Source organism: Nicotiana sylvestris, chromosome 4, assembly GCF_000393655.2.
Source record: "Nicotiana sylvestris chromosome 4, ASM39365v2, whole genome shotgun sequence".
Classification (NCBI taxonomy): domain Eukaryota; kingdom Viridiplantae; phylum Streptophyta; class Magnoliopsida; order Solanales; family Solanaceae; genus Nicotiana; species Nicotiana sylvestris.
The window spans coordinates 21,225,672-21,286,823 of NC_091060.1; the positions used below are offsets into that span (position 1 = coordinate 21,225,672).

The 61,152-nt window shown below is 39.9% G+C and overlaps 1 protein-coding gene across 1 annotated transcript; it reads left to right on the top strand.

The window, feature by feature from the left end:
* The first annotated feature begins 29,246 nt into the window (after positions 1 to 29,246).
* LOC138889324 (uncharacterized) lies at positions 29,247 to 60,205 on the top strand. Its single transcript, XM_070172617.1, has 3 exons — positions 29,247 to 29,933; positions 59,249 to 59,590; positions 59,645 to 60,205. Exons 1-3 carry the CDS (start codon positions 29,247 to 29,249, stop codon positions 60,203 to 60,205), a joined length of 1,590 nt encoding a protein of 529 aa, XP_070028718.1.
* Positions 60,206 to 61,152: the final 947 nt, after the last annotated feature.

A 61,152-nucleotide genomic window follows, 5' to 3' on the forward strand; every position in this document is an offset into this window, starting at 1 on the left:
GGCTTTCGTCGATGGTTGGTTGACGATGGCGGAGGGCCAGTGATGGTGTCGATGGAGGAAGCTGGTCGTGGGGGGTGGCGATGCAGCGAGCAGCAACTCGACGGAGCTGGTACGTGGGGGGTTTACCGGTGGTTTTGGACGATGGTTTTAGGTTTTCTGCTTCTTCTTCTTTAGGAAGAAGAAGCTCGAACAGTGGAGGGGTCTGCTGGTAGGAGTTGGGAGGAGACGGGGTGGAGGTCGGACTGGTTGTTTGGTCGCTGGGGGAGGTCGTCCTGGGTTTTTCATGCTATGGCTTCTTCTTCTTGTTGTTGAAGAAGAAGACGATGAACAGTAGTCGTTCCCCCCAATTTTCAAAAATCCCCCCTGTTCCTTTTGTTTTACCCGTGTATTTAGCATGGGTTTTGCCCAGAAAAATGAGCCCACGCGTGGTGGGGTTCAAGGCATATGTCCCCCACACGTGGTGGGGTTCCCCACGTGTCCTGGACACGGTTTATTATGGGCTAGGTCCGAAAATTAGGCCTAGAACCGGGTAGTTTGAACCCGAATATTATTCTTTTGCCCGGACCCGAGAAATAGGAACACGTTGTTTAACTAGTCCTATGTAAGCAAAATAACTACCAAAAATAAGACTAGTATTTAAACAAAATTACATATTTTTAAATATTTTCAAGATTTTAAAATAGCTACAAAAATATTAATAAAACTATTTTTTGTAATTTTTCGTAAATATTAAGATAAAATATGAAGTAATATTTTTTGTATTTTTCAAATTTAAAATAACTATAAAATATTAATAAAACAATTTTTTGTAATTTTCGTTTTTTTTAATAAACACAAAAATATGAAACAATATTTTTTGTATTAAAATGACTTCAAAACATTAATAGAATTATATATATATTTTTTGTTAATTTTCGAATTTATATAAAGTACCAAAATAAAATACAATTTTTGTATTTTTCAAGTTTATGAGAGATACATAAACTAAAATTTATATATATATATTTTTGAAATTTTTCTTTTTTGCAACGAAATAAAGTAAAAATAGTTAAAATAGCTATACTAGACCCAATTTCACATATTCACGCTAAAAATGTGAAAATTCTCGGGGAGGGTCAAAAATCACGTGCTTACAGCTGCCCCTCTTTGACTGGAAACACGAAGAGTTTTCCGACAAAGAACGACTAGACGTGTTTTTGACCCGACCATTACTTGGACGGACTACACTTAAGGAAAGGGAGGGAATGTGACCGAGCCCTGGTATCTGAGCTGCCTACATATCCTTGGTTATACAGGAATCAGGCCACGTGTAGTTCGGGAATGAGAGAGATAGTGAAGTGTACCGAGGTGAAGAGCCGATCGAGGTGCCGTTCCGTTGAGGTTCCGGTCCGCGGTCCTGCCATTACAACAAAATGAAAACTGAAAAAGACTAACTAAACCTATCAGCTACTAGTTACAAGGATTCCTATCTTCAAGTCTTCTGAAACTTGGTCTTGAGTCTTGAATGGTGCTTCATACAAACTTTTGGACTTGAACCTTGATACTTGCTAGTTGTAGGCGCTAGTTCTTGAGCAGATCACATTTGTTCTCCACATCCGTGCTTCGGATTCATTCATTTTTCTCTTTTTTCTTTTTCTTCTTTTTTTTCTTTTTGTTTTTTGTGACTAGCTTTTGTTGACCCTCTCAGACTGTTGACTCGCATTCTTGGGGCGAGATTCTTGTTGCTTCTATCTTGGATTGAGTGCTGGGGATTTTTGTTGTAATCCTTCTGCTCTCCAGTGGGTCACTGCTTGATTTTGAAAAATGTTTTCTCCGTTCTACAGGCGGGTCCCTGACAATCAAAACAAACAAAACAAACAAAATTTCCTAACCCAGTTTGTACTGGGAAGGTTTGTGAGTCATTAGCAAAATTGTAACTCACTTACACTACTGATGCAATGATGAGAGTGAACTCAAGGCTAGGATGTGCATCTCCTATGAGTAAAACCAAAACTCTTGCTAGCAAATTTGTCTGCTAAAGTAAAACCTCAATGACTCAAACTAGAAAGTGTGTCTTCTATGGTTGAATCGGAATGAGCTAAACTAGGAAGTGCGTCTCCTAAGGGTGAAAACTTCAGTGACTAGAACTAGGAAGTGCGTCTCCTATGAATAAAATCTCGACTAGGAAGTGCGTCTCCTACGGGTAAACTTCAAAAACTGGACTAGGAATTGTGTCTCCTATGGTCGAACTTAAAATGAATCAAATTAGGAAGTGCGTCTCCTATTGGTGAAGCTTGCCTAGGAAGTGCGTCTCCTATTGGTGAAACTTACTTAGGAAGTGCGTCTCCTATTGGTGAAACTGAACCTAGGAAGTGCGTCTCCTATTGGTGAAATAAACTTAGGAAGTGCGTCTCCTATTGGTGAAACTGAAACTTAGGAAGTGCGTCTCCTATTGGTGAAATAAACTTAGGAAGTGCGTCTCCTATCGGTGAAATTAACTTAGGAAGTGCGTCTCCTATTGGTGAAACTTGCTTAGGAAGTGCGTCTCCTATGGTGAAACTGGACTTTATGAAGTGCGTCTCCTATGGTGAAACATATCTTAGGAAGTGCGTCTCCTATTGGTGAAACTGAAACTTAGGAAGTGCGTCTCCTGTTGGTGAAATAAACTTAGGAAGTGCGTCTCCTATTGATGAAACTTGCTTTAGGAAGTGCGTCTCCTATGGTGAAACTGAACTCTAGGAAGTGCGTCTCCTATGGTGAAACTGACATAGGAAGTGCGTCTCCTATTGGTGAAACTTGCTTTAGGAAGTGCGTCTCCTATTGATGAAACTTGCTTTAGGAAGTGCGTCTCCTATTGGTGAAACTTTTTAGGAAGTGCGTCTCCTATTGATGAAACTTTCTTTAGGAAGTGCGTCTCCTATTGGTAAAACTTTTTAGGAAGTGCGTCTCCTATGGTAAAACTGAACTTAGGAAGTACGTCTCCTATCGGTGAAATATTTTTAGGAAGTGCGTCTCCTATTGGTGAAACTGAGCTTAGGAAGTGCGTCTCCTACTGGTGAAACTTGCTTAGGAAGTGCGTCTCCTACTGGTGAAACTAACTTAGGAAGTGCGTCTCCTCTTGGTGAATCTTATCTTAGGAAGTGCGTCTCCTATTGTAAAAACTGAACTTAGGAAGTGCGTCTCCTATGGGTAGAACTGAAACTTAGGAAGTGCGTCTCCTGTTGGTGAAATAAACTTAGGAAGTGTGTCTCCTATTGATGAAACTTGCTTTAGGAAGTGCGTCTCCTATGGATGAAACTAAAACAAACTTAGGAGGAAATACATCTCCTATGGGTAAAGACGTGGAATGTATTCCCTTATTATACAGGTGGGCGCCTAATGGTAAAGACACAAAATGTATTCCCTTGTTATACAGGTGGGCGCCTAAAATATGAAATGCAAACACTGAAATGTATTCCTCTCGTTATTCAGGTGGGCGCCTGGTTTCAAAATCTAGAGCTAGAAGTATTCCCGCATTATACTGGTGGGCGACCTAGAACTTAAATGTATTCCCGCATTATACTGGTGGGTGACCTAGAACTTAAAAGTATTCCCGCATTATACTGGTGGGCGACCTAGAACTTAAATGTATTCCCGCATTATACTGGTGGGCGACCTAGAACTTAAAAGTATTCCCGCATTATACTGGTGGGCGACCTAAGAACTTAAATGTATTCCCGCATTATACTGGTGGGCGACCTAGAACTTAAATGTATTCCCGCATTATACTGGTGGGCGACCTAGAACTTAAAAGTATTCCCGCATTATACTGGTGGGCGACCTAGAACTTAAATGTATTCCTGCATTATACTGGTGGGCGACCTAGAACTTAAATGTATTCCCGCATTATACTGGTGGGCGACCTAGAACTTAAAAGTATTCCCGCATTATACTGGTGGGCGACCTAGAACTTAAATGTATTCCCGCATTATACTGGTGGGCGACCTAGAACTTAAATGTATTCCCGCATTATACTGGTGGGCGACCTAGAACTTAAAAGTATTCCCGCATTATACTGGTGGACGACCTAGAACTTAAATGTATTCCCGCATTATACTGGTGGGCGACCTAGAACTTAAATGTATTCCCGCATTATACTGGTGGGCGACCTAGAACTTAAAAATATTCCCGCATTATACTGGTGGGCGACCTAGAACTTAAATGTATTCCCGCATTATACTGGTGGGCGACCTAGAACTTAAAAATATTCCCGCATTATACTGGTGGGCGACCTAGAACTTAAATGTATTCCCGCGTTATACTGGTGGGCGACCTAGAACTTAAATGTATTCCCGCATTATACTGGTGGGCGACCTAGAACTTAAATGTATTCCCGCATTATACTGGTGGGCGACCTAGAACTTAAATGTATTCCCGCATTATACTGGTGGGCGACCTAGAACTTAAAAATATTCCCGCATTATACTGGTGGGCGACCTAGAACTTAAATGTATTCCCGCATTATACTGGTGGGCGACCTAGAACTTAAATGTATTCCCGCATTATACTGGTTGGCGACCTAGAACTTAAAATGTATTCCCGCATTATACTGGTGGGCGACCTAGAACTTAAATGTATTCCCGCATTATACTGGTGGGCGACCTAGAACTTAAAAATATTCCCGCATTATACTGGTGGGCGACCTAGAACTTAAATGTATTCCCGCATTATACTGGTGGGCGACCTAGAACTTAAATGTATTCCCGCATTATACTGGTGGGCGACCTAGAACTTAAAAGTATTCCCGCATTATACTGGTGGGCGACCTAGAACTTAAATGTATTCCCGCATTATACTGGTGGGCGACCTAGAACTTAAATGTATTCCCGCATTATACTGGTGGGCGACCTAGAACTTAAATGTATTCCCGCATTATACTGGTGGGCGACCTAGAACTTAAAAATATTCCCGCATTATACTGGTGGGCGACCTAGAACTTAAATGTATTCCCGCATTATACTGGTGGGCGACCTAGAACTTAAATGTATTCCCGCATTATACTGGTGGGCGACCTAGAACTTAAAAGTATTCCCGCATTATACTGGTGGGCGACCTAGAACTTAAATGTATTCCCGCATTATACTGGTGGGCGACCTAGAACTTAAATGTATTCCCGCATTATACTGGTGGGCGACCTAGAACTTAAATGTATTCCCGCATTATACTGGTGGGCGACCTAGAACTTAAAAATATTCCCGCATTATACTGGTGGGCGACCTAGAACTTAAATGTATTCCCGCATTATACTGGTGGGCGACCTGGAACTTAAATGTATTCCCGCATTATACTGGTGGGCGACCTAGAACTTAAATGAAAAGACAGAAATGTATTCCTCTCGTTATTCAGGTGGGCGCCTGTCTGTAAAACTTAAAATAAAAAGACTGAAACCAACATATCCTATTTGAGGGCGGATGAACCCAACATATCCTATTTGAGGGCGGATGAACCCAACATATCCTATTTGAGGGCGGATGAACCCGACAGATCCTATTTGAGGGCGGATGAACCCGACATATCCTATTTGAGGGCGGATGAACCCGACAGATCCTATTTGAGGGCGGATGAACCCGACAGATCCTATTTGAGGGCGGATGAACCCTACAGATCCTATTTGAGGGCGGATGAACCCAACAGATCCTATTTGAGGGCGGATGAACCCAACATATCCTATTTGAGGGCGGATGAACCCAACAGATCCTATTTGAGGGCGGATGAACCCAACAGATCCTATTTGAGGGCGGATGAACCCGACAGATCCTATTTGAGGGCGGATGAACCCAACATATCCTATTTGAGGGCGGATGAACCCAAAATATCTTTAAGACTTGAAATGTCTTACCTCGAATACTTGCTGGGGATTGGGATGAAGTTTCCCTCTTTTTTATTATTATCTTTTTATTCTTTTTTTTATTATTATTTATTTATTTATTATTATTATTATTATTATTAGCTTCCTCCTTTGAAGTCTAACCGCTGAGGATACCGACTTTCCAACCTTGTGTTGGACCCCTCGCAACTGCTAGGGATAACACTGTTGAGGAATTATTTACTTACCTGTTGGGGGTAAAATGTTATCAGCTGGGGGTACCTGACTTCCAGAAAATTTTCTAAATGGAAGGAAAATTTTCTGCCCCAGTTTGATAATATCCCTTGTGGCATGCGTTTCTGCCTCAATGCCATTTCCTTTACCTGTTTCAAATCAAACAAAATTTGTTAGTTTAAAACATGGTGGTTGGTTGTGATACTCCTGCTGGGATGGTGTTCCCTTTCTCCATCCTTGCTCTGTGTTCCGCAACATTGTTGGGGATGATATTATGTGCTGGGGATAATCCCTTCCTGCTGGGGAATATCCCTCTTCTTTTGTGGCATAGCTTGGAAACTGGGATTTCCCCGACCTTTTAGTCTAGTATGGATTTCGCCAAATCATGATCACTGCTTTCCTTGCTTTGTCCATGGGCCTTGGCCTTGAGGTTTATAACTTTTGATAAAGGCAACGGTATCCCTCTTGACGCTCGTCAATCCTTTTGTCAATTCCCTTTGCTGGGGATATCTTTTTTGACACTGGCCTCGCGCTTGTTCCTCGCTGACTATACCATTTGGATATACTAGTCAGATCTCATCTTGGAAAGCTGATGGCATATTTTGAAGTCATTTCATACTTGTTCTGACCGGACAGACTCTATTGGGGAAATTTTTTATGAAAGGAGAAAGATAACAGAAACAAAATAAAAGACAAAGGAAACGATGACTCTTTTACAAAAGAAACTATAAATAAAAACCTATCAAACGCAGATACCGACTCTAATGGCCATGACATGCGTATGTGGCCTATCCTCTGCCGTCAATCATCTTTCAAGATCTTCAATTGGTGATTCCCCATCTGATTCTTGATCTTATTCGACTTGCAGTGCCCGAAGGGTTTTCACTATCAAGTCTCTCTCATTTTTGGCTTTTCTCTCAGCTTTCATCGCCTTATGGTGCCTGTGAAGGTTTTCACCGATAAGACTCTCTCATTTGTATCACTTTCCAGCTGGGGATTTGGAGTGTCGCCGGTATGACTCTTTCTGCTGGAGATTAGAGTCCTTTCTGCTGTGGAACAGAATGTTATGTTCGCCGGTAAGACTCTTCATTTGTCTGACTTGGCATCTTTTGAAGACTGATCGGAAGGTCTTTCTTTGGACCGTAATGTGGGTTTTGGATAGGGTTAGAAAGAAAGGGTATTAAAGGCTCAAAAATGCATCGATTTTGGGTTATTAATTACAACCTTCGGAACTAGATTTATTTACAACAAACGCAACAGCTGCCCCAGTTTCTTTCTTGGGGATATTTTAATTGATTTTTTCATTTTTCAAAACTATGACCGAGTCGTGAAGCGCCTACGTATCCTCTTTGAGGAATCAGGTCAAACGTAGTTCCCAATTCCTCGGTTTTCATTTGACTTTCCTCTTTTGCTTTTTGCTATCATTTTTCTTTTCTCTTTTTCTTTTCTCATTTTCTTTTGTCATTTTTTTTTCTCTCTTTTTCTTTCATTCTTCTTTTCCCATTTTGTTGTTTTCTTTTCTTTCTTTTCTCTTACTCGCCATGCTTGCGTTTTTTATTCGTTGCTACTAATTCCGAACGAGGGGTACGAAAGAAAATAAATAAGGCTCAAAAGGGGTAACGAAGGATAAAGTGTTTGGGTAGCAGAACAAAATGCCTTCGTCATTCCAGTTTTCAAATCATGCCAAGCGCAAACAACACAATTTAAACTTGTGGTCCCTTCTGATGGTGCTGGACTTGACAATTATATTAAACGTCTGTTTGTTCATTTGTCACTTCTAAAGCACCGTTGGGTGACACTCTCTTTCTCGTTATTATGAACGAACCTCATGCCAATTTGGCGAATCTTGCTTTTAAACGGTTTTCTTTTTTTGTTTAACTTGCCCCAGTTCCACATGACTCGAGCTCTGAATAATCTCAAACCGTCCTTATTTTCTTTAAATGGTTTGACCGCCTTTCTGTGGTTTTATGATTAACTTTAAAGACTAGGCTCAAACTGGGTGCGCATGTCATATCCCTAGAATCGGCATTGAACGAAATGATAAAAGGACTAAACAAAAGACGACTGGAACTAACAAAAGACCGGCTTTGTATTAGACTACCGGCGAAATGGCTTGAATAATAAAACAAACAAAACAACCAGAATAAAATCCTACCACAAACTGGACGAAATTTAAACAAACTGCTATGACAAAATGGAAAGAAGGTTTGACACAAGACAAAATCAAATTACAACCTTAATAATCCGGACAACAGAAATGACAACAAAATAAGCCACCAGCTGCTTCTTTCTTGTTAACCAAGGAAGGGAGCGTCCTCCCATTTTATCAAACTTGGCATCGTAGCCACTGAGCTTTGCATTAGTACTGCAATGACCATTGCCAACTTCAATATCATTACCCTTAGTCAACAAGTTCCCACTAGGACTTGAATGCTTCTATCATCAGGCCTGATTCCCGCAGAGTGTGCATCATGAGGTGCAAGTAAAGGATTTTGGGTGTCATTGTCCGGGTTACCACAAACCAACCACCTTAACTTTATTTGCGAAACAAACATGTTAGAATGGACTCAGTCGGTCCTCATTATTGACAACATCTTCTTTTCTTTTTTTTTGGTTTTTTTTTTCTTTTTTTTTATTTTTTCTTTCTTTTTTTTTCATTGCTTTTTCATTTTGCTTTTTCTATTTTTTTTCTTTTTCTTTTCATTCTCTTTTTTCCTTTTTTTTTGTTGTGGTCGAATCTTATGGAGATTGCCTACGTATCATGACCCCGCATGAATCAGACCTTGCGTAGTTCGGACCAATAAAAGATAAACAATAATGAACATTTTTTCTTTTCACTTTTCATATTAAAACAAACTGGGTTTCAAAGGTTTAAAGATGACCTACAAACTTGAAAATCAAAAAACCCGCCTATTTTAATCAAAAGGTTTACAAACTTCAAAAACAAATGGCCAACTTCCTTCTTCCATTTGCTAATTTTAACCAAATGGTTATTTTTGCAAACGTGGCCCTTTCCAACTTTCACATGAATTTTGAGGCCGAGGAGGATTATTTTATGACGCTTTACAAACTTGTCCATTCTTTTACGAAAATAACCTTTCGACAGCTGATAGATACTCTAAGGCTATTTCGGCAAGAACAGTTTAAAACACGGCCGAAGCTGGCTCGGCTTATTTTTGAAAAAATTCAAACGGTATTTACCTGACCGCTGACTCTTTGTTTTTTTTTTCTTTCAAATTAAAAAAAAACTGGTGTTGCAAACACGGCCCTTCAGCGCCTTGGGGACGAAAATTTATAAGGCTGTGTGGGTCAACTAGACCAAAAATCCTAAACATGACCCAAAAGGTGGCTGTTTATGCAAAGTCAGCATTCCGGCGTCCCTTTCGGCAACATTCGGCTATTTATGACAAAACAACATCACCTGACTTATTTACGACTCTTTTATCGATTTTCAAATTAGAAAACTCAATATTGCAAACACGGCCTTTCAACGTCTCGAGGACGAAGATTGTTAAGGTTGTGGGGGTCAACTGGACCAAATCTTAAAAATGACCCGAAGGTGGCTGTTTATGCAAAGTCAGCCTTCCGGCGTCCCTTTTGGGAACATTCGGCTATGTCTTGATAAAACAGCGTCACCCGACTTCTTTATGACAAAATTAAAATTTTGACATGTTTTATTTATTTATTTATTTATTTTTGGCTTTTTAGCAAAAGGTGGGGTTGGACCCGATGAGGGTTGCCTACGTATCTCACATCCGGTGAGAATCAAACCCGCGTAGTTCGGGCAAATAAACTATTATTGAGAAGACCATTTTCCATTTTCTATATATTTTTTTATTATTATTATTTTCACAACAATCAAATAGACTATTATTCTATTATTTTTCATTTATAACAAACAAACGAATTAACGAAAAACATAAAACATTCCTTCTTTTTGAGAAGGTGGGGTTGGACCCGATGAGGGTTGCCTACGTATCTCACATCCGGTGAGAATCAAACCCGCGTAGTTCGGTCAAAAGAACTACTTTAAAAGAAGAAAGGAAGCATTTTTTTTATTTTCCTTTTTTTTAAAAGAAACACTTCTAAGATATATTTTTTGAATTTTCATTTGCTCTTTTTTTTTATTCTAAAGAAGAAAAAGAAAATATTTTTTGAAATTTTACCTTTAATAAAAGAAATGCTTCTAAATTTTTTTTTTTTTTTAAATTTTGAATTTTCTTTTCAATTTTTGAAAGAGGAATCAAAATATTTTCGGATTTGTTTTTCTATTTTAGCTTTTTGAATTCTGAACTTTCTTTTGAATTTTTTTTTGGATTATATATATACTTATTTTGGAACAAATAATAAAATCACATTCAACGCCGGACTCTTTTTATTTTTATTTCTGGCATTTTCATAGACAAACAAAATAAAATAAAATAAAACATTTTTTTTTAAAAACAAACTCTTTTTCATTTTCATTTAATGACAAAACAAACTATTTTCTTTAATATTTAAAAAAAACAGACAGAACAATGATGATTTTTTTTATTTTCCCTTTGCTTTTAATATAACAAAAATAAGACATTTTTTCATTTTCTCAAAATTTCGGCAGAGTTTTGACAGTATTTGTGTATTAGGTTTTTTCAAAAATAAACAATCAATTCCCTAACCGCTATTTCTTTTTTTTCAATTTCACAATATTCATAATATTCAAACACCGGTCAGCGAGACAAAATAAATGCACGGAAAACAAATAGGATGCCTCAGGATGGTCTTTTCATATCAGGTTGCTAGTCCTAGACGGACTCAACCCCTGTGTTGAGTCCCCTAAGTCAAATGCAACGTGATGCAAATAAGCGTTCCTACTAGGGATCCGGCATGAAGTCACGTTATTCTATGTTCAAAACCTGGGTCGGTGTTCTAGACAGTGTACCCGAGCGGACAACTCGAGCTGAGGAAGGAGCTCCTTTCCAGGAACCAAAAGGCCAGCCGGCTTAGAAACTTTCCGAGCCTCTTTTATTTAGGGTACGTCATACGAAGTATGCCCTTCTTCATGATTTAGAAGACTCAGAAAGTATAGGGGTTTCGGCACAGTTTATATACAGTTCAAATAATATCAAAGCGGTAAAAGCAGCATTTAACACATTAGGCTCAAACATGTAAAAATCAGATAATAGATAAAGCCAAATAATAACAATTATTTTAAGCTCGAATTCTTAACCCTGAACCAGTGGTTCTGGGTATAGGTCCCCAGCAGAGTCGCCAGAGCTGTCACACCTCCTTTTTCCGCACCCGATGGGGTGCAAGGGAGTTTTTTCCAATTAAAGGACAATCGAAACGGGATTGGTTTAATTATTTCAGAGTCGCCACTTGGGAGATTTAGGGTGTCCCAAGTCACCAATTTTAATCCCGAATCGAGGAAAAGAATGACTCTATATTATGGTCTGCGTACCAAAAATCCGGATAAGGAATTCTGTTAACCCGGGAGAAGGTGTTAGGCATTCCCGAGTTCCGTGGTTCTAGCACGGTCGCTCAACTGTTATATTTGGCTTGATTATCTGATTTTATACATGTTAAACCTATGTGCAAGTTTTAAACTCTTGACCGCTTTTATTATTATTTTTTACGAGAATTGCAACGTCGTGAAAATATACCTCGAACCACGTTACATCAATGCACCCGTGGTTATTGATATATCTCGACTCGGTTGAGATTTGGATTTGGGTCACATAAATGTGCACCCGAATTAAGAAAAATAGATTATTTAAGACGCGCCTAAAGCAACTAACGTATGGTTGTTTTGGGGAAGGCCGTAAAATTTGCTAAACGGCATGTCCCGAATTCTAAGTATTTTTAATATATATGCATTTAGAGGGCCCCGCAGCTTCTACATTTTTGTTTGTCGAGGCTCGTCTCATTTATTATTAAAAGGAATTTACAACGTCATGGAAATGCATCTCGGGCCACGCCACAATCAATGCGCCCGTAACTAAAGACATATTTCGACTCCGTTGAGATTTGGATTTGGGTCACATAAATGTGCACCCGAGTTTAGGGAGATAACATTATTAAAGGCGCGCCTAAAGCAACTAGCGCATTATTATTTTGGGGTAGGGCCGTGAAATTTACTAAACGGCCCGTCCCGGAATCTAAGTATTTAATACATATATTTTGCGAGGGCTCCGCAATTTGTACATTTTTATATTTTTGGCGAAGCTTGTCCCGTTTTTTATATTTTTTTTGCGAGGCTCGTCTCATTTTTACTATTTAAGGGCAAATTTAAAACAACTACGATTTCCTACTAGTGAAGCCATCCGAGATTAAACAAAAAAAACGATTCTAACAGGTAACAATATCCATGGTAAAAATGAAAAATAGGATAACCTCGTTCATATGCTCACATTTACTTTAAACATGCAGTAACTAAACATAACATAAACATTTTTAACACAACAACAAAAATTGCATTGTTGACATTCATATATATCGAATATTCTCATTTATTGCCTTGAACCATAATATGCAAAAAATGAATGAAACGAAACAAAGGACGAAGAACACCAACCTTCGAACCTCGACAATCCTAGAACGACAAACACGATTCCGACGGAACTCAAGCCGGACCTCTCTGAACGAAGAACAACGACGGAACCTCGGACAGCACCTCGACGTACCGGACCTCGACGAAAAATAGAAAACTCGGCAAGGCGGGGTCGCAGCGACCCACAACTGCTCGCGAAACGTAGTTACGACTGCTTGGAGGTTGATGACCTTGGACTGAAAATGGCGGACTGAAAATGGCGGACTTGACGACGGGGGAAAACTGTTGGTCGTGGTGTTGGGTTGTGGTGAGGAGCTGGTGGGTCGACGGACTGGAGCTGGACGGGGGTCTGTTTGGCTGTGTTTTGACGCGGGGGAAGTCGGGTTTTCTGGTTTTCAAGAAGGAGGAAGAAGATGGGGTGGCTTTCGTCGATGGTTGGTTGATGATGGCGGAGGGCCAGTGATGGTGTCGATGGAGGAAGCTGGTCGTGGGGGGTGGCGATGCAGCGAGCAGCAACTCGACGGAGCTGGTACGTGGGGGTTTACCGGTGGTTTTGGACGATGGTTTTAGGTTTTCTGCTTCTTCTTCTTTAGGAAGAAGAAGCTCGAACAGTGGAGGGGTCTGCTGGTAGGAGTTGGGAGGAGACGGGGTGGAGGTCGGACTGGTTGTTTGGTCGCTGGGGGAGGTCGTCCTGGGTTTTTCACGCTAGGGCTTCTTCTTCTTGTTGTTGAAGAAGAAGACGATGAACAGTAGTCGTTCCCCCCAATTTTCAAAAATCCCCCCTGTTCCTTTTGTTTTACCCGTGTATTTAGCATGGGTTTTGCCCAGAAAAATGAGCCCACGCGTGGTGGGGTTCAAGGCATATGTCCCCCACGCGTGGTGGGGTTCCCCACGTGTCCTGGACACGGTTTATTATGGGCTAGGTCCGAAAATTAGGCCTAGAACCGGGTAGTTTGAACCCGAATATTATTCTTTTGCCCGGACCCGAGAAATAGGAACACGTTGTTTAACTAGTCCTATGTAAGCAAAATAACTACAAAAAATAAGACTAGTATTTAAACAAAATTACATATTTTTAAATATTTTCAAGATTTTAAAATAGCTACAAAAATGTTAATAAAACTATTTTTTGTAATTTTTCGTAAATATTAAGATAAAATATGAAGTAATATTTTTTGTATTTTTCAAAGTTAAAATAACTATAAAATATTAATAAAACAATTTTTTGTAATTTTCGTTTTTTTATTTTTTTATTTTAATAAAGACAAAAATCTGAAACAATATTTTTTGTATTAAAATGACTTCAAAACATTAATAGAATTATATATATTTTTTTTGTTAATTTTCGAATTTATATAAAGTACCAAAATAAAATACAATTTTTGTATTTTTCAAGTTTATGAGAGATACATAAACTAAAATTTATATATATATTTTTGAAATTTTTCTTTTTTGCAACGAAATAAAGTAAAAATAGTTAAAATAGCTATACTAGACCCAATTTCACATATTCACGCTAAAAATGTGAAAATTCTCGGGGAGGGTCAAAAATCACGTGCTTACAAAGTCCACTTCCGGTCAAACTTCCCTAAAACCTTTAAATTTCTAACTTGGCCAAATGACCTACAGACCCCCAAATCCACTTTCGATCGCACTCCCAATACTAGAATCACCATACTGAGCTATTACCAGACTTGGAATCCCAAACGAACATATAACACTAAAATGCGCTTCAACCCAAACTTATGAAATTCTTCCAAAAATGCTAACTCCCACAATAGGTGCTGAAATGCTCCCCGACCTTCCAAAACCTGATCCGGACATACGCCCAAGTTAAAAATCATCATACAAACTTGTTGGAACCTTCAAATCCCAATTCTGAGGTCGTTTACTCAAAAATCCAATCTTAGTCAATTCTTTCAACTTAAAGCTTCCGAAATGAGAATTCTCTTTCCGAATCAACTCTGAACTTCCCAGAGTTCAGTTCTGACCATGCATACAAGTCATAATACTTGAAGTGAAGATACTCAGGGCCTCAAACCGCTGAACGACGTGCTAGAGCTCAAAACGACCGGTCAGGTCATTACAGCTATCCATCAAAACTGGGGGAATAATACACACACCATAATTGAAGCCAGTAGGTTGTGTTCTTATGGAAAATGGTCCATATACCACATGACGTGCTTGCATTCCATGAAGTGCTTTCAACATATAGTTTTCGCGGGAACCCGGTACATTGCTAAGGAATATTGTGTTGCTGCATACTTAAACACATATAGTGGGCAGTTGCAGCCAGTGGGTGCTGAGCATTATTGGCCGTTGGAACCATTTAAAAAGGTGTGTAACAAAGATTATTTGCTTAAGCTACAAGTGCAAAAAAGAACGCGTATACAGACCCAAATGGATGTTGGTGATACCGTTTATGCGCGTAAATATGGTATATGCTCGCAAACAGGACACGATCGTCAAATACCAAACCTACCCAATGCCTCCACTCACATACCAGCCTACCCCGAACTACCTAGCACCCTCACCCTCTTACCAAACTCCACCACCCACTTATCAATCATCTCTACCACCCACATATTAGCCTATTTCACCCAGATATTCCCAACCCGCACATGTTTACCAAGCATACAATGCTCAACCATCCCACTATCAATCACCTCTTACACGCCAAAACTTCCCTAGACCTCGACCAAATTTTGACCGCAGACCTCCTAAACAGTATACAGCCATTGCCGAACCCATTGACCAGTTGTACGAAAGACTCAAAGCTGCTGGTTATGTCACCTCTATACTTGCTATAACTCTTGAGAACCCTTCTTAGTGGGTTAATAAAAACAAATCTTGTGCATACCATTCCGGCATGAAAGGACACACCATCGACGAATGTCATTTTCTGAAAGACAAGATCCAGGCTATGATTGACAACAAAATTATTGTGGCAAAGAAACTCGCTCTGAATGTCCGCAACAACCCTCTGCCAGACTATAATGGTAGAGGCGTTCACATGATTGAAATAGAGGATGATTGGGATCCCGAGGGGTCTATCGAGTTGATCGCAGAAGGTGATGACCCAAAGAAGCCAATAGTTACTCTTAATCCAATCATAGTCCAAATTCAGCCATCTGGGGACGCTGAGGTAAATATGTCTGTGCCACTTGAGTTTGAAGCAATGTCAACTTCAAAGACACCATCGTCAATTGAGGTCGAATTCGTGTCTCCAGCAAATGCACCTATACCATTTGAAGTTACAGTTTTACCACCCAAGGTACATGCTCCGTTCGAAGTGAAGATAGCCACGCCGATCCCAGTGGCGATGTCAACCATGATGCCATTCTATACAAAGGCAATACCCTGAGGCTATACAACCGAGGCAAGGAGGAAAGGCAAAGTTAGGTTCGAAGAAACTATTGCAGCATAGGGTATAACGAGAACTTGTAGGGTCTATACCCCGGAACACCTAGCTAAGTCAAGAAAGCAGGCCTCTAATCGGTCACCCATCATTGAGACCAGTCCAGACGATCTTTAGAGAAAAATACAGGCAAATGAATACTCTGTCATCGACTAGTTGAACAAAACACCGGCACAGATCTCCATACTTGTTTTGCTACAAAATTCTGAGGCATACAAGAGTACTTTGTTGAGGGTGTTGAGTGAGGCATACGTGCCAAGCAACATCACTGTCAGGGAAATGACCAACATGGTAGGACAAGTATTGGAAAGTCACAAAATTACTTTTCATGAGGACGAGCTACCGCCTGAAGGGCTGGGACACAACAAAGCACTACACATCACTGTACAATGCGAGGACTACTTTATCACCAGGATCTTGATCGACGGGGGTTCTAGTTTCAACATTTGTCCACTGGTACACTCAAGAAGTTGGGCAAGGGACTACACGAGATAAAGGATGGATCCATAAATGTGAAAGCCTTCGACGGTTCCCAGAGATCCACTATTGGGGAAATTAGTCTGTGTTTACAAATGGGGCCAACTTGGTTCGATGTTGACTTCCAAGTGATAGACGTGCCAGCATCTTACAATCTACTGTTGGGACGGCCATAGATCCATGCCACTGGGGCCGTAGCATCAACACTCCATCAGGCAGTAAAATTCGAATGGAACCACCAAGAGGTGATCATTCATGGCGACGGTAGCAACCCTATATACAGTTGCCAGACCATTACATCAATCGAGGGAAGAAAGAAGCTAAGAGGAGAGACTTACCATCACATCAAACGGGTGAATGTTGTTGACAAATAAAAATGGTGGGACAACAAGATCGAGAGCATACTGAATTGGAGTGTGTACGAACCTAGCAAAGGTCTCGGCAAGAACCTCTAAGGAATCATTAAGCCCATAAAGCTCAAGAAGCATGGCACCACTTTTGGCCTGGGATATGAGTACACCTGGGAGGAATTCAACAACTGGTCACCACCATGACGCGGTCCTGACTATCCACTGGAGCAGCCGATACCACATCTGGAGCAGACCTTCCAACCGACTGATATTATTTATGGGTCGGATGAAGAAGAAGCACTGGCAGCGGTGAAGAATTTGTTCCTAGAAGACAATGATATGGATTGTTGTGTTGTTCTCAATGAGGAGGGGGAGGAAGGCCCTTCCATACAGGTTGTAAACAGAGGAGCACGCCTCAATAATTAGACCATCAGGACAACCAGAGCCTGACGAGCCTCGGGGTAGCAAGGCTAAAACAAGCACTATTTTATTTACTAAAAGTTTTTTTTTTTGCATATTTTCAATTCCCGCAATAAGATCTTCAATGTTCAAAACAATTATGCTATTTATCAAAGCATTTTGACTTTTCTTATGAATCAACACTTATCACTATCGTTTCTCTCATTACTTTACTTATACGGCATTACTATTACTTATCTTGATGAACTGATGACTATGACATGCAACGAGACAACGCAACAAACGAACATAGATTTAGAGGAAGATGACATACCAGAAGAGATTGTTAAGGAAGTTGAGAAATTTGAGAACAAGCCTAAGTCCAACCTGGACGAGACTGAGATTGTCAACCTGGGAGATGCAGAAAATGTTAAAGAAACATGAATCAGCGTCCACTTATCACCGTCAGAAAAGAAGCAATACACGGAATTTCTAAAAGACTATGAGGATATATTCACCTAGTCGTATGATGACATGACTGGTTTGAGTACGTCTATTGTGGCTCACAAATTGCCAACCGATCCGACATGTCCACCGGTAAAGCAAAAGCTCAGAAAATTCAAGCCTGATATGAGTCTGAAAATTAAGGAAGAAGTCACCAAGCAGGTCAAAGCTAAGGTTCTCAGGGTAGAAGAATATCCAACATGGTTAGCCAACATCGTGCCAGTACCAAAGAAGGATGGGAAGGTTAGAGTCTGTATTGACTACTGGGATCTCAATTGGGCCAGTCCGAAAGACGATTTCCCCTTGACAAACATACACATCCTGATTGACAATTGTGCCAAGCATGAGTTGCAATCATTTGTAGATTGTTTCACTGGGTATCATCAGATCTGGATGGATGAAGAAGACACTGAGAAAACGACTTTCATTTTGGGTTAAAAAATGTAGGGGCCACCTACATGAGGGCCATGACTACCATTTTCCATTATATGGTACACAAGGAGATAAAGGTGTACATAGATGATGTTATTATTAAGTCCAAGAAAGCTACTGATCACATGGAAGATTTGAGGAAGTTTTTCAATAGATTGCAAAGGTACAACCTGAAACTGAATCCCGCAAAATGTGCATTTGGGGTTCCTGTCGGAAAACTACTTGGGTTTATTGTGAGTCGCCAAGGAATAGAACTAGATCCATCAAAGGTCAAAGCTATTCAAGAATTGCCACCGCCAAAAAAACAAGAAGGACGTGATGAGTTTCTTGGGGAGACTCAATTACATCAGCCAGTTCATAGCACAGTCTACAGTTATTTGTGAGCCAATCTTTAAGATGTTAAAGAAAGACGCCGCTACCAAATGGATTGATGACTGCCAAAAGGCTTTCGACAAAATCAAGAAATACCTATCAACACCACCAGTCTTGGTCCTGCCCGAGCCAGGTAGACCTCTACTACTCTACCTTGCAGTATTGGATGGAGCTTTCGGTTGCGTTCTAGGGCAGCATGATGAAACAGGGAGGAAGGAGCAGGCCATTTATTATCTCAGTAAGAATTTCACCCCGTACGAGGCCCGGTATTCTCTATTAGCATGCATCTGCTGTGCTTTGACTTGGGTAGCTCAGAAGTTGAGGCACTACTTCTGTGCTTATACTACATATCTCATATCAAGGATGGATCCTTTGAAGTACATCTTTCAAACGCCCATGCCCACTGGCAAGCTAGCCAAGTGGCAAATCCTGTTGAGTGAATTTGACATTGTCTACGTGACTCAGAAGGCAATCAAGGGACATGCACTAGCAGATCACCTTGCTGAAAATCCCGTGGACGGAGAATACGAACCCCTGAAAATGTATTTTCCCGACGAAGAGGTATCGTTCATAGGAGAAGACATTGCAGAATCCTATGATGGTTGGAGAATATTTTTTGAAGGAGCAGCAAATTTCAAAGGAGTTGGCATAGGAGTAGTCCTAGTATCGAAAATCGGTTAACATTACCCGGTGTCTGCCAAACTCAGATTCCCGTGCACCAACAACATGGTCGAATACGAAGCTTGCATCTTAGGGCTCAAGATAGCCATCGACATGAACATACAAGAGTTGCTAGTGATTGGAGATTCAGACTTTCTTATACATCAGGTACGAGAAGACTAGGCAACCAAGAACTCCAAGATACTCCTGTATTTGCATCATGTACAGGATTTGAGAAAGAGGTTTATAAAGACGGAATTCCAGCATGTTCCTAGAATCCAGAATGAGTTTGCCGATGCATTGGCTACCTTGTCATCCATGATAAAACATCCAGACAAAAACTCCATTGATCCCATTTCAGTAAAGATCCATGATCAGCCAGCTTATTGTGCCCATGTTGAAGAAGAAGCAGACGGAAAACCTTGGTTTCATGACATCAAGGAATATTTGGCAAGGGGCGAATACCCAGAACTTGCAAATCCTACTCAGAAACGCACCCTTCGGAGGTTGTCCAACAATTTCTTCCATAGAAGAGGAATCCTGTATAGGAGGACTCCTGATTTGGGATTGCTAAGGTGTATTGACACAAGGGAAGCATCGAGGCTACTAGAGGAAATTCACGTTGGGACCTGTGGTCCACATATGAATGGCTTTGTCTTAGCAAAGAAGATACTCCGAGTTGGTTACTTTTGGATGACTATGGAGACGGACTGCATCCAGTATGTCCGGAAATGCCACCGCTGCCAGATACATGCAGACATGATAAAGGTACCTCCAAATGAGCTTAATGCAACAAGCTCACCATGGTCGTTCGCCGCTTGGGGAATGGATGTTATTGGACTAATCGAGCTTGCCACCTCCAACGGGCACAGGTTTATTCTAGTAGCAATCGACTATTTCACCAAATGGGTCGAAGGCATCTTACAGAGCAGTGACTAAGAAAGTTGTGGCAGACTTTGTCCGCAACCGCATCATTTGTCGATTCGGGATTCCAGAATCAATCATTACCGATAATGGCTCTAACCTCAACAGTGACTTGATGAAAGCCATGTGTGAAACTTTCAAGATCAGGCATAAGAATTCTACAGCCTAAAGACCTTAGATGAACGGAGCCGTAGAGGCCGCCAACAAGAATATCAATGAGATATTGAGGAAAACGATATATAAGCATAAACAGTGGCACAAAAAATTGTCATTTGCTACAGTCCGCATATCAACTGGGGCAACCCCCTATATGCTGGTTTATGGTACAGAAGTTGTCATTCCCGCCAAAGTAGAAATTCCTTCCCTAAGGATCATATAGGAAGCTGATCTCGACGACGTAGAGTGGGTGAAAAGTCGTTATGAGCAACTAGCCCTTATAGACGAAAAAAGAATGAATGCAGTTTGTCATGGTCAATTTTATCATAACAGAATGTCTAGAGCCTTCAACAAAAGAGTCAAGCCGAGACAGTTCACACCGGGGCAACTAGTGTTAAAGAAGATTTTCCCGCATCAAGATGAAGCCAAAGGGAAGTTCTCTCCCAACTGGCAGGGTCCGTACATGGTTTATCGGGTCCTGACAGGAGGATCCCTCATACTTGCATAAATGGACGGAGAAGTCTGGACGAAGCTGATCAATTCAGATGCAGTCAAGCGTTACTATATGTAATCTTATGCTTTCCTATATGAGGTAAATTGAACTATGCCTGACCTGATACCCGTTTAAGAGGGGATACATAGGCAGCCCTATGGGTTCGATCATAATTCAATAAAATTTTCATTTCCCCCCGTGATTGGAAACTGGGGCAGAATTTTGAAGAGGACCCTCAAAATTTCGAAGTCGATTTCAGCCAATTATCGCTAGCAGCAGTCGGAAACAGCAACCCAGTAAACTGGGGCAAAATTTTGAGGAGGACCCTCAAATTTCCGTAGCAAGAAGGGTTGCAATGTCTTGAACCACGCCACAGTCGTTGGTTCATCTAAAGAAAACTATTCTTAATTATGTATTTATGTTATGCTTTTACTAGATCATGCATGTTTGTTACTAAAATTGCTTTTTTAGCAATTCTACCCCAATAATACATATAGTACCACTAGATCAGAGTCAAGCAGGTCAAGCAAAGCCAGCGGGGATGCGAACTAACCTCCCCTTTATAAAACTCATAATTTTTCTTTGGATGCAGGCACTTGGATTTCAAAATCATCGAACGTACTATACACTCACGAGATAGACATTGTTCAAGAATACAACTCTCAGAACTATCGCACTTACCAACATTCGCTGTCCATACACATCAATGACATTCCGTATGTCACAATGTCCCCAGCAGTCACAATATCGCAATCTACTATCAGCTAAGAAAGCTCTATTACCATTTGCCATTTTATTTCTTGCATAAGGCTACTATTATGCCTTCCGAGACTAAGCACTGTCTCCATCTGTATTTTTGCGTTGCATAAGGCTACCATTCTGTCTTCCGAAACTAAGCACTGTCTCCATCTGCATTTTTGCATTGCATAAGGCTACCATTCTGCCTTCCAAGGTTAAGCTCTACCTCCATCTGCATTCTTGCATTGTATAAGGCTACCATTCTGCCTTCCGAGACTAAGGTATGTCTCTATCTGCATTTCTGCATTGCATAAGGCTACCATTCTGCCTTTCAACACTAAGCGATGTCTCCATCTGCATTTCTGCATTGCATGAGGCTACCATTCTTCCTTCCGAGGTTAAGCGTTGTCTCCATCTGCATTTCTGCATTACATAAGGCTACCATTCTGCCTTCCGAGGTTAAGCTCTACCTCCATCTGCATTTGCATGGCTGAAAGATCGCCACTTTATTTACTTTGCATGGCTGAAAGATCGCCTCCTTATTTACGTTTGCATGGCTGAAAGATTGCCACTTTATTTACATTTGCATGGCTGAAAGATCGACACCTCTACATTTGCATGGCTGAAAAATCGCCGCCTTATTTACATTTGCATGGCTGAAAGATCTCCACCTACATTTGCATGGTTGAAAATATCTCCACCTCTACATTCTGCATGGCTAAAAGATCACCACCTCCTGCATTGCATAGGCTGAAAGATCGCCAAATACTGCATCTCATGGGCTGAAAGATCGCCAAATTATCTGAAGGCGTCATTGTTCGGAGGCACCATTTTCATAGCCCGAGAACACCATGCCATGGCCTGAGGACCCCTTTTTAATCTTTTGCATATCATTATTCAAAGGCATCATGGTTCGAAGGCATCATTCTCATAGACCGAGAGCGTCATTTCATGGCCTGCGAATCCTTTATTATACGCTTCATGGCCCAGGACATCATGTTCTAAGAACTCCATCCTAACTGTCCAAAGACAACAATCATGGTCTGACGGGAATGTGTATCATGTTTAAATTTACGCACAATATATGCTCGTATTGCTTATTTGCAGGTGAATCAGCGAGCAACGGCCATCTCAGCAGGAGCGATCCTGCTCTAGTTCCTGCAGCCCTATCAGACTTTAACTGTTCACCCAGTCCTAAATATTGCGTTCGTTCTTGAAAAGTCTCCATCGGCATACTCCGCCGACGGATCCTGAACTACATACGGCCTGATTCCTGCAAGACCAGAGATATGTAGGCAGCTCAGAAGCCAGAGTACGGCCTAAGTTTCCTCGAACCATTTCATTTGGTCAAAATTGGCCATCATATCTTTACCCGACAACTTTTTCATACTTCCTGGGTAAAGATGGGCAGCTGTTGCTACCCAATTTTTTCCTGTATATTTTTCATATGCAAAATACCTTCAAAATAGTATGTATATGCATATGTAAGCATATTCAAATGTTTTATTATTTTTTCTTAATTTTTACTCCCTCTATTCCAGTTTATGTGAACCTATTTCCTTTTTTGTCCGTTCCAAAAAGAATGACCCCTTTCTAAATTTGGTAACAATTTAGCTAAACTTACAATTCTACCCTTAATGAGATGCTTTTATAACCACATAAATATTCTGGGCCCCTTTTCAATTTTTTTAGGACCACAAATTCTAAAAGTCTTCATTTTTTCTTAAATTCCGTGCCCAGTCAAACAGGTTCACATATATTGGAACGGAGGGAGTAGATATATTTAAATCAATTTATTCCCTATTTTATCCAGAAAAAACCCAATAATTATTTCTAAAATTATCATTTTGGGTGATTCACTTATTGGACTCTCATATTTATACTAAGATATAGCTAAAGTAATTTTTTGCAAATTTTTACAAATTTATTTAGTATTTTTAAAGCTAAATTGCATATAATTGCAATATTAGCCTCTTTTAGAATTAATTACATTTATATCTATAAAAATTAGGTCCAATTTTAATTTGATAATAATGTGTTATTAATCATTTTACTACCTTTAATTCATTTCCAGAAATTATTCTACTATTTTTTATAAAACGAATAAGGGAAATGGCTATTTAAATTTTAACCTCGTCCATTTCAATTTTAGCCTTATTTGAACCCCCAATTGAACCCAGTTTTAAACCCAATCACCCAGCCCAAATCCTAATCTACCCAAACCACGACCCTTTTTAAATAACCCGCCCGGATTTCCTTTTAATCCCAGCCGTTGATCGCCTAGATCAATGGCTCACACCAGCCCTTTCCTTTTTTAATCCCGACCTACCCCAAACCCTAGTCATTTTTTACCTGCAGCCACCATCAAACCCCCTTCCTCTCTCAATTCTCTCTCACTCCCCTCTACAACCCTAGCCGCCGCCCTCAATTACCACCTGAAAATCTCTCAAATCCATGGCCTCTGAACCCATTGGAGGCCTATATCCACTTCCCTTGGCTTCTATGTATTCGAGTACTATGGTTTCAAGGCCAGATCGGGAAAGCTTGGTCCAGACCTTGGTCGATTTCAATTCTTATGGCTGTCTCCAGTCATCTTTCATTTTGCTCCGGCCAGCCATGGCTATTCAAGCCTGACTCTTGACTTCTCCTCCTTAGATCGATGGTTTCCAAGCCTTTCTCACCATCAGGGGTTCTTCTGAAACCCTAACCTTTGAGGTTCTTCCGATTTCTTTAGATCTGTTTTAGATCTGTATTTACTCTAAACTTTTAAATGTTTTCTCAAGGTTTCTGTCAAAACTCTACCTTCAAGAACCCTTATCTTTTCCGATTTGAGTTTCTGTTAAGTTATTTCGAAACTTTCTCTGATTTTCTAATATGTTCTATTGTGTTTCCTTATGTTGTTCTTTTATATGAGTTTGCATGTGAAGGGCTTTGACCTTTTGAGATTTCTAAATCTATTTTGTTAGTATTTGTCCGATTTACTTGCTTTTCATCTCTAGAACTCGATTGATGGTGAAAACCCTAAAATTTTGGGTTCATTCGAGTTCTGTGACTACTTGCTATGTGATTTACTTGTTTGTCATGATCTGAATTCGATTGAATTCAAAACCCTAATTTCTCTGGACCTATTCGAACTTCTGAAAACTACTTCATCTGTTTGAATTAGCTCGACTGGATTCGAACTCTTTTTTGTTTCAACTTTTGTGATTTGGTTTCTTGCAAGCATTGAAACTAGACTATATTTTTCAGAAAAAATCTTTTTACTGGACTTTTGCATGCTTCTGATACCCTTTTTCCCTATTACTAAGTTGACCTATGTGACTACCATATTGCAATAATTCACTATCTACTGATTTTGTGATTGTTATTCTCTTTGTCACAAGTTCAGCCTCGCATGCCATATTTATGCACTCTTTTATATGCTAAATTCCCCTCTAAAATGACCTTCAATTTTGGACTGGTTTCAAACCTCCTGTGTAATTCTGATTGCACTCGTGTAATTGATTCTTTCCTTTTTTACTGATTTCCTTGTTTTTTGAATTGGTTTGAAAACTTCCCTTTAGACTTTCGATTCTCTTGTCTTTAACTTGGTTTCCTTGTTTATTCTTGGGAACCCATGTCACTCTCCTTAAATCAGTGATTTTGAAATCCTTGACTCCCTGATTTGCTATGTACTGATTTTCGATTGTCTCCATATGCTGCAACTTTACTTTATTTTCTTACCTTATTTGGCTAACCGAGTATCTCAAAGATTCTTCTCTTAATTAAACCTCTATGCACTTACCTCTAATTGTCTACTCTGCACAGGACGCTTACTTGATTTCTTTCCTTAAATGTTTTCTGCCCATTACCGTTTGATTTTAACTCCTTAATTAAAGGAAGTCCTTATATTGATTTGATTTTAATTGGTACATAGTTCCATAATTACTGCTAAACTATGATCCTTAGCTTATTTTCTGCCTGTTTTCAAACTATAAATACCCTGATCTTTCATTAACGCACAGACACGAACACACTTAGTTCTGAAATCACTTACACTCAAAATATTCTCTCTTGCAACTTGTACTGTGACCTTTCTTCAAAGTCCTGCTACCTACTTTTACTATATTTTGTTTCTTTGAACTGGTATGTTCTGATTAAGATTTCAGCATCACAATAATATGTTTACTTAATACTTTTGCCTTCTTGTTTGCCTACTGCTTGTGTTTAGTCCAGTACTTATTTTAGCATGTTGTAATTTCCTTCTACCTGTTTTGAATCTATTATGTGTCCTAAACCCCTACCCCAATGTGTTTGATACTGATGGTTTATTTGAGGCATGACAGTATTAAGTATTGTTGTCTATGACTCAAACGTGATTCCCCTAGGATCATAACCTCTATGTTACCATTATGTGATTGTGTATTCTGGTTGATTTCGTAAGCATAACAGCACTCTCTATTTCTGTGCATGCCCAGAATTAACTAATGCCTAAGTGCATAGGCTATTTGCAATCCCCAATCCCTGAACCCCTTTCTGTGAAGTCCTTAACTCTGTAACTATTTCCCAGTACCTCTTTCCCTCTTCTTTACTTTCTTAGTTCTCAAAACTCTGTTTCTTCACCTGCATTCTCTCTTAGACTTAAGTTCTACCCCCCTCTTGTGAGCCTTACCTTGGGACCCATGAGCTCCCTCTAAACTGGGACACTTGAGGGCTGGCACTTCTACACTGCACTATTCTGGTAATACAATTAGGGTGTGAGCACTGCCCGGAGTCCCATTGAGGCTCTTAGGGAACTCTGACACACTCAAATTGGAGAAAGGCTTTGGATTAATGGTCTTTGAGTTGGTTTATCTCGTAACTCAGAGAGGAAGTCAAGAATCAGGCCTCCTATGGTTATACTTTCTTTGTATTTTTCTGTTCTGATGTAATTTGTTAGTCTGTTTTGTAATAAGTTGTAATAAACATTTGGGGCTGGCTAGTGAAAAAGGGTGGGCAACTATGCATGCAAGGGTAGAAATCATGCCTATAGGAACATTTTAGCTTCTGCATATTCAAGCTTCACCTAGAAACCATGCCTATAGGAACATTCTAATTCGGGGATGGGCGCATATTTAGCTTAGATCCCGGGATGGGCCGTTTTAGTAAATTTCACGGTCCTACCTAAAAGTATAATAACGCGTAGTCTTTTGGTGCATATTTAATAAGGTTATTTTCTTAAATATGGGTGTGCATTTATGTAACCCAAATCCCGATCTTGACGGAGTCAAAATGTGTCAACAAATCACGTGTACACTGGTTGTGACGTGGTTCGAAATGCATTTTCACGGCGTTGCAATTCTTGTATAAAATAATAATAAGAATAATGATAAAAGCAGTTAAAAGATAAATTTGCACATAGTTTCAACATGTATTAAATCAGATAATCAAGCCAAATATGACAGTTGAGCGACCGTGCTAGAACCACGGAACTCGGGAATGCCTAACACCTTCTCCCGGGTTAACAGAATTCCTTATCCGGATTTCTGGTACGCAGACTGTAATATGGAGTCATTCTTTTCCTCGATTCGGGATTAAAATTGGTGACTTGGGACACCTTAAATCTTTCAAGTGGCGACTCTGAAATAAATAAACAAATCTCATTTTGATTGTCCTTTAATTGGAAAAAACTCCTACGCCCCTCGCGGGGGCGGAAAAAGGAGGTGTGACAGCTCTAGCGACTCTGCTGGGGATCTGAAACCCAGAACCACTGGTTCAGGGTTAGAAATTCGAGCTTAGATGAATTGTTATATTTGGCTTTATTTATTATCTGATCTTATTACATGTTTTGGCCTAAATGTGCAAAATGATTCTTTTTACTGCTTTGATATTATTTGAACTGTACATATAAACTGTGCCGAAACCTTCTCTTCTTACCTCCGGGGATGTGCTTACTGGTTAAGACTCCTTATTCTGTTAGTGTCATACCCTGAATAAAAGAGGCTCAGAAAGTTTCTAAGCCGGCTGGCCTTTTGGTTCCCGGAAAGGAGCTCCTTCCTCAGCTCGAGTTGTCCGCTCGGGTACACTGTCTAGAACACCGACCCAGATTTTGAACATAGAATAACGTGACTTCATGTCGGATCCCTAGTAGGAATGCTTATTTGCATCACGTTTCATTTGACTTAGGGGACTCAACACAGGGGTTGGGCCCGTCTAGGACTAGCAACCTGAAATAAAAGACCATCCTGCTACATCCTGTTTGATTTGCATATTCATTTGCTTCAGATTTGCGTGCTGACCGGCTTCTGAAATCATCAATTTTTAAGATAAATTATAAAAAAAAGAGAAAAATAGCAGTGTAGGGAGATAACTACTTTTTAGAAAAATAAAGCCAAAAGTCCAAAAAAGTATCAAAACCCTGCCAAAATTTTGAAAAAGAAAAATAAAAATGTTTTGTTTTTTAGTTTAATTTATTTGAAAAGGAAAAAAAAGGAGTCTTGTTTACAAGTTTAGTTTATGTCTGCGCCGGTTTGATTCTCACAGGACGTGAGATACGTAGGCAACCCTCTTCGGGTCCAACCTCCCATTTTGTAAAAAATCAAAAAAATATATGTCAAAATTTTAATTTTCTGTCACAGAGTTGGGTGATGACGTTTTTTATCAAAAGCCGAATGCCCCCAAAAGGAACGCCGGAAGGCTGACTTTGTATAAATGGCCACTTCTGTCATTTTTTTTACTCTCACAACCTTAAAATCTTCGTCCCTGAAGTGCTGAAAGGTCGTGTTCGGAAGATCTGTTTTTTTAGAAAATAATCAAATCATTTTGAGTCAAATAAATTTTCTTTTGTTTAATCATATTAATAAATGTGCAGAATGAGCACGATTCAGAATGAACCTTTTTCAATCATGAATAAAATTCCCCTCCAGTTGCGGCTATGGTGGAGTGATTTAGGCAAAGAAGGGCATGACGAAATCAAGTAACATTTGAAAGGTCTCACGAGTTTGTTGGACATCAGGCCTCGAGGAGATATTATAAGAGCCCTTGTCCCTTACTGGGACCCTGCGCACAATGTCTTCCATTTCTCGAACTTTGAACTCACCCCAACTTTAGAAGAAATAGCAGGGTACATCGACAGTACTGAGGTTCCGTTGAGGCATAAATACCTGGTTGCTCCAAGAGCTGTAGTAGTGCATCGGTTTTTGGACTCGTTAAAGATAGTCAGAACAATCCATAACCCTGATTTGGCAAAAGGTTTTTGCACTCTGAGCTTCATATACCAAAGATATGACCACATAGGAGGATTCGACAAGCCAGAAAACAAGTTGTGCAGCAAAAGTAACCGTCGAAAGTGGGACGAACATAGACGGGTTGCTTTCATAATAACCTTCTTAGGGCTTTTAATTTTCCCGAGGAAAGACGGGAATATTGACATAAAGATAGTTGGGGTCGTCAGTACTTTGCTCACTCAAAAGGATAGCACGATGGCACCGATGATTTTATCTGATATGTTCCGAGCTCTCACGGCCTGCAAAGCCGGAGGAAACTTTTTTGAAGGTTGTAACTTGTTGTTGCAAATGTGGATGACCGAACACCTATGTCACTGAGCCCAGTTCCTAAGCCATGGGTCTTCTGAAAAGACATGCATAGAGGAGTTCTACACCAGAATTAATGAGTCCCGCCTACCTGAAGGAGTCTCGGCATGGACTTCATATTTTCGGGCCCTCAACGCCAGTCAAATACAGTGGACACTGGGATGGTTACCGATCGACGAAGTCATATACATGCCAACAGCTAGACCCCATTTTCTCTTGATGGGACTTAAGAGCATTCAACCTTATGCGTCGTATCGGGTTTTGAGGAAACTTGGGAGGTGTCAGATAGTGCCCAAAGATGAGGATTTAAGAACTCAGGTAATTGAGATCAGTTCCGATGGTCAGTTTCCTGAAGCGAGGGTCCGCCAGATTTGGAGCCAATGTCAATACTTAGAGGCAAATACTTGTGTGTTGAATCAAGCAAGAGGGGAAGTTTCACCTGGATATCAGGCTTGGTACAAAGGGGAAATGTCGTCTGGAAGGCCGGCTAAAAGACCTCACCTTCAAGAGTTTGCCAAGGCTTCACAAGAACATTGGGACCGGTTGGCCAAAGAGCGGGAATATCTTGCCGAAATAGGAAAACTGAAACAACAGATTAAGGATCTAAAATTTAAGAACAAAGTGCAGGTTGCTGCCGACAAGGGAAAAAAGAACAGATTAACCAGAGAAAGCGAGAACCTCAAAGCCCAGATCCGGAGGATGAAAATGGATGCCAACAACCAGCTGAGAAGCCGGGCTGATACGAGGTTGATAGCAGAGTTGAGGAGTCAGGTCAGCAAAAGCCGAGAAGACTTGGAGGGATCTGAGGCTTTTATAGCAAGAATGCGGATCAGATGGGCAAGAGTTACAGCAGCGGGGAGAGAGCACCTATGGCAAGTGAAAAGGGACTACGAAATGAGTGTTACAACATTGAGAGAAATAAACTCCATTCTCAATAATCGGGTCCTTAAACAAGCCCGGGATGCTAGAACAGATAGGGAACGCTGCTATGAGTCAATAGCCCGAATGGAAGAACAAATTGAGAGGTTCCAAGATCAGCTCATTGACAATACTCGAATATTGGGACTAAAGAATCAACGGATAGAACAGCTGTGCATAGAGAGGGATAGAATCAGGGGTAGGATCAATGAGATAGGGCGCTATATCACCACGAAGTGCCTAACATGTGAAGAGATGCCTCGTGATATCCTTTTTGCCTCAGTCATGGGCTATGTCCATCAGATCATGGAGGAATTAAAAAGCTTGCAAAGAAGCCTGGCCCCCAAGCCCGCGGAAAGGCCGAACGATGCCTCGCGGGCACCAAAATTCAAAGCTTTAATGTATCCCTAGTTCAATCTTGCACTTGTTTGTTTTTCGAGTCTGTTGTCTACCCATATGTTCTTTTCAAACATTCTCAAAAATATGAAGTCTGTATTTTTGTTTGTTTTTTTTTATGGCTTGTAACAACATTATTTTGAGTAATAAAAAAAATTGTCTTTATGACACGAACTACGCTTGGTCTGATTCGTGCGGGGTCACGATACGTAGGCAATCTCTATTGGATTCGACCGTAATTATGAAAAAAATAAAAAAATAAAAAAAAATAAAAAATAAATAAATATATCTGTCAGAACAAAATAAGCCAGGATGATGCATACGGTCAGAGAAAAAGCATGTTAGAAATGATTAACTGCCTAAGAGCATTGCATCTCCCAACAATATTTGTTAAGACTCTAACACTAACAAGTTTGTTGTTGTACCAATCATATCAGTTAGTTTGTTAGAGTGTACTGGCATCATACCATTATCAAATAAGATCAAAAGGTCCTATACCAGAAAGCATGACTGGGTCAGACAACAGCGTTGAGTCGGAAAAGACAGCCAATCAGTTGCTGAAGGAAGCCCTGGAAAAAATGGAAAAAATGAGGCTGGAAATGAATGAAATGCAGATAGCCTTAGCTAGAGCCCAGAAGGGGCAGGAACTACTCGTTACTCCTACCCTCCAACCAGTACACACGCCGGAATACCCCTCTCCCGGTCCTTCAACAAGTTTCCCAAGCCATCACTATTATCAGGGAAGAGAGGCTTATGATTCCCAAGCTCCACCACCCACTCAAAACCCTCCTCCACCAAATGTTCCCGTCTTTGTGGCACCTCCCCCAGCCCCATTGCACAGATCATCTAGTGAGCCATTGTTTCAGGCTCACGATACACAATACTACCCCCCTGAACTCACATTCAAAGCACCCGAGCCACATACCTATAATCCCCACTTTGAGGTCCCGGCGGAGATTGAAAAGCCGGCTAAGAGCCCAGAGCAGGACGAGGTGATGCGGAAATTTAAAAGCCTGGAGCAATCCTTCAGGAACATACACGGGTTAGGTAACCAGGTCAGCGTGGCTTACAAGGATCTATGCCCTTTCCCTGACGTTCAATTACCAGCAGGGTTCAAGATGCCCAAGTTCGATTTATACGAAGGGCATGGCGATCCTATGGCACATCTACGGGGTTTTTGTAGCAAAATGAGGGGAGCAGGGGGCAAAGATGAGCTATTGATAGCTTACTTTGGCCAGAGTTTGAGCGGGTCGGCATTAGAGTGGTATACAAGACAAGATCCGAGCAGGTGGTACACCTGGGATGACTTGGCACAGGCTTTCGCAGGACATTTCCAATACAACCTTGAGATAGTCCCAGACCGTCTCACATTGCTAAAGCTTGAGAAGAAACCCGGAGAGAGCTTTCGGGAATTTGGGTTCCGATGGAGAGAACAGGTAGCCAGAGTTGATCCCCCAATGAGAGAGGGAGAAATGGTGGATTACTTTCTACAAACTCTCGAGTCAACTTACTTTGGTCACTTGGTGACGTCAGTTGGCAAATCATTCAATTAAGTGGTGAAAATGGGAGGTATGATAGAAGAGGTACTTAAGTCCAATAAGATCCTGAGTTACTCGGCAATTAAGGCAACAACTCAGGCCATTCAGAGCGGCACGGGAGGTGCACTCGGAAAGAAAAGGAGAGAGGAGGTCACGACAATAGAGGCCGACAATTGGTCCAGATCTAGAGGTCCTTCCCCTCATTACCAACCCAGACCCCATCGTCTAAACTATCCACACATTCCAAATTACCCTCCACAATCCTACTACCCACCACGAGAACAACATTTCACCGTCCATCAAGCCCAGACATACACCCAACCTCCGGTTCGCCCACAATGGCGCGCGCCGGCTCCCCACAATACATACCCACCTCCACATAACACCTACCCACCACCACAAAACACCTATCCACCGCCAAGAGCCTATAGGAACCCTCCAGGGATGGGTTTTAGGGGAAATCCGGCCTCCAGAAATGAAAGATTGCAGAGGCAAAAAACTTTTACTGAGTTGGGGGAAACCTATATTGCCTTGTTCCACAAATTGAGGCAGTTGGGCTTATTAAATCCTGTTGAGCCTAGATTGCCAAATCCCTTACCCCAAAATATGGATCACTCGGTAAGATGTGAATATTGTTCGGGAGCTCCCGGACATGATACCGAGAAATGTTGGAGGCTGAAACATGTGATACAAGATCTTATTGATACCAACAAGATCGAGGTACAGGCCCCGGAGGCACCCAACATTAACCAGAACCCATTGCCAAAGCACCCCGAAGCCCACATGATCGAGCTTGTGCACAAAGGAGGGGAGCCGAAGAAACCCTCACAGACAGTGATGATGATCCGTGCCACTCCGAAAGAAAAATCGATCGATGAGGAAGCAGGGGTACAGTTGAAGGGGGAAGATGTCAAGCCAGTGGTGATATTGGGGAAGAATCCATCTGCCGCTACAAGGAAACCAGAACCAGCCAAGTTGGTAATAACGGGAGCATCATCTGCACCCGTGGTTGTTGTGAAGGGGGTCTGCAGGGAACCGGTCATCATAAAACCAGTAGTCCAAACACCAGTGATTGATAGCAAGGCTGTGCCTTGGAAGTATGAGAAGACAGTGGTGATGTACAAGGGACAACAAATGGAGGAGAATAGTTGTGAGGTGCAGGGACTGACTCGATCAGGACGGTGTTTTGCTCCAGCGGAGTTGAGAAGACCCAATCCAGCTGCAACAAAGAAACCTGTTTCAGAAGAAGAAGCTGAGGAATTCTTAAAGAAGATGAAAGTGCAGGATTACTCCGTGGTCGAACAGTTGAAGAAAACACCGGCCCAGATCTCGCTGCTATCATTACTAATCCATTCGGATGAACATCGTCGGGCCCTGATGAAGATACTGAATGAAGCTCATGTGCCCAACGAGATTTCTGTAAATCACCTGGAAACGATTGCCAACAAAATTTTTGAGGTGAACAGGGTAACATTTTCAGATGATGATCTGCCAGTGGAGGGCACGGAGCATAATAAAGCTCTCTACCTAACTGTCAAATGTGAAGATTCGGCAATTACTCGGGCATTGGTGGATAACGGCTCAAGTGCCAATATTTGTCCATTATCCACCCTGAACCAGTTGAAGATCGACCACGGAAGAATCCACAAGAATAGCATTTGCGTCCGAGGATTTGACGGAAATGGAACAGCCACCGTGGGGATATTGTACTTGAGTTGACCATCGGTCCAATCCAGTTTACCATGGAATTCCAGGTATTAGATGTCGCGGTATCTTATAACCTTCTGTTGGGACGACCGTGGATCCATGCAGCCAAAGCCATTCCATCCACCTTGCATCAGATGGTCAAGTTCGAGTGGGATAGACAAGAGGTTGTGTTGCACGGCAAGGACACTACGTGCACCATAAGAGGCGCCATTGTACCCTTCATAGAGACCAATGATGACAAAGGTCCCTGGGTCTACCAGATTTTTGATGCAGTGTCGGCAAACAAGATCCCTGAGGGTAAAATCATTCAGCACCCTAGGGTAGCTTCCGCAACGGTCATGATGGTTTCAGAAATGCTGGGTAATGGGTTTGTGCCAGGAAAAGGTTTGGGAGCTGAGCTTCAGGGAATTGTTCAACCTGTTTCCTTGCCCAAGAATTTAGAGACCTTTGGGTTGGGGTTCAACCCGACTGCGGCAGATGTAAAGCGAGCGCAGAAAATGAAGAAGAAAGTTTGGTTTCTTCCCAAACCTGTGCCACGTCTCTCAAGATCTTTTGTTAGAGCAAGCGCCAAGGGGTCACCGGTCCCGAAAGTTCTCGGGCCATTGATTGGGATTGACGGGGATCTGAATCAGAGCTTCGAAAGATTGTTCACTGATGTCAATATGGTAGAAGTCGGAGAGGGTTCCAGCGGAACAGACATACAGTTTATGGGGCCTGAGGCCAAAACCAACAATTGGACGGTTACTCCTCTTCCTACTCGGGGAGAGTCCTGGTAGTAGGCTTTGATTTTTGCTTTCTTGTTTTTCGGATTATTCAGGGTGTAATCCAAATCTCATTTTGTCTTGTAAAAGTGTGAACCCTGTTATCCCGCATTTTTAATAAAATTCTTTTTCTTGTCTCATTTTAATTTTGTTTTATTCTTTTCTCTTTCTGAACAGTTCTCTTTTTACTGGTTCTAATGACATGGCATGCACGACAGATCTTCGACCTAGTCTAATAAATCAATCTGACTCTGATTTAATGATACAAGAGATCGATTATGACGATGAGTCTGAATATGATGAGGATAAAGCCTTCGAAGAAATAAACCGAGAACTATGCCAATTTGAAGAGAAACCCAAGCCTAATCTGAATGACACCGAGGCTGTAAATCTAGGGGATGCGGATAATGTCCGAGAAACCAAAATCAGCATCCACATTGAGCCTGGCATCAGGGAAGAATTAATCAAAGCACTCATTGAGTTTAAAGATATTTTTGCATGGTCGTATGACGACATGCCGGGTTTAAGCACCAAGCTAGTGGTTCACAAATTGCCCACTGACCCGGCATGCCTTCCCGTCAAGCAGAAACTGAGGAAGTTCAAGACAGATATGAGTGTGAAGATTAAAGAAGAAGTAACCAAGCAGCTGCAAGCAAAGGTTATTCGGGTCACTCGATATCCTGATTGGTTGGCTAATGTGGTGCCAGTACCAAAGAAAGATGGGAAGATCAGGGTATGCGTCGACTACCGCAATCTGAACAGGGCAAGCCCAAAAGATAACTTTCCATTGCCCAATATCCATATCTTGATCGACAATTGCGCTGGACGAGAAATCGGCTCCTTTGTGGATTGCTACGCCGGGTATCATCAGATTCTGATGGATGAAGAAGATGCAGAGAAAACAGCTTTCATTACGCCATGGGGGACTTATTGCTATCGGGTAATGCCATTCGGTTTGAAGAACGCTGGGGCAACGTACATGAGAGCAATGACTACTGTGTTCCATGATATGATACACAAAGAGATCGAAGTGTACGTAGATGATGTGATCATCAAATCCAAGCGTCAGGAAGACCACGTAGCAGACCTTAGGAAGTTTTTCCAAAGACTTCGAAGGTACGACATTAAGCTCAACCCAGCCAAATGTGCATTTGGTGTTCCATCTGGAAAGCTGTTAGGATTTATCGTCAGTCGGCGAGGCATTGAGTTGGATCCGTCAAAGATCAAATCCATCCAGGAATTGCCGCCACCGAGGAACAAAACAGAAGTAATGAGTCTGTTGGGAAGGTTGAACTATATCAGCAGATTCATCGCTCAGCTCACAACAACTTGTGAACCCATCTTTCGATTGCTGAGGAAAGATGCCGCGATAGAATGGACGGCAGAATGTCAGGAGGCATTTGACCAGATCAAAGGTTATTTATCCAATCCACCTGTATTGGTTCCACCTGAGTCGGGGAGGCCATTAATCCTTTATCTAACGGTCCTGGATCATTCGTTTGGTTGCGTGTTGGGTCAACACGACATCACAGGAAGAAAAGAGCAAGCCATCTATTATCTCAGCAAGAAGTTTACAGTCTATGAGAATAAGTACACTCAACTTGAGAAGACATGTTGTGCTCTAACTTGGGTAGCACAGAAGTTTAAGCATTATCTGTCGTCACATACTACTTACCTTATTTCACGTCTGGATCCATTAAAGTATATTTTCCAGAAGCCTATGCCCACAGGAAGATTGGCAAAATGGCAGATATTACTCACAGAGTTCGACATTGTCTATGTGACGAGGACGGCCATGAAAGCTCAAGCATTGGCCGATCACTTGGCTGAGAATCCTATTGATGAAGAATACGAGCCTTTGAGGACGTATTTTCCAGATGAAGAAGTGATACATATAGAGGAGTTAGAACTGAATGAGAAACCAGGGTGGAAGCTTTTCTTTGACGGGGCTGCTAATGCAAAAGGAGTTGGAGTAGGAGCAGTACTTATTTCAGAAACAGGACATCACTATCCTGTTACAGCTCAGCTACGTTTCTATTGTACCAACAACATGGCTGAATATGAGGCATGTATTTTGGGCCTACGATTGGCTGCAGACATGGATGTTCAGGACGTCTTGGTCTTGGGAGACTCGGACCTCCTAGTACATCAGATCCAGGGTGAATGGGAAACACGGGATTTGAAGCTTATACCATATCGACAATGTTTGCACGATCTGAGCAAGCGATTTCGATCAGTGGAGTTCAGACACATCCCGAGAGTTCACAATGAGGTTGCCGATGCTTTGGCCACTTTAGCATCGATGTTGCACCATCCAGACAAAATCCATGTTGACCCGTTGTATATTCAGGTTCGTGATCAGCATGCCTACTGCAACATAATAGAAGAAGAAATGGATGGCGAGCCATGGTTTTATGATGTCAAGGAATACCTCAGGATGGGGATATACCCGGAGCAAGCAACCGGAGATCAAAAGAGAGCCATTCGACGACTGGCAAATGGATTTTTTCTCAGTGGAGGAATGTTGTACAAAAGAACCCCAGATCTAGGATTACTGAGATGTATTGATGCAAGTCAAGCCACGATAGTGATGACAGAGGTACATGCTGGAGTCTGTGGGCCCCATATGAGCGGATATGTGTTGGCAAAGAAGATTCTGCGAGCGGGATATTATTGGCTCACTATGGAGAATGATTGTATCAGTTTTGTACGAAAATGCCATCAGTGTCAGATACACGGAGATCTGATTCATTCTCCACCAACAGAATTGCACACAATGTCAGCACCATGGCCATTCGTGGCATGGGGCATGGATGCCATTGGGCCTATCGAGCCGGCAGCTTCGAACGGTCACGGGTTCATTCTGGTAGCCATCGATTATTTCACTAAGTGGGTTGAAGCCAAAACTTTCAAGTTTGTAACCAAGAAGGCAGTGGTGGATTTTGTCCATTCCCATATCATCTGTAGATTTGGGATCCCAAAAATAATAATCACGGACAATGGTGCTAATCTTAACAGCAACTTGATGAGAGAAGTATGTGAACAGTTTAAGATTACACACCGTAATTCCACCCCGTATCGGCCCAAGGCGAATGGAGCAGTTGAGGCAAGCCAACAAAAACATAAAGAAGATATTGAGGAAAATGGTTGAAGGATCCAGACAATGGCATGAAAAGCTACCATTTGCGTTGTTAGGATACCGCACTACTGTTCGTACTTCAATAGGTGCGACTCCTTATTTGTTGGTATACGGAACTGAAGCAGTAATACCAGCAGAAGTTGAAATTCCATCCCTTCGAATTATCGCTGAGGCCGGGATTGACGATGATGAATGGGTCAAAGCCCGACTAGAGCAGCTGAGTTTAATGGATGAAAAAAGATTGGCGGCAGTATGTCATGGCCAGTTATATCAGAAGAGAATGACAAGAGCATACAATAAGAAGGTGCGCCCCAGGAAATTTGAAGTAGGGCAACAAGTATTGAAAGGGATCCTCCCACATCAGATTGAAGCAAAAGGCAAGTTCGCCCCGAATTGGCAAGGGCCGTATATTGTGACCAGAGTATTATCCAACGGCGTTTTACGTCTGACAGATGTCGAAGGAAGATACGTCGACATGGCTATCAATTCTGATGCAGTCAAAAGATATTATGTGTAATTTCTTTTGTTGTTTATCTGTTTGTCTGTACTTAGTGCTTATCGGATAATGAAATGACGGAGGCAATTCTTTCTTCTATCCAAAAACTTTTAACCCTTGCTTTACCCCTTTGTGCCTTACTTATTCTTTCATACCCCTCTCTTGGAATCGTTAATGAAAACGAAAAATGGAAAAAAAAAGGAAAATAATAACAAAAACAAAAAGGGAAGGTCGCAAGAAAAAAAAAGGAATCGAGTGAACTACGTTCGACCTGATTCCTCAAAGAGGATACATAGGCGCCTCACGGCTCGGTCATAAGGTGAAAAAAAAAGGAAAAAAAATCAAAAGAAAAATCCCCAAGCAAGAAAACTGGGGCAGAAATTATGTTTCTAAATTTTGAAAAAAAAAGAGTTTGATTCCAAGAGTTGTAATACTTTACCCATCAAAGTTATTTTGAATTTTATATACTTTTCTTCTAACCTATATTGATGTCCAAAAAAGACCTCCCGATCAGTATCTGAGAGGTGTTAAGATAGGCAAATGAAAACCAAGAATAAAACGCCGGTCCCCGACTGAATGAGGATCATGAGTTGAAAGAATTGATAACCATAAGAATTCCCAGCAGAGAAAAATCTTATCGGCAACACTCCACCCCAACTGAGAAAATAAGATGAGAGAGTCTTATCGGCAAAAACCTTCACAGGCGCCATAAGGCGACGAAAGCTTAGAAATACAAAATGAGAGAGTCTTATCGGTGAAAACCTTCACAGACACCATAAGGCGATGGGAGTTGTGAGAAATGAGAGAGTCTTATCGGTGAAAACCTTCACAGGCACCATAAGGCGACGGGAGTTGTGATAAATGAGAGAGCCTTGTTAGTGAAAACCCCGCGAAGGGCACTATGAGGCGACAAGATAGATTGGCAGAAAGGATCCGCATTTTGCGAAGAATTGGGCACCTATTTATCCCCAGCAAGTGAAGGCATCAAAAAGATTGATCGACACAAATAGACTGGGTTGATTAATCCGGAATGCACAACATGATCGTTGGAATCGGTTATATCACCTAGATAAGTTCTTTTCTTTTCTTTTCCCCATCCTTTGTTCAGAAAGATTTTCTCTTTTTCTATCTTTTCATTCTTTTGTTTAAAAGAATTTTTTCTAGAAATTTATGTTTTAAGGAAGGTCTTTCAGAGCTTACTACCAGTTGCCAAAATGGTACAACATAAAATGTGAAAAGGGCAGGCCAGAGACAAGGCAATAAGACAAAAGACGTTGGTTGACAGGCCGAATAATATTGTCCTAAAATGGCAAGGAAAATACGGGAAAGAGCTGAAAAAAAATGTTGAGGGAATTGTGGGCCAAGTTCCAAGACGATCCCCAGCAGGACTCCGATCGAATATCGTCCAAGTTCCTAGGTGGTCGGACAACACAGAATGGGAAGGGAAGAAAGGAAAATCCATCTTCAGCAAAATAAACCCCAGCAATTTTTGAGATACAAATGAGGAAGGGATAAATGGAAAAACCATCCCCAGCAGAATGTTATCCCCAGCAAATAACATCATCCCCAACAAGTTTTGGGAACGCCAAACAGGAATAAGGGGAAGGGAACAATTATCCCCATCAGGAGTGACATGACCACTCGCCATATTTCAAAAAAAAAACTAACTAAATTTTCTTTGATTTGAACAGGAAAATAAAGTATTGATGATGGCCTAAAGATACGCCATAAGAAAGATCGCCAGAATTGGGGCAGAAAATTTTCTGCCACAAGTGAAAATTTTCTCGGAGAATCGAGGAACAAATTCAAATTATTCTTTACCAATTAGGCGCCCACCAGTATAATGCGGGAATACATTTTTTGTCTTTTCATTTCATGTTCTAGGTCGCCCACCAGTATAATGCGAGTATGCAATTATGTTTTCATTTCATGTTCTAGGTCGCCCACCAGTATAATGCGGGTATGCATTTCTGTTTTCATTTCATGTCCTAGGTCGCCCACCAGTATAATGCGGGTATACATTTCTGTTTTATTTCATGTTCTAGGTCGCCCACCAGTATAATGCGGGTATGCATTTATGTTTTCATTTCATGTTCTAGGTCGCCCACCAGTATAATGCGGGTATGCATTTCTGTTTTCATTTCATGTCCTAGGTCGCCCACCAGTATAATGCGGGTATACATTTCTGTTTTTATTTCATGTTCTAGGTCGCCCACCAGTATAATGCGGGTATACATTTCTGTTTTTATTTCATGTTCTAGGTCGCCCACCAGTATAATGCGGGTATATATTTCTGTTTTATTTCATGTTCTCGGTCGCCCACCAGTATAATACGGGTATACATTTCAGTTTTTCATTTCATGTCCTCGGTCGCCCACCAGTATAATGCGGGCATACCTTTCAGTTTTTCATTTCATGTTCTAGGTCGCCCACCAGTATAATGCGGGTATACATTTCTGTTTTTCATTTCATGTCCTAGGCGCCCACCAGTATAATGCGGGAATACATTTCTGTCTTTTCATTTCTGTTCTAGGTCGCCCACCAGTATAATGCGGGAATACATTTCTGTTTTTCATTTCGTGTGCTAGGTCGCCCACCAGTATAATGCGGGCATACATTTCAGTTTTCATTTCTAGGTCGCCCACCAGTATAATGCGGGTATACATTTTCATTTCATGTCCTAGGTCGCCCTCCAGTATAACGAGGGAATACATTTCATATTGTTGCATCCAGGCGCCCACCTGTATAACGAGAGGAATACCTTTCAGCCTTATATTGCAAATCTTGAAATCAGTAACCCACCGGAAGGTAGAAGGTTACAACAGGAATTCCCAGCAAGAAACAATAAAAAATCCTCAGCACCGGAAAGCAGAAGGTTGCAACAAGAGGTCCCAGCACAAGTTCAAGCGCATGAGTCAAAAGGAAGAAAAGACGCGTCTTGAAAGAAGCGGTCTATGAACATTAAATTATGCCCAGCATAACAGATTTGATGAAGAGAGCCGTATCCCCAGAAGAACCGCCAAAAAGCTTAATGAAGGAAGCCATATCCCCAGCGGACCGAGCAAAATAATGAAAGCTGGTATTCAGAAAAGAAAAAGGCCAGTGTCATCCCCAAAGTCTCGGAAGAAAAGCACCGGAAGAAACGCAAGCAGACAAGAAAGCAAGGCAACAAGAACAAGTTGCGGATAAATGAGATCTTATGATCCGCAGTCTAGCCTAGCTTCTTGTTTTCTTTTAAGCATGGTGTAATAAGGAGGTCAGCAAACAAGTAAAAGTAGCATACAACAACAGTAACATTGCAGTCCCATGGTAGTCCCAGCTACCAAAACTTCCCGAACTACATTAACCTGATTCCTGTTTTAGCCCAGGATATGTAGGAAACCTCTGAAGCAAAGGTTCGGTTAAATCTTTTTTCAAAAAATGCTTCACACGGAGTACTCGGATGGGCAAAAATCGCTCGCTTTATCTTTGCACGAAAACCCTTCGTGTCTTCGAGCAAAAAGGGGCAGCTGTAAGCACGTGATTTTTTCCCTATATGAGAATTACTCCCAAAAAATTCAAAAATAAAATGATTTTCCTTGGTGTACAATTTTGTGATATTTTTGAATAATTATTTGTATTTTGTCTGTGCATGTTTATTTGTTAAATTAATAAAAATACAAAAATATATCGCATTTTGCATGTAGGATTTAATTATACAATTGTTAGTAATTAAGTTTGTTTTACAAAAATTGAAAATTACAAAAAATAGGCATCTTCTGCATTTTTAGCATTTAATGTCCAAATATACAATTTTATGCTTAATTATTACTTAATTGTGCGTTAATTGTATTTGGGAGTTAATTTGCGCTTTTATAATTTAATTTAGTTCTTAATAATAATTTAAGTATTTTTATAATTTAGTTTTAGAAAAATAAAAGAAGAAAAGAGAGCAAAAAATACAAAGAAAAATCGGATTGGGCCACTTCTTCAATTGTAAGCCAAAGGCCCAAAAAATTGCCTAACCTTCCCCATGACCCGGTCCATTTTAAACCGGGTCGACCCGGTCCATAACCCAAAGACCCAACACCCCTATTATCTTACATTTTTACAAAACAAACAAAAGAAAACCCTAAAAAAGGGCTAAGCCATCCCCCCCTCCCTATCTTCTTCTTCTCCAAACTTCACCAAGCTCCAACCATGGCTGCCCTTTACCCTCCATTCTCACGCCCAAATGACTCCTCGCGTCTTCTTTGTCGAGCTCAAGCTTGAGCTCAGGATGCCATGGCTTCCACCCTCCCCCACCTCGCCATCGCGTCCAACCCGTCGACCAAACAACAACTATCGACCTCTCTGCCTTCCTCCTCCTCGCGTCCAGCCGCTGCTGCTGCTGTTCACGTAGCTATTTCTACGTTGTTGCTTCATCTACTTCATCTTCATGGCTGCTTCTGCTACGTCCAAAGAAACCCAGTTGCTGCGTCTTCACGTTCATCGGCGTCGTCCAGCTTCTGCCTCATCGACACAAGTAGCCATGGCTGCCATTACGTCGCCTCAACGTCGAGCTGCTACTGCTTCACGTTTTTGCTTCTGTTGTTGCTTCATCTTCTTCAAAGTTCGAGGGTCTTTGGTTGAGTCGAGGTCCGGTACGTCGAGTTTTCTGTTCGAGTTTTGGTTGGGGATCATCAAAATAGTCCCTACATAGTCCGAGGTCGTCATTGGTTAGTCGTTGTTCGTCGTTTCGATCCGGTTAGTAGATTTTGAGTTTTATTTTTGTCCGTATTTCATTTTGATATTTCTCGAATCTAAAATCGGTAGATGTTTGATTTTTGTTTTGTTCATGTTCATTGTTTTGTTAATTTTTCAGTTGTTCATGTGAAATTGTTAGTTTAATATTTGTTAGATTCAAATTGAAATTTAATTAATTATTTCTTCAATTTGTTTCATGTATTTTATGTATTTTTCAGAAATTGTTAATATTGTTAGATTCAAGTTTAAGCTCATAATTGGTTCTTGTTCGATCTTGTTATTTGTCTAAAAAGAATTTAGTTGTGGTCGGGGAGTATGTTGGTTTAATCATGTGAATTCGTCATGTTTTGTTGTTTAAAAATAGATTTAATTCATGTTCATCTTTGTTTGAAGTTCGTTTTTAATTCAGTGATTTAATGTGAAGTTATGTTTTAATTTTTTGGGAATCATGTATCTTTGTTATAATTTTGTTGGATTTAATTTTAAAAGATCAATTGATTATTTGAAGTTTAAGTGATTTGAATAAGTTTATTTGTTTTGTTTAAGCTTAATACTAGTTTAATTCGAATTTGAATAAAACTTGCTTGTTATTGTTGTTGAATCTTTTCATTTATGTTCATACTTTGTTTAATTGTTCTTGAATCCGAAATTAGTATAAGTTTGATTTTTCTTGTTTATTGTTCATCATTTATGATTATTTCTTGAGTTTGTCTCATAATCTTGTTTAAGTTTAATATAGGAATTGTTGGTTGTAATGTTGTTAGAGTTGATTTTAAGTTCAAATGATTATTGAATTTAGAAATCTGAATATACTTGTTTGTTGTTGTTGTTGAATCTGAAAGTAGGTTTGTTTGTTGCTAAAAATATTGTTCAATCAAAATTTTAGTTGTTCTTTGTTGTTCGATTTGTGTTCATGTGATATTGTTGTTGAATTGGTTTAGAAATCATGTTCATTTGATTTGTTGTTTGAACATTGTTAGAAATTGGTCATATTTGCTATATTTTGGTTGAAATTGATTAAGTGAAGTGTTTATAGCTGATGGGGGTAGTTTGGTAATTTGTAGTACGTTCAGGGGTAGTTTGGTAATTTCAGTAAGGGCAGAGGGGTATTTTTGGAATTTAATTTCTGAATAACTATTTATTTTGAATGTTCTTTCCATTAAAATTAAGATAATATTAAAGTAATTAAGCATGGGGGACAAAATGTAATGGGGTGGGGTTTGATATAGTTGTTTAATATAAATGGGGGACAAGACAAAATGTAGTGGAGGAGAATATGGTAATTGTTTATGGTAGGCATGGGGGACAAGATGTAATGGGTTGGGTTGATATATTTGTTTAATTTAGTAGGATTAAAATGGGGATGAGTGGGAAGATAATGGGTTTGGTAAGAGAAAATGGGTGTTTTATTAATTAACTAAAGGGTTTGGGGATGTGATATATATATGAGGCTTGATCAGATTTTAGGACACGGACAGATAGAGAAGGAGAGAGAAAAAAAGCTGAATATTTAAGAGAGAAAGAAAAAATCCGAAAAATATTAAAACTTTCAAGAAAGAAAAAGAAAAGAAAAGAAAAATACAAATAAAAAGAACTGGAAATTAGAAGAGAGAGTAGTACACACCTGATAAATATTCTGATATACGGGTTTAGAAATTAAGGGTTAAACATTAATTAGCCTTTCAAATCTGAAAATTCCCTTGGTTTCTGTCCGTTGTTTGTTGACAGTGTTTCTGGATTTTATTTTGATTTTCAAATCTGTCACTGGGATTTTTGTTGACTGGATTGCTGGTTATTATTGTTGTTGATGTGTTACGTACTACGTGACTGACTTTATTCTTCTTATATTGGCAATATCAGGTACACAACTGTAATTTTGGCATTTTGTAAGCTGAAATGAAGAATGGAATGTTAAATTTCTAATTTAGTTTTTTTTTATTGTATTTAGGTCATTTCATGTATTATTATTCTGTAAATCGCCGTCGTTTGCATAATTAGGCATATTGTAGCGATGTATTAAATAATGTTTTGCTTTAACCTGATTATTAGGTAGTATATATTTAAGCATGTTCATTACTGATTAAACTGTCAAATAATAAAAATAGAAGAAAATAATGTAAAAATGGCTTTAACAAATCAGTTTAATTGATTAAGTTCTTTATTCATAAGGGTTTTAGTATCGCCAACGTTAAGTTAATCGAAATCATGTAGCTAAATTCAGTTAAAACAGGAATTAATTTTGCGAATCAAGTATTAGGACATAATTTGAATTAAAACAAGGATAATCAAGGTTAAATTATTTAATTTTTAGAAACACGGTTTAGTAATCAAAATTATTTTTAATTTTCAGTATTTGTAAATAATTAATTTCAATAGCTCAAGTCATCTAACAATATGATTTTCAATCCGACTATGGGATAATTAGTTTTGTTTTATTTTTTAAAAAAAAAAATTATTTGACAATTCCATGTTGTATTTATAATTATAATTTTAGTAATATTACTTTCCATTAATATTTGTTTTAAACTAGTATCTAATATGTTATTTTAAGTACGTAGAGATTGAATTTATATTTATAGAAAAACTTAGCAATAATAAAATGTAGTCACTAAAGGATATTCATAAAATAAGGAAGGATTTCGCTAAAAATAAATAGATGTAAACAATATAAAAAATTTGCAGGATTCTCCAATCTCATTTATTTATTTATTTATTTAAAAAAAATACTTAGATCCCGGGATGGGCCGTTTTAGTAAATTTCACGGTCCTACCTAAAAGTATAATAACGCGTAGTCTTTTGGCGCATTTAATAAGGTTATTTTCTTAAATATGGGTGTGCATTTATGTAACCCAAATCCCGATCTTGACGGAGTCAAAATGTGTCAACAAATCACGTGTACACTGGTTGTGACGTGGTTCGAAATGCATTTTCACGGCGTTGCAATTCTTGTATAAAATAATAATAAGAATAATGATAAAAGTGGTTAAAAGATAAATTTTGCACATAGTTTCAACATGTATTAAATCAGATAATCAAGCCAAATATGACAGTTGAGCGACCGTGCTAGAACCACGGAACTCGGGAATGCCTAACACCTTCTCCCGGGTTAACAGAATTCCTTATCCGGATTTCTGGTACGCAGACTGTAATATGGAGTCATTCTTTTCCTCGATTCGGGATTAAAATTGGTGACTTGGGACACCTTAAATCTCTCAAGTGGCGACTCTGAAATAAATAAACAAATACCGTTTTAATTGTCCTTTAATTGGAAAAAACTCCTACGCCCCTCGTGGGGGCGGAAAAAGGAGGTGTGACAGTATGTGTAAGACATGCTACTTTATGTGTTTGTTTGAGGAGGTATATTTGAGCCTATATGCTTATGTGTTTCCCCTTTTATATGCAATATGTGTTTTTGTATGTCGCCTTAGAAGTTTTACCTTTGAAACTCCTCCCTCCTTTTTAGGATTAGCATTCCTAAGTGCCTCCAGGACTAATAGGAATGGGACGGGTAATATCATGCAATAAGTAATCGAGACCAATCCGCGCTTTAATACCTTAACGGGGTGGGAAGGGTAGATATGGATATGATGACCACACGATAATGTCACGTGTAGCCCCTCATTGAGGAGTGACTACCGGACATTGTATGAGATGATCCATATTTTTAATAAACCTAGGACCCCCTTTCCTTTATTCTTTTTCTTTTAGAAATTTAACTCCTTATTCTAAAAAATCAGTTTTCTAATTGTTCTTTCAAAACTTGTTTACTTTCAAACCATTATGTGTTGAAACCCTTCTTATTTGAGCCTTATTTGCTTATACGTTAATTGCACCTCAATTCACAATAATTGTCTGGCCGGGAACCACACTAGTGGATTCTGAGAGGTGCCTAACACCTTCCCCTTAGAATAATTTCAAGCCCTTACCCTATCTCTGGTTATTCAAATCGAACTCTTTTGGTGTCCTAATGCACCCTAATCATTAGGTGGCGACTCTTCAAATTCAAACCCAGTTCCCAAAAGGAATGAGTTGTCTCTCCAAATGTCATAAGCCCGATTTTTGCTTAGGAAAAAAAAGGGGGCGCGACATATGGTTGTTGATTTTCCTCCTCGCAATCCCTCATTGAATCATGTAGTTCAATTCCCATATCACCACACAATTCCAATGTTGAAAAATGCTTGGAATGTGACTTCAAACCTCCAACTTGTAATTTTTCCCGGATTTTGACATCCTCTTTTTCCCCCGGACTAGAGTCAATCTCAACCAAATTTTCATTTACACTGGTTGACTCTAATTCCATATTTTTCTTGGCATCACTAACACTCATGGAGTCGATTGGCGGATGTTCAATTCTTGAATCCTCAAAGTAAAGCTCATTTTTTTCCTCGAAATTGGACTCTTCTTGGCTTCCTTCCACGCTCTCAAGTTGGTGGGCATAGTGAGCCTCAACCAATATTTTCATTTGTTCTACCAAAGTGTGGATATGTTCATCATTGTGAGCCAAGCCTTGTTTCAAGTCCTCGAGTGCAATGTTGTGCTTCTCCTCATTTTCAAGAATGGTCTCCAACATGAGCATCATCTTCTCATTTTGAGAATTTGAGAGTTCTTCTTGGTTTTGATCGAGCGCCAAGGAAGGATTTTCGGCTTCCACATCTAAGAAAGATTCTTGTCTATCATTAACTTCCGAGGATTTTTAGTCCTCTAAAGCTTCAAGCATTTCTCCCATTTGTGAGTGCAACCTTGCAAGTGCCAAGTCATTTTGGAGACTATTCTCCAAAAACTCCTCCAAGGCATTTTGTTCTTTGTTTCCTCCTTCAAATAAGCACTCCAACATGAGCTTGAACTCTCCATTTCGACCATGCTCAACTTCTTCCATTTCCATATCCCTATAATTTTCGTCACAAAAAGTAGAATCATCATAGCAGGGGCTTGGGGAAGGGAAGGACAAATAAGCACAATCATCCCAATGACCATTTTGAAAACCACACCTATCACAAATACTCCACTCATGGGTTTGAGATTGTGCGCACAATCCACCTCCGGGAGAATTTAAACAATTTTGCCACGAGTGTGGTCCTACACAATAAGGACAAGGTTCATCAAAGTATTAACAACTATCATCCAACCAATTTTCATTATATGATGCCATTTTTCCAAAAAATAAGAAAATAAACAAGAAACAAACAAGAAAAATAGACAAAGGTAAGAAAAATAATTACATAAATATTCACAAGTTTGGACCAAAGCACTTATGCTTATTTCTCAAACAACCTAAATTACGCCAAATTGTTCCCCGACAACGGTGTCAATTTTGATGACGTCCAAATCCACTACTAAAAAGTAAATGGACACGGTCACATGCAATATAATTTACCCAACTATGAGTCGAGGTTGAATCCCACAGAGAATAATATGTAGGCGATTAGGACTGTAAGAGAATTATCACTTATCGTGCAATGTCAAACACTTAGAATTGGTTTAGAAAATATTTTATATCTAAATGCGAATATATAAACTATCCTAGAAAGCAAGTAAAATTATCAATGGCTACAAGTATGGTTGTATCGGGAATTATACTCAAGTAACGATCCAATGTATTTCACGATTTTACAAATATGAGCGAGTTTATGTTAATTAGCCACGGATAATAATTCTTAATTAGCTTTTTCCGAAGACTAACAAGACTTCCTAATTGAATTATCCCTAAAACAATTAAGAGATTAAGCACACCCGAAATGGTTACAAGTAATTCAATCCTATCCCTAGGTAGAATATATAAAATGAGGGTTAAAACCTCAAGTTCTTGTTAATTAATCTTTCCCAACCCCAAATTATCTTTTCCGGAATTAATTTGGAGTTAATAGGCGAGTCCTAGGGTTAGCTAATCCCTTTAGAAACATTAAAGAACAAGAATAATTAAAGTAACAATAGCTCACTTAATAAAAGGATAAAAATCATTCAATACATAAGCACAACGAGGTATTTAATCCACACTTTAAACATGAATATTTTCATAAATAAGATTCAAATGTTGAATAAAATACTACACACTTAGATATACAATATAAAGCAAGAAAATGAAGAAAGCAACATAAATGGGTAAGAAATTCTCAACCAAAAGCTTCAAATCTTCAAGACCAAAGTGTGTGTGCAAAGCCCTAGCTTCCAACCTTGTTCTCTCAAGCCCTAAGAACTGAAATTATGTCAAAGATCTCCAAAATATCTGCTTGGACGAGTATAAAAATGGTTTGGGGTCGAGAAAATATGAAATGCCTGAATTGCCCAGGTCCGATGCCCGTTGACCGCACCTGCAGAAGAATCCTCGCAGGTGCGGCTCCGCAAATGCGGAGATTCCATCGTAGAAGCGAAATGCCACTAAAACTCTGTAACCGTAGATGCGGTTCACCAGGCGCAGATGCACCACCGCATAAGCGGTAATATAACCACAGATGCAGTTTCTTGCAAGCTCAGCAAATTCCGTAGAAACGGGCCTTTTCACGTAAAAGCGGGGTCACTTCTGCAACCAGCCTTCCGCAGATGCGGAATCACTGGGGGGGGGGTTTTGCATGTTTTCACCCTTTTTTACTCAATTCCACTCCAATTGAATTCAAATCACTTCATGGCATCATTTACCTGAAAATATAACAATACACACCATAACCAACCTCATATTATAGTTAAAGGACATAAAAGTTAAAGAAAAGAGACTAGAATGAGTAGTAAAATCACCACTTATCAATCACCCTGCCCTAAGGCTCATAAACCCTCGCATTCCTCTTAAGCACCCCCAAAAGTACCACAACCGAGATACCTGCTCTGAGAAGACCTACTGCGATCTAAAGTCATTACCTTCACCTTCTTGATACTGATGTGTAGAATCCATAATAATATAGAAGTACCACGAGTCTTGACATCCTCCAATGCAAACCTCAGATCTAGCTAAATATACAACTTGAAAATCTCCAATTATTATATGTAAAATCTTGAACCCATTAGAACCATTCTCAGGAGTCATCCACTCCACTCAAACCGCAATTAGACTGATCTAACGGGCCGGACTACCTGTGCCCCATTAGCGCTCCGACACCACAGAATGTAACCTCACCTTAATGCAACCAAGCAACCTCCTGTTCAATGTATTGCACATCCTTTACCAATAACCACTCATGACATTTCGTGATTCTCATAAACTTATGTAGATAACCTTTGTCAAAATTTTCCTTTACTCGAGCCATCCTCGATCTCAATCTCCGTAAGTCATAACTGATTCACCCATACGCCATGTTGATACCCAACTTTTCCCTATATATTTTGAACATGCATAAAAGCCTTCAAAATAGCATATATATGCATACATAAGCATGCCCAAGGTTTTTATTATTTTTCCCATAATTTTAAGGGTTTAAATTGATTTATTTTCTCCCTTTTTATCCATAAAAATCCCTAATAAGTATTTCCAAAATTATTGTTTTGATAATTAATTTTATTTAATTTCTATATTTATGCCAAAATATGGCTAATGTAAATTTTATGTATTTTTTATAATTACATTTGGCATTTTTAAAGCTAAATTGCATATAATTGCAATGTTAGCCCATTTTGAGATATAATTATGTTTTATATGCATAAAATTGGGCCCTGTATTTTTAAATTGTCAATTATGTATTTTAAATCATTTTGGCACCTTGATTTATTTTCCAGAGATTACCTATTATTTTTCATAAATTAAATAGGGGAAAATTGGCTATTTAAATAACAGCCAAATTTGGCTTTCAATTATAGCCAAAATTGGACCTCTTTCCAGCCAATTTCACAGCCAAATCACCCGACCCATACCCTATTAACCCTTACCCAAACCCGAAATCCACCTAGCCATTTTAATCCTGACCGTTGATCTGGGAGATCAACGGTCCAAATAATTCCTTTCTTTTTTAATTTTCAAACGACTCCTAACCCTAAGTCACTTTTCCAAAGGCACCGCCTTCAGATGCTCTCTCATCTCCACTATTCTCTCAAACCTAACCCTATACTCCTCCACTCAGCTCCTTCTCCGGTCATCTCCGGCGACTATCTCTCAAACCTCAAGCCTCCAATGGTCACTCTCATCACCTACCTCATCATCTCTAAGGCATTCAAGGGTCCTAGACCATGTCGATTCGGACCTAGGGTTTATGATTCTATTGTTCGAGGCTTCTCTAGTATAATTTTGGGCAAAATCACACCGTGTATGTTACGATTTATGAAGTTACAACAGGTTCTTTCGATTTCTACCTAGGTTTCCTTTTGAAACCCTAACTCTCTTTTGGATCTCTCAGATCTATGTTATTTTCATGCTTTAAACCTGTTTCCATCTATGATTTGCTTATTTTCGAACTTTCTTCTAAAAGATCCTCTAGTCTAAACTGTTCTCACTTTCTTTGAAAACTAGGGTTTTCTCGGAGTTCTTTCTATACCGGTATCAACTTATTCCTTTATGATTAAACCTTTTTTCCTCGTTTATCTTGACCGATTCTATGTTCCTACTGCTTTTTAACTCAACTCTGTTAAAAGCCCTAATTTTTAAAGGATTTTCTTTACTTGTTTCTGTGAATTAGCATGATTTTTTTTACTTGTTTCTGTGTGTTAGCCTGATTTTCTTTACTTGTTTCTGTTTGTTCGCATGATTTTCTTACTCTGTTTTTGTGTGTGAGCATGATTTTCTTCACTTTGGTTCCGTGTGTTAGCATGATTCTCTTGCCTAGGCTCTGTGTGCTAGCATAACTTTCTTTGCCTTGGTCTTGTTAATTTTTCGTGGTCACCATGCTTCGAATATGTCATGCTGAATCTCTAGCCTACTTACATCACCTCTACATGATTGTGTTTGCTCATCTATTATTTCTTTCTTCCTATATAATTGACCTTGTTTTATTTTCTACTTCTGTTCATTCGTCTCTATTTATATGTTGAAACACGCAGAATCATGACCCATCATGATTGATTCTGATTTTCCTTATCTGTTGGTAATTGAAAGATTTTCCTTAAAGGCCCTACGATTCTACTCGTCTGTTTGAATTCACTAGTTTTATTACCTTATTTACTATGATACTTGGTTTTGCTTAGTATTTCCTTAATTGGGTCTTTCTGAATTTGGTCCTAATCGACTACTTTATGCCTAATGGACTCTGGCTCCTTTCCTTGTTTAATTATGCACTGATTCCTCCTTTCCCCCTTATATGGTACTGAATATTTCCGTTTGACCTTGATTCCCTTAACTCAAGGAAGTACTTCCTTGATTCTCTAAGTGATTGATTCTGAGTTCTTAAATTAGTACACTACTATGATTTTTACCTTATTCCACTACCTACTTTCAACTATAAATACCTTAAAACTTTCACAAACAAGACACACACTTGGCTTCCAAAAACCCCTCTCTTATTTAAAATCTCTGTGTTATTCTATTACTATTAGTCGGCTGCAAGTCAAGGCTAATCATCTGTGCTCTTTAGTTCTTTCATTCTGCTTACTTCTATCTTCACTGGTATGTCCTAATTTAATTTGCAGCCACAACAACAATATGTTTCTTTTCTTGTTTCAGTTTCTTTTATTTCTAGCCTACTTTTACTTATAGTTTTGTTGTGGAGTTTGTAGTTAAACATGCTAGTATGACTCCCCTCCTTTTAAGCTCATGTATTCCCTTGTGTGATTTAAGCATGTCTGAACAATTGTTTCTTTTACCCACTGTGAACTTACCACTTTGTGAATCCCAAATCCATATTCCCCTCTATGTGCTTATGACTGGTTTGTGATTATGCCAGTGTCAAACTATCTCTGAGCATGTCCATACCAGTCCTAATACTCCTGCTGGGGTCATGTGTCTGCAGGCAATGTATGTGTATCCCCAAACCCCTTAACTCCTATGTGATTACTAAATATATTTAGATTTTGTGAAATTGTTGTGTGTGGTCCTACCCTGAAGTGTTTGAACTCTGTTTACTACTCCAACCTCTTTCAAACAACCTCTATTGCTTTACTAATTGCTTTCAGACCTTTAAGTCCAGTCTTTTATAAACTTATTTCAACATGTATCCTGCACTTTCACTCTACTCTTAGTTAATAAGTTCTGCCCCCTCTAGCATGTGTACTGCTTTGGGATCCTCTTGAGAACCCTTGGAACTCTGGCATACTGAGGTTGGCTTTCCACACTGCACTAGTTCAATGCTTGGCTACTATGTCTAGGTGTAAGCATTGCCCGGGGTCCTTGAGACCCTTAGAGAACTTTGATGCACCTAGACCCTGATTTGTCTATTGAAATGAGGTTTTGAAAGACCATTGGAGGCTTTGGAAAACTTGGGCCTGATTGCAGGCTCCCTATAGAATAGCTTCTTAGTTTTCTATTTCATTTATGTAATTCCTTCATTGGCCTGTAATAATTTGTAAACAAATACTTGGGGGCACTTAGTAAAAAGGGTGGGTAGATGTATACTTTGTGGGGTAACATGGGTAAAAATCCTGCTCTTAGGATTTATTTTCAAATCCGTCTGCTCCACTCAATAGGAAGCATGTCTATAGGTTTTCTTTCTTTATTAAATCTGATTGCGTTTGCATAATAGTATCATGCCTATAGGTTTCCGCTTTCAATTTCATTTGCATCATAATAGAATTATGCCTATAAGGACTTCACTTTTAATGTCATTTGTGTCAGATATAAACCATGTTCATAAATCTTGGATTTGTTATGTTAGAAACCATGTTTCCAGGTTCCCGACCATCATGTTTTAAATCAATTCAAGTATAGATACCATGCCTATAGGACATAATTCCGATTCAATAAGTTTTTCACATATTACTACAAATTGCCTAAAACCAGTAACACACCTAGATACCATGCATATAGGGACTTCTACTCGCAATTATGTCTGATAATCTAATTAGCCTAATAAGTTGACTTTATCTCAACAAGTTTACTTCTTAAAATTGGCCTTGTCAAACGATAACTCCTTAAAACTGGTCCTTTCATTATTGCTTTAATCCTGTTAGATATTCTGCCTACAGGTATTGAAAGGTTCTATTTCGAAAACTTGTCTGTTTCTGCATCAACATAGACGCAATTCTGCATATAGGCAAGCCTTAGGGCATTTTCAAAACTTGTATTTCTCTGAAGCTGTTTCTGTCACTCAACGTCTCTGAATTCTAATAAGATTTTAAAGAAGAGGTCCTAGGCAGCTAATAATGTTATGGCTTCTATATCTGAAAGTGGTTTCTTTCTGCATGATCACTTAGAAATCATGTTTTAGGACTTTGATTACTAAAGACCTTACTTGTGGTTGAGTCATGCTGCATGTATACTTGTTTGCGGAGGAAACTATGAGCCTTTTAATTGCCCCCATTTATGTGGAAGTCCTAAATGCTTTTTTGACTGTCGCCTTAGATCTTTTGCCTTCAAAACCTTAGGGGTGCATCTATAACCGCCTATAGTTAGAGTTCCTAAATCCTTCCAAGACTATTAAGAAGGGACGGGTAGCAGCACGCAATAGGAATCAGTGACCAACACTCGCTTTGCATGACCAATAAGGGTAAACATGGGATATAATGACTACGCGCTAATGTCACCTATAGACCTTTATCGATGAGTGTTTACCGGACATTGCGTGGGGAAATCCTATAGGATAAACAACCTAGGACCCCTCCCTACCCCAAACCTTCTCCTTGCTTAAAACCTTGTTTTGTAGAATTTGTTCAAACCTTTATTTCGCTACTTGAACTATCCAACGTGCTTTGCTTATTTGATTCAACTATTTGTATGGACTAATTTATAAATATAAGTTTGGTTGGGACCCACAGTTGTGGACCAATAGGGGTGCCTAACATCTTCCCCTCGAGGTTATCTCGAACCCTTACCCTAATCTCCGGTAATGCAAACCAGTCTAAGAGTTAATCACTCTAGGTGCCCTAACGCACCATAACCCGTTAGGTGGTGACTCTTCAAATACCCAATTCTCGAGAGGAAATGAGTCATTACACCCCATGAATGTTGAAACCCAGACCTCCCTCCACGAGGATGGGAAAAAGTGGGCGCGACATGCCACAAACTGGGACTAACATAGCACATAACCGTGCAATCAACTAATCAATAGTAGACTCCCCCACTTGGCTCGAAGCCATGGATCAAAACATACACAATAACCCATAATGCATATATTCTATTACTGACATAATACCATAGTGAGATTAAACTCAATCCTTCATAAGCTCGTGCAACACAGACCATCTAGTACTTCAAATCTTCTACAAATCTCGCATTCACTCTTGTAACAGTCAAGCCCACACTCTTAAGTGACCCAAATTTAAATTGCAACACACATATTTCACTTGTAAATGAGATCTTTCAATAGACAACATAAGGATCACACAAACTTCAGAACACCCGTAGGAGATAACCCACCGACTTCGCCTCAAACTAACATCTCTTTATACCCTTCCACCGTCATAAACATTACGCAGTCACTTAATCTTCCTGGGTCTGAACTCATATCACAACGTGAAATTTACCTTACTTCCCAACTAGGCAACATGAAAAGGTCCTTCAACCCGCCTACAACTCGGGCTATACATAGAATCACGATAGAAATCAAACACTGGATGGTTCTTACTATCCCTAAGCAGACCCTTCTTTTCTCGCTCAAATCATATGCACACATCTCGCAATCACATCATACTCATCACATAGATATCCAGTTATTACTTCCCATAATAGGGACACATCAGAACATATAGATCCAGAAACACGTGATCACGCAATCAATAGCTCAGGGCTCAAGCTATAGGCAAACATCTAGCCTCAAGTCTTCCAGACTGACCCAACCTCAACACACAGAGATCACATCTCGCCCCTCGATCAGGGAATCACAAGCCATCAATGCACATCTGGTACTGCACGCTCATGCGTGCATAAGAATGCGTGGAAGGAATTCAAATAATTACATTTCAAGTTGAATCAAGGACGCACGATAAGAATTCAAGAATGTGAAGTTTTTCCTAAAGGTTCTGCAGCCTCCCAAGGATAAGTACAGATGTCTCTGTACCGATCCGCGAGACTCTACTAAACCTGCTCATGACTCGTGAGACCTATGTAACCTAGGCTCTGATAACAACTTGTCACGACCCAAAATCCGAACCGGTCGTGATGGCACCTATCGTGAAACTAGGCCAGCCGACACAACTCCTGAATCTACCATTATTCAATAAAAGTTATTTTATACCATTTATTAATCAATAATCTCGTAATGTAAATTTAAAAGAAAAGTGCAGAATAATTACACAAGCGTGACATCGAGGTGTCACTAGTCATGAGCATCAACAAAAAAAAATCTGAATACAACGAAAAGTCAGAAAATGTACTAAATATAGTCTAATGGAAACAAGAGGAAGAAAAGATGTGTTGCGAACGCCGGGCAGCTACCTTTCTAAACACCGATGACTCTGCCTCTAAGCGATCAACACCTGCTACCGGGTTCAGAAATACCTGAATCTGCACACAAGGTGTAGGGAGTAATGTGAGTACTCCAACTCAGTAAGTAATAAAAGTAAATAAAGTTTGAGTAGTAAGAAATCACGTAAACCACATCATGGCACCACAAAGGATACCGCATGTTTCCAAAACAGGATACAAATCAAATTACCTCGTTCAACTCACATTTTGGGAAAAATCCTTTGAAGATTCCTTTCTAATAGTTTTTAGTATAAGTTTAGTAAAATTTATAGTGAAAGTGATAAAAATTATAATCGGCCCCTCGACCAAAACATAATTCGTATACAGCCCCTCGGGCAAATAGAAATTTATAACCATTTTGTAACTTAAAAATCTCGGTAGAAGTAATAAAGCCAAAGCAGTGATTAAATTATGAATACCTTGTAAAAACTTCAATTCAAAGGAAAGTTGTTTAAAAATATTTATTTAACATTTCAATAGAGGCTCAGTCTAAAGATGAGTGAAAGCGGTAATTAAATCAACATATTCAATAGAAACTCACTTTAAGGAGGAGCGAAACCAGTAAGTTCATAAATAGGCCCCTCAGGCAAAGTAGCACTCGTATACATGTATATATAGCCCCTCCGGCAAGCCTCTCAGTCACACATGACTCAACTCTTATCAATCAGCGCTCACACTCAGCACTCACACTCAATAGGTACCATATAATAACCGCTACGGCGTGCATCCCGATCCATATATCGTTGCGTCGTGCAGTCTGATCCATATATACAATCGACTGCGCCTACTGGCGGTGTGAAGACTCCGGAGGGGCTCCTACGACCCAAGCATTATATCGCTGTGGCGTGCAGCCCGATCCAACATATCGCTGTGGCGTGCAGCCCGATCCATATATCACTGCAGCGTGCAGCCCGATCTATATACATATATATATATATAATCCTCACAACCAGGCCCTCGGCCCCTCTCAGTCATTAACTTCACAATTAGACCCTCGGTCTATCTTAGTCATCAACCTCACAATTAGGCTTTCGGCCCCTCTCAGCCATCAACTTCACAAGTCACTCGGACTATCAGCAAAACAGGCGTTCAGCTCAAATATCATTTATAGTGCCAAAATTTAGTAAATAAGGCTGAGTTAGGAAAAATTACAAAAATGCAGCATGACTGAGTACAATTATTAAGTCAGAACAGTGAGGAAAAGTAGTAAAAGTCCGATAAGGGTCCAAAACAGTTGGCATGAGGCCCAAACATAGCATTTAGCCACAAACATGATGATAACAAACAATTTTCATTTAAATACGCAGTTAAACAGTCATACGGGACGGACTAAGTCACAATCCCTACTGGTGTACGACCCCACACTCGTCATCTAGCGTGTGCGTCACCTCAAAATAGCACTACGATGTGAAATTCGGTATTTCAAACCCTCAGTACAGCATTTCCAAGCATTACTTACCTCTATCCTGTCCAAACTCTAGCCTGCGGTGCCTTTGCCTCTCAAATCAGTCTCCAATTGCTCCGAATCTAACCAAAATCAGTTCCACATCATTAATACACGCTAAAGGACCAAAGCCCAAGCGAAAATAATCAAATTAACTTAAAAATCCTGAAATTGGCCAAACCTGGCCCCTGGGCCCACGTCTCGGAATCCTATAAAAATCACATTAATAGAATCCTCATTCTCCCACGATTCTATACATATCAAGAACATCAAAATTGAACCTCAAATGGCCTCTCAAATCCCCAATTCAACTCTCCAATTTGTCTTCAAATTTTCATCCCAATTTCCCAAATTAAATGATAAAAATTTAGATAAAATCATGGTATTTAACCAAATGTGGGTGAAGAACACTTACCCCAATCCATTCTCTGAAAATCCCCTCCAAAATCATCTTCTCCCGAGCTCCAAAGCTCCAAAAATGCAAAAATGGCCGAAATCTTGAAATAGAGTACTTTATAAAGCTGCCCAGGCTTCCTCTATCGCGAACGCGCAACGACCATCGTGTATGCGATGAAGAAAAATATCGGCTCCCAAAATGCTCAACGTATTCGCAACACAAGCCACGCAAACGTGATACCTACTGGGGACATAACTACGCGAACGGGAAGAACACAGCATCACAACATCGCGAACGCGACACCCAAAGCGCGAATGCGAAGAACAGAATTCACCGCCTGAGAGAACACCCTTCGCTAATGCGATTCCCTAACCGCGAACATGAGTCCCTAACTGCGAACGCGAAGAACAAATCGTCTGCAACAAAAACCAGCAAAAACTGCCAAGTCCAAAGTCCAAAATTGATCTGTTAACCACCCGAAACTCACCCGAGGACGTCGGGACCTCAACCAAACATGCTCACATATCCCATAATCGTCATTCAAACTTGTTCCAACCTTCGGGACGCTCAAAATAATATCAAAACATCAAATCATCATCGGATTCAAGCCTAAGAATTCCAAAAACTTCCAAATTCCGAATTCGATCAAAAAGTCTATCAAACATTGTCCGAATGACCTAAAATTTTGCACGCACATCAAAAATGACACAGCGAACCTACTCCAACTTCTGGAATTCCATTCTGACCCCTATATCAAAATCTTACCTATCAACCGGAAAATGCCAAAAATCTCAATTTTTGCCAATTCACAGACCTCTAAAATACATTCTGATCATGCTCCTAATCCCAAATCACCTAACCGAGCTAACCAAATCATAAAATTCCAATCCAAGATCATATACTAACAAGTCAAAACTTGGTCAAACCTTTTAAATTTTAAGCTACAAACTAAAAACTACTCTTCCAAATTCATTCTGATTACCCTGAAAACCAAAATTGGCGATTTACATAAGTCATAATACATCACATGGGGCTAGTCATGCTCGATAACTAGCGAGCGAAGTGCAAAAGTCCAAAACGACCAATCAGGTCGTTACATGAAGCCATTCCTAGAAACAAGCTAGTGAGGAAAATCCTCAGTATTCTGCCTAGCCCTTGGGAAAGCAAGGTGAATGTTATTACTGAATCGAAGGACTTGCAGGAGCTGACCATAAAAGAGCTAGTTGGAAATCTGAAGACCTACGAGATAAAGAAGAAGATAGACAGTGAAAGAAAAGAACCAAAGAAAGAAAAGAGCTTGGTACTCAAAGCTGACAACAATGACTCAAGTGAGGAAGACAGTGACATGGCTTACTTAACCTACAGATTTCAGAAGATGGTCAGAAGAAATGGAGAAATTCTAAAAAAGGGCAGCTCCAGCAAACCAAAAAACTGTGATCTCTATCATAAGTGTGGAAAGCCTGGACACTTCATCAAAGACTGTCCTCTCTTGAAGCAAGAATTCTCCAAGAACAACCCTGAAAAGGCAGCTAAGCGGAACTCGGTTCCTTTTAAGGACTTCAAAAGAAAGAGATCTTCTGACAATGTGATGAAGTAGGCTCTTGCAGCATGGGGATATTCCTCTGGTGAATCTGAAGATGAAACTGATGCTGGTGATAGTTCCACGATGGCAGTTGAAGTCAAGGAAAATGAATATGACTCAACTCTTGCCTTGATGGCCCAATCATATGATGATGAAGACAATGACAACAAGGAAGTAAATGTCAGGGATGTTCAGAGAAATCTAAAATCCTACTCTTCTAAGAAACTCATGTCTTTAGCTAGTGTATTGATTGATGCCTATCATAGTCTTGTGGAGGATAGGGATTCCTTAACCTTAGAACTAGGAGAAGTTCAACAAACTAGAGATGACTTAGTAGTTGTAGTTATTGACCATAAGGAAACCATTGAAAACTTCAAAGAAGAAACAAATGATCTCTTGGTAGTAATTGCAAACCTAAGGGAAACAATAGAGAGACTAGAGACTAATTCAAAACTTGGAAATTCTGAAAAAGGAAAAGAGATAGCCAGTGAGGAGCATATTAGACTTGAAAATAAGTTGAAAGCTGTGAAAACTAGGATGTGTGTTGAAACTGAGAAACAAGCACCTCCAAACTGATATGGAAAGAGTAAAAAATGATCTTGAAAAGTCGTTAAAGTGGACCTGGTCCTCGGAAGCTATCACTGCCATGTACACTAATAATGGTGGAAATAGGCAGGGAATAGGGTTCCAAAGGGAGAAAACTCCTTACAACCCTCACAGCAAATATGTCATTGTTTCTGATAACTGGCTTTGTACCCACTGTAGGAACAATGGTCACTTCAAAGAAAATTGCTAGGCCAGGGTTCAATCTGTTCAGAAAAACAAAGTGTTTGCTGAAAAAGTGACTACAAAAGAGGGACCAGGTTCCACTCACAAAAAGCGTACATTGCCTGCATGGACTAAAAGAGCTCTTATTCATCCTCTTGTCTACTACAAGGGACCCAAACTTGCTTGGGTTCCTAAAACTAACTCCTGATCTTCTTGTGCAGGCAACAGTGAAAGGAAGCGGTCAACATGGTTCATGGATAGTGGGTGTTCAAAGCACATGACTGGGAACACCATGGACTTTCTTTCACTAAAATCCCTGCAAGGAGGGAGTATATCCTTTGGAAATGGGAAAAAGGGGTACATTCTTGGAGTTGGAAAAGTCGGGAAGTCACTCACTCATTGTATTGAAAATGTGTACTATGTCAATGGCCTTAAGTACAGTCTCTTGAGTGTCTCTTAGATCTATGATAAAGGAAACAATGTGGAATTCTTGTCCAAGATATGTACAGTTACTGATCTGATAACTGGTGAAGTGGTACTTATGGCCAAAAGATACAAGAACATCTATGTTGCTGATTTTGAGTCCTTACAAAGTGGTGATCTGAGTTGTCTAAAAGCTGTTGATAATGATGTTGAACTGTGGCATAGAAGACTGGGTCACGCAAGCTTTTCTCTTTTGAACAAACTAATTCAGAAGGACCTGGTCCATGGTCTGCCCATGTCAAAATTCAAGGTGGAAAAAAAATCTGTGATGC

What these genes read in the sequence shown, in the direction of transcription:
- LOC138889324 (XM_070172617.1), top strand. Translation starts at nt 29,247, where the DNA reads ATGCCAACAGCTAGACCCCATTTTCTCTTGATGGGACTTAAGAGCATT. An exon ending in GGAGAGAGCACCTATGGCAA is followed by an intron (nt 29,934 to 59,248) that starts GTGAAAAGGGAC and finishes AAGGACTTGCAG; the next exon opens with GAGCTGACCATAAAAGAGCT. An exon ending in AGGCAGCTAAGCGGAACTCG is followed by an intron (nt 59,591 to 59,644) that starts GTTCCTTTTAAG and finishes GTGATGAAGTAG; the next exon opens with GCTCTTGCAGCATGGGGATA.